The sequence below is a fragment of the Ranitomeya variabilis genome, chromosome 8, assembly GCF_051348905.1.
Source record: "Ranitomeya variabilis isolate aRanVar5 chromosome 8, aRanVar5.hap1, whole genome shotgun sequence".
Lineage (NCBI taxonomy): Eukaryota > Metazoa > Chordata > Amphibia > Anura > Dendrobatidae > Ranitomeya > Ranitomeya variabilis.
The window spans coordinates 22,761,530-22,816,968 of record NC_135239.1 but is presented as its reverse complement, the minus strand read 5'-3'; the positions used below and the strand labels follow the sequence as shown (position 1 = coordinate 22,816,968).

The 55,439-nt window shown below is 41.4% G+C and overlaps 2 protein-coding genes across 4 annotated transcripts in view; one reads left to right on the top strand and one right to left on the bottom strand.

Moving 5' to 3' along the window:
* The first annotated feature begins 18,646 nt into the window (after positions 1–18,646).
* Positions 18,647–45,453, top strand: PRKAA2 (protein kinase AMP-activated catalytic subunit alpha 2). Of its 3 annotated transcripts, XM_077278456.1 has the most exons (9): positions 18,647–18,858; positions 26,004–26,145; positions 28,382–28,475; positions 32,048–32,192; positions 33,375–33,462; positions 37,489–37,713; positions 40,681–41,179; positions 41,774–41,900; positions 44,499–45,453. In XM_077278456.1, the coding sequence occupies exons 1-9, from the start codon at positions 18,765–18,767 to the stop codon at positions 44,732–44,734; spliced, it is 1,650 nt and encodes a 549-aa protein (XP_077134571.1). In that variant the 5' UTR covers positions 18,647–18,764; the 3' UTR covers positions 44,735–45,453. The 3 variants fall into 3 exon arrangements, with proteins under 3 accessions (XP_077134571.1, XP_077134572.1, XP_077134573.1); XM_077278457.1 differs by lacking the exons at positions 18,647–18,858; positions 26,004–26,145; positions 28,382–28,475; positions 32,048–32,192 and adding an exon at positions 33,027–33,081; XM_077278458.1 differs by lacking the exons at positions 18,647–18,858; positions 26,004–26,145; positions 28,382–28,475; positions 32,048–32,192 and adding an exon at positions 33,112–33,301.
* Positions 45,454–52,033: 6,580 nt separating this feature from the next.
* FYB2 (FYN binding protein 2) overlaps positions 52,034–55,439 on the bottom strand; it is a 43,779-nt gene continuing 40,373 nt past the window's right edge. Inside the window, exons 21-23 of the mRNA XM_077277177.1 lie at positions 54,294–54,456; positions 53,870–53,903; positions 52,034–52,789 (exon numbers count right to left, since the gene is read on the bottom strand). Of these exons, the coding sequence (XP_077133292.1) occupies positions 52,771–52,789; positions 53,870–53,903; positions 54,294–54,456 (216 nt within the window). The 3' untranslated portion in view covers positions 52,034–52,770. The remainder of the gene's footprint in view (positions 52,790–53,869; positions 53,904–54,293; positions 54,457–55,439) is intronic.

Genomic DNA, 55,439 nt, shown 5'->3' with positions numbered 1-55,439 from the left:
TTCTAGAACAGTTTTGCACAGTTTTTCTTAGAAACCCATACAGTGGGCTGGTGACTTGTAACCACTTGTCAGAAACGTCTCTGGAATTCCACCAAAAGGTCCCGTCACGTTATCTCCTCCAACTATCAATAACACTAAAACAATTAGCTGATTCCTACAAGGGAAAAAAAGGAAATCTGTTAAAATATCAATGGGCGTGCAGGATTCCTGGGGCACTGACGCCCCACAGATAAAGGAACTCATCATATCCTACAAGCACCATTCACCATCATGTCATGTTAACCCATTAATGACTGCAGCCTCTAATCACAGGCTGGATCATGGATGTCAATGATCTGAAGGTGAAAAGACAATGACTATCTGCCTGGAGAGATAATGTGCTGTTATCTCTGGATGGGAGGTTCATCAATAATTCAACAAATCCATCCAACAGCCCGATCAATAATTGACTTCTATCTGGTGATAAAACAATGGAAATGAGTTCTGTTTTTTAGGTTACAGCCATAGAGATAAATGATAAAATCCCTGCTGCCAGCAGTCACCACTAGAGGGAGCTTGAGAGATTACTGCATACAGATATCTAACTGAGTGTAAAGGGAGAAAATAACAACAATATCTACATAGAAGAAGTACAAAGAAATATTATTACAGGAATTATTATGCATTTATTTAACTGTCTTTTACTTAGTATTGGAAGACAGATAAATGCTTAACTCAAATCAAGATCTTGGTATCGGAGCCAAAAGTTGTATTAAAATCTTAAAAGTCAGTAGTATATACTGTATATATAATAGCTGTGTGCAAAAATACTTTAACATTTATGGAGACCAGAGAACCCCTTTAATGATAGCTCTTCCCTTTAACATCCACTTTTGAGACAATGATGATAAGATCTATATTATTTAATGATAAAGTATTCGCATTATTGCTTCATTCATTGTCCATTGGGGCATCTCCTGCAGTACCATAGTCAGTGAATGGAGATGTACTGCACATTCAAGCAGTAGATCCCATCAGTTAGATCTACCATCGTTTAATGACTTTATTTCAGATGCTCTATCATATTACTGTGCTGCTACTTGTAACAGCTTCCTGAAACTGAATGAGATCTTTCCATCACAGCGACCCCTGAATATAGCAACCCTGAAGCTTTAATCAATGCAGCTCCGGCATCACAAAAAAAAAAAGATGAGAACCAGTGGCCAACGGTTCACTCAACACAAGCATTTACTTTGTACTTAAATGGATTTGATGGCTTGTTTTTCGGAGCAATTAAACCCTGTCACATTCAAGTGCAATTATCTGCATGGGCAGAACTGCAAGAGTTCAGATGATATATCCTTCCCAAAGCAGCCCATCAATCAGCCGTCAATCATCTGCAACACCCTGGATATTACGTCACATTTCAAGTTCAATCAGCCACACTTCTGACAAACTGAGAAGAACTATTTCAAGACATCTACACAATTTATACTGCTCCTTGGTATAATAATATAACTACTATAATATCACCACTATTCACAATTATATAACTGCTATAATACTGCCCCAATGTACAAGAATATAACTACTATAATACTGCCCCTATGTACAAGAATATAACTACTATAATACTGCTCCTATATATAAGAATATAACTACTATAATACTGTCCCCTATGTACAAGAATATAACTACTATAATACTGCCCCTATGTACAAGAATATAACTACTATAATACTGCCCCTATGTACAAGAATATAACTACTATAATACTGCCCCTATGTACAAGAATATAACTACTATAATACTGCCCCTATGTACAAGAATATAACTACTATAATACTGCCCCCTATGTACAAGAATATAACTACTATAATACTGCTCCTATGTACAAGAATATAACTACTATAATACTGCCCCCTATGTACAAGAATATAACTACTATAATACTGCTCCTATGTACAAGAATATAACTACTATAATACTGCTCCTATGTACAAGAATATAACTACTATAATACTCCCCCCTATGTACAAGAATATAACTACTATAACACTGCTCCTATGTACAAGAATATAGCTACTATAATACTGCTCCTATGTACAAGAATATAACTACTATAATACTGCTCCTATGTACAAGAATATAACTACTATAATACTGCCCCCTATGTACAAGAATATATCTACTATAATACTGCCCCCTATGTACAAGAATATAACTACTATAATACTGCCCCTATGTACAAGAATATAACTACTATAATACTGCCCCGTATGTACAAGAATATAACTACTATAATACTGCCCCCTATGTACAAGAATATAACTACTATAATACTGCTCCTATGTACAAGAATATAACTACTATAATACTGCTCCTATGTAGAAGAATATAACTACTATAATACTGCCCCTATGTACAAGAATATAACTACTATAATACTGCCCCCTATGTACAAGAATATAACTACTATAATACTGCCTCCTATGTACAAGAATATAACTACTATAATACTGCTCCTATGTACAAGAATATAATGACTATAATACTGCCCCTATGTAGAAGAATATAACTACTATAATACTACCCCATGTACAAGAATATAACTACTATAATACTGCCCCCTATGTACAAGAATATAACTACTATAATACTGCCCCTATGTACAAGAATATAACTACTATAATACTGCCCCTATGTACAAGAATATAACTACTATAATACTGCCCCCTATGTACAAGAATATAACTACTATAATACTGCCCCCCATGTACAAGAATATACCTACTATAATACTGCCTCCTATGTACAAGAATATAACTACTATAATACTACTCCTATGTACAAGAATATAACTACTATAATACTGCTCCTATGTACAAGAATATAACTACTATAATACTGCCCCTATGTACAAGAATATAACTACTATAATACTGTTCCTATGTACAAGAATATAACTACTATAATACTGCCCCTATGTACAAGAATATAACTACTATAATACTGTTCCTATGTACAAGAATATAACTACTATAATACTGTTCCTATGTACAAGAATATAACTACTATAATACTGCTCCTATGTAGAAGAATATAACTACTATAATACTGCCCCTATGTACAAGAATATAACTACTATAATACTGCCCCCTATGTACAAGAATATAACTACTATAATACTGCCCCCTATGTACAAGAATATAACTACTATAATACTGCTCCTATGTACAAGAATATAATGACTATAATACTGCCCCTATGTAGAAGAATATAACTACTATAATACTACCCCATGTACAAGAATATAACTACTATAATACTGCCCCCTATGTACAAGAATATAACTACTATAATACTGCCCCTATGTACAAGAATATAACTACTATAATACTGCCCCTATGTACAAGAATATAACTACTATAATACTGCCCCCTATGTACAAGAATATAACTACTATAATACTGCCCCCCATGTACAAGAATATACCTACTATAATACTGCCCCTATGTACAAGAATATAACTACTATAATACTACTCCTATGTACAAGAATATAACTACTATAATACTGCTCCTATGTACAAGAATATAACTACTATAATACTGCCCCTATGTACAAGAATATAACTACTATAATACTGTTCCTATGTACAAGAATATAACTACTATAATACTGCCCCTATGTACAAGAATATAACTACTATAATACTGTTCCTATGTACAAGAATATAACTACTATAATACTGTTCCTATGTACAAGAATATAACTACTATAATACTGCCCCCTATGTACAAGAATATAACTACTATAATACTGCCCCTATGTACAAGAATATAACTACTATAATACTGCCCCTATGTACAAGAATATAACTACTATAATACTGCCCCTATGTACAAGAATATAACTACTATAATACTGCCCCTATGGACTGTTGAATGAATATCCCAGGAAATGGATAGAGTTGTGTTTCAGGAAATATTGTTGCAAAAATGGGGTAATTCTGCCATCTAGTGGTGCTCAGGGAATAAATACTATATACTTGGAATATAAAGATGATGAAAGAGATAGATAGATAGATAGATAGATAGATAGATAGATAGATAGATGATAAATAGATAGACGATAGATAGATAGATAGATAGATAGATAGATAGATAGATAGATAGATAGATAGATAGATGGATGTAAAGACCGGAGTTTTTCGCTGTGTCACGCCTGGAGTGCTGTCATTTTTGCCATATAGGTACAGGTAACTAATGCCATTAATAAATGATAGTCATGGTAAATATATAAATATTTTACGCCCCCATGGTCTGACCGGCACTGAGACCCCCTGCAGGTCACTGCTCTCATACTGCGCCATTACTGCTGTAGGAGACATAAGTTCCTTGAGAATTATCATGACAATGGGCAGAGGGTCGGTGCCGCACAATGCCAGTTTCGGGGCAGCACGTTGACCTTTTGTCTCCGGCAGGTGGAGGACACTGGACGCTCCCTTGTTTTGGACTCCAGAGTTTCACTCTCCCCAGTACAAAGGTTTCCCAGTATGAGAGTTGTGTCCTGTGGATGAAGCGGGGGATTGTTGTGTTCTTCCCCTGCACCGCCCCACTGAGTATCGGGTCTACATACAGTAACAATCCGTTCCCATTGTGTGTATTCTAATGATCAGGATCCCGGGAGCAGAACGTTCTATTAGCACCTGAATACGGTGTGTATGCGGCTGCATGGTCAGCACCTAAGGTGGGCAGCTCAGGAGGCAGGACCCCAGTATACAGCAGATGTCTAGAGATATTTCATTGCTATAATGCTGACTGCCTGCAGTCACCACTAGGGGGAGCTCAGGAGGAGATCGTCTACAGATTCATTATTGAGTTCTTTACATGTAGCGGAGAAGCCCCCTGCAGGATTAAAGGGGTGGCCCCAGGTTTAAATAGTAAAGAATCCTTCACGTGAAGATTTATTGTAAACAAATCTGTATAAATGTGAATGTAATGTAGTGTGTATGTGTTAATATACTCAACTACCGCCATTTTCTCCGGGATCTAGCACCGTTTTGCGCCTCTTCTCAGCAGGGTTGTCAGTGTTCAGACTCTCCGGCTCAGGCATAGAGCATGGAGTGAGTCTCTTGTACAATAATAGCCTATGGAGGCGAGTTCAGACTAGACTTACATTGTAAAAGCCACTCCCGGATCATGCAGAGGATCGGTCATCAATGCTAAAGCAGTGGACAACCCCTTTAATTTACTTTATTATAGCATCCAAAGTATTTATTTGGCTTAATGATACAAAATGCTCCTGTGTCCGTATTTTACTGTTACAGGTGTACTGTAGCGCCCCCTGCTGTTCCTTTAATTCACACTCAGAACTGTAATCTTATGCGTCTGTCACTGGTGAGAAGATATTTCTCAGGATTTCTGCTGCTTTCCCTACATTATCAGCCCTTCTTATCTACTCTGTTGTGCTGCCATCTTTGTTTCCTCGGACCCTATCCCTTCCATTTTATTAATAATGAGTCTTCTCCCACATTGTGACACTCCTTCTGCCCCTGCAGCCCTATCCCCATGCCCATCCATAGCTACTGATACTGCCATCTAGTGGTGACAAGCGGTACTGCAGTTTTTCACATATTTAATAACATTTCTAATTAACATTATGTTTTATGTCAATCCAGCTCCATTCAACTCCTAGTGGCCGTAGAGGAGAATACGTCCCCATATCTGGTGCTCATTGGGGGTCCCAGGAACTGATCTGTAGGGGGCCCCCTATCATGTTTAGGCTGGAATACCACTTTAATTATGACTTGGGTCCAACCACTAAGATTGCAGTTTTTGAAAATGGAGCAAGGAGGCTAGAAACGCGTTGTGCGGGGGAAAAGTGGGCAACAGTGCAGTCTCTCTATTCTCAGGAACTTTTGGTTCAGCCCCAACGATCACTACTTGGCGGCATTTACCATCACTTTGAGAATGCCCTTTTAATGCTTTCTGGACATTTCCAGGTTACATACAAGGAAAAGGAACAGGACACTTTTTTTTTAATAAGACTCGGACCCCCAAAGGCGGACCCCCATGCTGTTTTCTTTTGCATTTATTCTTGTGGCTCAGATGATTTTTGATGACTTTGGACTTCAGGTGGAATCATATAAAGTAAAATGTGACATGAAACAAGGCAGAATAAACACATTAGTGGGACGCAGCGGCGCGCGCCCCTCCGGACCCCCAGGGTCTCAGTTACACCAGGGATCTGTACAGGAGCCACGCTGTCTGTGGCTGCATTAAGACCCGGGTAACCTGAGCGTGGAGCCGGCTCCTCATGACCTCACTGTCACAAGTAAATGCCCAGATGACATCCCGAGCTCGCGCCCTTGGATTCGGGAGACCTAGCTCAGCTTTATCCACATCTGAGAAGGACGTCCGCAGAGAATATACATAAAAGGTTTAGGATCTGGAGATTTAGGAACCAGACTGTGAGCTTTACCAGACCTTATCTCCAGAAAGTCAACCTCAGCGGTGAGAAGTGGATGGCGGTAGAAATCTGGGTCTATCCAGTCCATCAATCTCAGATCTAGTGACTCTGAGGAATCAACATTCTCGAAAGCTTTAGGTTAAATTGACGTTTTATGGAACCAGCCCCCTGTGTCGGCTCAGGGGACATAAATCTGTGTCGGCTTATGGAATATATAGGGGCAAGAAGAGGACAGATCAGGTCATAGCAATAGACTATTGTAATGTGAAACTGTGGCTGCTGCAGCCACCACTAGGGGGAGCTCAACGTATACACATTTATTACTGAGGAGTATTGGTGTAAAATTAGCATGCAGTGAGCTCCCCCTGGTGGTGGAGCACATCCCATCCTTTATTATTTATAGGCTATGTATATCTTTACACATAATGTTTTCTTATTGGTTATTTGGTTACTAAATGTGAAATAAATCAGCTTTTAAAACAATTTTCATTAAACATTTCCTTTATATTGCAGCAGCTCTGTGTTCACTTACATCCATCATCTTGCTGTGAAATCTGGAAAAAAAGATACAAATGTGGCCTAAACTCCTACTGCTGGTTCTTACAGCAATCTCTGCTCTTCCCCTTTCTTCTCTCAGGAATAGATATGGCAGCTGTGAGGGGTGGTACACAGAGGGAGGGGAAAGTATCTAAAGTTTTATGGAGGGCAGAGAAAACAGGCTATAGGTAATAGGAAAAGTACATGGAGAGCAAATAAGTGTGGATGTAGAGCTGTGTTGATACATGACAGCAAGTGAAGACAGCGGCAGCCTGGATACCTCCCTTCCAGCCTGTATTACTGAGAGAGACACTCCCACAGAAGAAAAATCGGAAGCTTCATCAGGCTGCAAAGTGCATATCAGGGAGTCTGAAAATTAATGAAAGAAGATTGCAGTCTAATACTTAGTACAGTCCATGCTGGGTTACGCTGATAACACATACCTCTAACATTATCATCCAAAGCCTTTTCAGGACAGCTCGGGCTGCTGTACCCTGCCCGAGTTTTCAGGAAGTAGGGCACCTTGTTATTATGTGATTTTCCGGGAGTTTGCCTTGTCTTCTCCTTGACTCTGCTCCAGCAAGGTGTGTAATTATCTTCATGGCCGCTACTGTGTGGAATCCAGTAACCTGCTGCTGACAAGCTCAGTCCTGTTACTCCTAATTGCACGCTCAGCTCTGCTGTGTCAAGTTACAAGTTAACAAACTCGTGTCGGCTATCTTGGTGCCAGATAATCAACTCTTTTCATCTATGCCTATCTGCAATCTAACTATTCCAATTCTACTATACAGCTCCCTCCAGATATCTCTGCTTGTGCTGCATTCTCAACTCTGCTGTGCCAAGTTGCATGCGTACAAACTCATCTCTGCTATCAAGGTACATGATAATAACTTTGGTTCTGTAATTCTGGTGCTATCGCATCTTTAGAGTTCTGCCATTCCTGTGTGTAACTACAGCCTGCTGGGAGATTCCAGATCATTCATATACAGTCATGGGCAAAAGTGTTGGCACCCTTGAAATTGTTCCAGAAAATGAAGTAGTTCTCGCAGAATATTATTGCAATTCCCCACGTTTTGTTATACACAGGTTTATTTCCTTCGTGTGCATTGGAACAACACAAAGAAAATAGAAAAAAAAGGCAAAAATTATCGGCACCCTCAGCTTAATATTTGGTTGCACGCCCTTTGGAATGAATAACTGCAATCAATCGCTTCCTATTACTATCAACAAGCTTCTTACGCCTCTCAACTGGGATTTTGGACCACTCTTCTTTTGCAAACTGCTCCCAGTCGCTCATATTTGAAGGCCTCAGCGATTTTAAGATCTCTCCACAGGTGATCAATGGGACTTAGATCCGGACTCATTGCTGCCACTTCAGAACTCTCCAGCGCTTTGTTTCCATCCATTTCCTGAAGTATGTTTGGGGGTATCGTCCTAGTGGAAGACCCATGATCTATTACACAAACCCAGCATTCTGACACTGGGCACCCTTTGGTAATCTTCAGATTTCATCATGCCTTGTACACAGTGCCGGAGGCAGCAAAACAACTCCAAAACATTTCTGAACCTCCACCCTATTTGACTGTAGGTACTGTGTTCTTTTCTTTGTAGACCTGATTCCATTTTCAATAACAGTAGAATGATGTGCTTTACCAAAAAACCTCTATCTGGGTCTTATCTGCCCACAAGACGCTATCCTAGACGGATTTTGGCTTACGCATATTTTGGCAAACTGCAGTCTAGCTTTTTATGTCTCTGTGGCAGCAGTGGGTCCTCCGGGGTCTCCTACCATTTCATTCAAATGTGGACAGATAGTTCATGCTGACAGTGATGCCCCCTGAGCCTGTAGGACAGCTTGAATTTCTCTGAAGTTGATTGGGGCTCATCCACCATCCGGACTATCCTGCGTTACAACCTTTCATCAATGTTTCTCTGCCATCCACGTCCATGGAGATTAGCTACAGTGCCATGATTTGTAAACATCTTGATTATGTCACACACCGTAGACAAAGGAACATCAAGATCTCTGCAGCCAGACTTGTAACCTTGAGATTATTGATATTTTTCAACAATTTTGGTTCTCAAGTCCTCAGACAGTTCTCTTCTCCTCTTACTGTTCTCCATGCTTAGTGAGGCACGCACAGACACACAAGGCAAAGATTGATGCAACTTCTCCCCTTTTTATCTGGTTTCAGGTGTGATTTTCATATTGTCCACACCTGTTACTTGCCACAGGTGGGTGTGAATGAGCATCACATGCTTGAAAAAAAAGTTGTTTACCCACAATTTTGTCAGGCCCATTTTTGGGGGTTTTGTGTGTAATTTTGTCCAATTTGCCTTTTTTTCTCAGTTTTTCTGTGTTGTTCCAATACACACAAAGGAAATAAATATGTGTATAACAAAACGTGTAACTGCAATCATTTTCTGGGAGAAATGCTTAATTTTTTGGAACAATTTCAAGGGTGCCAACACTTTTGGCCATGACTGTATGTCTGTTATTCCTATGTGTGGCTGCTCTCCTGTGGCATCTAGTGCTTCCAGCTTTGCTTATCTATCTGCCGTCCTGCATAGCCTGCTGTCCTGGTCCTCGTAAATCCATGTTCCATCTGCCATCTTATTAGGTGAGCCCATAACATGTTGCCTTTAAGTAGATTTACAAATGAATTTTAGGGTCCAAACCTTACAGAGACGTGCCATGAAATTATTACAAATCTGTATAAACATAAGTTTCCAAAGAATACTGAAAACGGGGAATATTAGGAAAAAAAGAGCCAGGGCGGTGCATTCTACAGAATGGGTGCAGCATGAGAGAAGTCCTGCAGAATTAAAGGGAATGATAAAAGAAGATGACAGGCTGAGTAAAGAGCACAGATGGGTTGGTAGATAAAAAAAAGTAAAAAAATAGAAAATAAAAAAAAGTTTCACAAAAACATGTTTAATGCATAACAAGAAACTGATCACATAATTAGTATCCAGTAACAGACACAGACAAAAGAGGGACTCTGTGCAAAAACAACATATTGGCCCTATAGATCCTCATAATGCACCATTCCACCAGCCTTGGGGGTGATAGTGGCCCCCTTAACTATTGGGTCCCTGTGCGGCTACATGTGATACACTAATGGTACGTCCGCCCCTGTTGGTATCAAAATAACCCCATGGAAAACAATGGCTGAAACGCCCACCTTCTATAAATGGACTAAAGTTCAACCAAAGTCTCCACTGTACCTCCACATGGTGCTGATAAAAGGCTCACCTCATAATGCCAGTATTTCAGTATACCCCAAAAATGGTGCAATCAATTATACAATTGGTCCTACAAAAAAAATCACATGCTGGAGATCAAAGGAAAGAAGTTGTAAATCTGTGCCATCATACGTCTAAATATTTTCTACAATGACGGGAATCCTCGCAGTTCATCAGAGAAGTTTTACAGATTTGACAAAACTTTTAAGTCACTAATCAGTGTCCAACCCTTGTGACTACTCGTTACTCGAGATTTCCCGAGCATGCTCGAGGTCCTTCGAGTATTTGTTAGTCCTCGGTGATTTAGTTTTCAGAGCCGCAGCTGAATGATTTACATCTGTTAGCCAGCATAAGAACATGTGGGGGTTGCCTGGTTGCTAGGGAATCCCCACATGTAATCAAGCTGGATAACAGATGTAAATCATTCAGCTGCGGCAAGAAAAACTAAATCTCCAAGCACTAAAAAATACTCGGAGGACACCCGAGCGTGCTCGAGAAATCTTGAGTAACGAGTATATTTGCTCATCACTACTTGTGAACCTTCCCGTGGAGCTGCTCATAATATACTGGTACTTATCCCAGGAACACATTCGTTCAGCAGAGTGGCAGTATTATCTACGGTATATATAAATGGTATGAGGCATTAGTTATGTGTACAGTATGGCAGCAGCATCTGTATTCACCATATAACAGTAATAGTGATGAGCACAGAGTGGCAGCATTATTTATGTACACTGTATGGAAGTATTGGTTCCGACTACAGTGTGGTAACATTATTAGTATAAACAGTAAGGTAGCATTAATTATGGGTACAGTATGGCAGCAGTATCTGTATTCACCATACAACAGTATTAGTGATGAGTACAGCGTGGCAGTATTATCTACAGTATATAAATGGTATGAGGCATTAGTTATGTGTACAGTATGGCAGCAATATCTGTATTCACCATATAACAGTATTAGGGATGAGTACAGAGTGGCAGTATTATCTACGGTATATATAAATGGTATGAGGCATTAGTTATGTGTACAGTATGGCAGCAGCATCTGTATTCACCATATAACAGTAATAGTGATGAGCACAGAGTGGCAGCATTATTTATGTACACTGTATGGAAGTATTGGTTCCGACTACAGTGTGGTAACATTATTAGTATAAACAGTAAGGCAGCATTAATTATGGGTACAGTATGGCAGCAGTATCTGTATTCACCATACAACAGTATTAGTGATGAGTACAGCGTGGCCGTATTATCTACAGTATATAAATGGTATGAGGCATTAGTTATGTGTACAGTATGGCAGCAATATCTGTATTCACCATATAACAGTATTAGGGATGAGTACAGAGTGGCAGAATTATCTACGGTATATAAATGGTATGAGGCATTAGTTATGTGTACAGTATGGCAGCAATATCTGTATTCACCATACAACAGTATTAGTGATGAGTACAGCGTGGCAGTATTATCTACAGTATATAAATGGTATGAGGCATTAGTTATGTGTACAGTATGGCAGCAATATCTGTATTCACCATATAACAGTATTAGGGATGAGTACAGAGTGGCAGAATTATCTACGGTATATAAATGGTATGAGGCATTAGTTATGTGTACAGTATGGCAGCAATATCTGTATTCACCATATAACAGTATTAGGGATGAGTACAGAGTGGCAGAATTATCTACGGTATATAAATGGTATGAGGCATTAGTTATGTGTACAGTATGGCAGCAATATCTGTATTCACCATATAACAGTATTAGGGATGAGTACAGAGTGGCAGAATTATCTACGGTATATAAATGGTATGAGGCATTAGTTATGTGTACAGTATGGCAGCAATATCTGTATTCACCATATAACAGTATTAGTGATGAGTACAGCGTGGCAGTATTATCTACGGTATATAAATGATATGAGGCATTAGTTATGTGTACAGTATGGCAGCAGCATCTGTATTCACCATATAACAGTATTAGGGATGAGTACAGAGTGGCAGTATTATCTACAGTATATAAATGGTATGAGGCATTAGTTATGTGTACAGTATGGCAGCAATATCTGTATTCACCATATAACAGTATTAGTGATGAGTACAGCGTGGCAGTATTATCTACGGTATATAAATGATATGAGGCATTAGTTATGTGTACAGTATGGCAGCAGCATCTGTATTCACCATATAACAGTTTTAGTGATGAGCACAGAATGGCAGCATTATTTATGTACACTGTATGGAAGTATTGGTTCCGAGTACAGTGTGGTAACATTATTAGTATAAACAGTAAGGCAGCATTAATTATGGGTACAGTATGGCAGCATTGCCAGCTTACACTGTATGGCAGCATTAGTTCTGTAATTCTGGGACAGCCATACACTCCACCTCCATGAGATCGCTGTTCGGGAATCTTTAATATTGCTGGTGTCTCAGCTACTCAGACATTTTCCTGGGCCTAGTAAATATTTGTGTGCGGTCTCGGCTTCTGATGTGCGACGGATCCAGATAAAACACTTTTGGTGGCATGTGAAGACTTTATGAGGTGACACTGGCATTTACTAGAAATGTTTCTATTCCCTCAATCCAAAAAACCTGAAGGATTTATTACTCCTTCATCATCGACAGGGCTGCAAATGGCAGAAGGCAATAATGGCTCCTCACACTGCGGAGATGCTCAACTTAAATCATTCACCACCAGGAATGAGAGAAGGGGCTTGTACCTGGGAGAACGAGTCATGGAAACAGTGATCACCCCAAGCCGCCACCACCACTCCAGGCTCCACTGATATGTGTTTTTACACCTGCGTCTTTTCCTCCGTCCACGCCTCGCCTTCGCCTAACATGACATTTCTTCTTTTAATCTGCGTCGAAAGCGTTTAGTAAGTTAAGTTGTGGAAGGATTTATTGGAATATTTACACAAGTTTTCTGTTCCAGGCTCATTTCTGCCACCTCTCATAGTTCTACCGCCATTTCTAGGAAAGCAGGGTGATAACCAACATAGTCTGCCCCCGGCGGGGTTGTGATGGCGGCCATGTCTCTACTTTATATTTTATTTATAAAAACAAAATAAAAAACATTTATACATCTTATGTTTTCTTTAACGCCGTTTCCTCCCCATTTTGAGATTCTTTCCCTCAGTCCTTTATTGTTTCATTCTCGGTTATTCTGCTCTTGCTACAATAGAGATCAATCTTCCCTGCACTGATTTTCTTTTCAGTTTGAGATAAACCCTAATTTTTATTTCTGCATTTTGTTTTTTTCCATCCCCTTCATCCAAGACCCTTAATTTTTACCATTTTTGCATTGGCATCACCATTTGATGGAGGAATTATTTTTGCAATAAAATGGATACAAAAATAATTCTGACACCATTTTTTTGGGGGGGTTGTTTTACGTTTTATAATTGTTCATTGCGTTATTAAAAAAAAAAGCCAAAACTTGTATCACTGTCCAAATATTTCTGGACCGTTAGGTCCAGCAATATTATACAACACATAATACTCAAAAGTGATGACTTTCTATGTCAAAATGTGTAATTGATCTGTAATGTAACTTCAATATGATATTGTCATTTATACCTAATATTGTAGATAAATTATACACCTCCAAGTGTCTTCTGGAAAAACTCACTGCTTAGTGTATGAACTGAAGCCTCCACACACAGCTATACGTCCTTAGGTATCTCATGTATGAAGCCGCAGGGTTTTCCAGGCTGCCGTTTCATTTTCGCCTTTCCCAAATTGAGTGGCATTAAACTAATTCTCTTCAAAAGACACATTCAAAGTGATGGAAATATTTACGGCATGATGGAGGCCGGCTTTATTTTCATTTTTGCCTCGGATTTAAACAAGCGGGACACGTGAAAGGTCTTATTCATGAGTGTTTGGGCTCCAATCCATAAAAATATTGAGTTTAGTGAACAGAAAAGGCAAATTTGCTCTTTCCACATAGGAATTTGTTTGAACTTCTCTGTTTTTCTATGAGTAAGAAGATTAACCTCAGAAATGTGTCAGAATGATTGTAAAATATTAGAAGAATATGTAAATACCTAGATTCTGTAACCAAAAAGCTTTCCACCTGAATTTTTTCTTTTTTTATGCCTAACATAGCACTTAGATACATTACCTTCCATAATAAATTTGTATATGACCATTACAGCGCATTCCCAACAGACAGAAAACCCGCTGCATTTTATGGTACGAGTGTTGTGCATCTTAAGTTTAGGAGTCTCATTGACACACTGCGGGCAATATCTGCAGTGTAAATCGTCTGCTGATGATGATTTGATGTTATCACAGATTACACTCTTCGTATTCCATAAAATGCGTTTTTTAACTGCGTCATTTGCATAATGATATCCACAGCGGATTTCACTGGAGCATTTCCGCAACGGTAAGTGTTTTAGAGTGCATAGATGCTACTTTATCAATATGCAGCCTGTTTGTGATTCATGTTGTTGTCGACACATAATGTGGGACGTTCTGAGACATTGTGCCTGTTCCAAATTAAATTGTAAAATCCAAAAACGTGCACGGAAGAGCCACGCTGATACGCTGAGCATCAAGGCAGATCTCTCTTTATTACACCATCAGTCACTCATATTTATAGACATTTTTTGGACATTCTTTTTAGTAATATAATTGGCTCAGATTATCTCTAAATATGTGCTAGCATTAGCATACATATATCTCATTGGCTAAAGGTAATACTTTTGGCAGTGTGGACAGGGGCCAAGTCCTGCTGGATAATGAAATTTCCATCTCCAGAAAGCTTGTCGGCAGATGGAAGCATGAAGTGCTCTAAAATGTCCTGGTAGATGGCTGCGCTGACTTTGGTCACACAGTGGACCTACACCAGCAGATGACATGGCTCCCCAAACCATCACTGATTGTGGAGACTTCACACTAGACCTCCAACAGCTTGGATTGTGGCCTCTCCACTCTTCCTCCAGACTCTGGGACCTTGATTTCCAAATGAAATGCAAAATTTACTTTCATCTGAAAACAACACCTTGGGCCACTGACAACAGTCCAGTTTTTTTTCTCCTTGGCCCAGGTAAGACTCTTCTGGCGTTGTTTATTGGTCATGAGTGGCTGACACAAGGAATGTTACACTTGTAGCCCATGTCCTGGATACGTCTGTGTGTGGTGAAGCAATGACTCCAGCAGCAGTCCGCTCCTTGTGAATCTCCCCCAAATTTTTGAATGGCCTTTTCTTAACAAGCCTTTTAAGGCTGAGGTTATCCTGGTTGCTTGTGCACCTTTTTCTACCACACTTTTTCCTTCCACTCCACTTCCCATTAATTTGCTTGGATACAGCACTCTGTGAACAGCCAGATTCTTTAGCAATGACATTTTGTGGCTTCCCCTCCTTGTGGAGTGTGTCAATGACTGACTTCTGGACATCTGTCACGTCAGCAGTCTTCCCCATGATTGTGGAGCTACTGAAACAGACTGAGGCCAGTCTCACACGTCCAGATAATTCCAGTACCGGAAAAATCGGTACCGGAGTTATCCGTGTCCGTGTGCTCACATGGCACAGCAGTGTGGCACACGTGCGGCAGCCGTGTGCCGCCCGTGTGCCGACTGGGTACCACACGGACCGTGCAGGAGACAGCGCTTCAGTAAGCGCTGTCCCCTGCTATGGGTGCTGAAGCCGCCATTCATTTCTTCTCTCCAGCAGCGTTCGCTGGAGAGAAGGAATGAAAAATCATTGTTTTTTTATTTTTTTTGCGGTTGAAATAAAGTGGGAGGTGGAGCCGCATATTCATCACTGTAATAAGCGGCACCACGTGACCGCTCATACAGGACAAGCTGCGACGCTGAGAGGAAGCATCGAGGGAGCTGGGTGAGTATTTTATTTCCAGCGGACGGGCGCACAGGGGGTGGGAGGGGGTTTGAGGTGGTGGGAGGGGGTTGGTTACCGGGAACTTTATTTCATGTTATGACCTGGTGGTAACGGAGCAGCACTGATGTGACCTGGTGGGAACGGAGCAGCACTGATATGACCTGGTGGGTAAAATAGATCATGGACTAGCTCTGAGGAGGTGGTAGCTTTACTGACCGCAAACCCTAATCCTAACACAAACACTAGAAATAGCCGTGGGACGTTCCTGTCACTCCATAGACGCCTCTTCACAGCCTAAGAACTAACTACCCCTAAAGATGGAAAATAGAAAACTATCTCGCCTCAGAGAAATTCCCAAAAGGAAAGATAGCCCCCCACATATATTGACTGTGAGTGGAGAGGGAAATGACAAACGCAGGGATGAAAACAGATTTTAGCAAAGGAGGCCAACACTGACTAGATAGACAGAAATAGGAAAGGGCACTGTGCGGTCAGTATATAAAACCCTAAAATTCACGCAGAGATTACAAAAATAACCTCCACACCGACTCACGGTGTGGAGGGGCAATTCTGCTTCCCCAGAGCTTCCAGCTAGCCTGAATATTTCATAATGACAAGCTGGACAAAAAGAGACATAACTTTAAACTGAACAGTAAGTACAAGAACTAGCAAGAACTTATCTTATGCTGACATGGACGGCCATCAGGGAAATCCAAGGAGAGGACTGAGTCAAACCTAGAAAAACATTGACAGCTGGCATGAATTACAGACCAGAGCCCTGTTAAATAGAAAGGCCAAGGGAGCCGATTAGTGAAGTCAGCTGCCAGGCCAAACTCCAGGAGCAGCAGTTCCACTCAAAACCACCAGAGGGAGCCCAAGGGCAGAACTCCCAAAAGTACCATTCATAACCACAGGAGGAGCCCAAGAACGGAATTCACAACAATTTCAACCGCAATAAAAATAAAAAATGATTTTTCATTCCTTCTCTCCGGCGAATGCTGCTGGAGAGAAGAAATGAATGGCGGCTTCAGCACCACAAGCTGGGGGGACAGCGCTTACTGTAGCGCTGTCTCCTGCACGGCACACGGACTGCACACGGACAGCATCCGCGTGCGGTATGTGTTTTACACGGACCCATTGACTTTCATGGGTCCATGTGATCCATGCGCTCCCACGAACACTGACATGTCTCTGTGTTTTTCAAACGGACACACGGTCCGTAAAAACACGCTGACATATGCAGAGACACATTTATTTTAATGTGTCTACATGAGTCAGTGTCTCCAGTACGTGAGGAAACTGTCACCACACGTACCGGAGCCACTGACGTGTGAAACAGGCCTAAGGGACTTTTATAAACACTTAAGAGCCTGTGCAGGTGTTTTCTGTTAATTATTCTAATTTACTGAGATAATGACTTTTGGGTTTTCATTGGCTGTAAACCATAATCATCTTGAACAGAAATAAACACTTGAAATAGATCACGCTGTGTGTAATGACTATATACAGTAATATATGAGTTTCACTTTTTGTACTAAAGAACTGAAATAAATTATATTTTTGATGATATTCTAATTTAGTGAGAAGCACTTGTATTTGATGCCAGCACATATGTAAAAGTCTGATCTATCAAAATTACTTAACCCATACAGGAAATAGACAGCAAAACAACAGGAAATCCCCAAAAATATATCAAAGGCCCAGAATCGCCATTTCACAGATGCTACGCCTCCCCGCACAAAAATGAAATGAAAAGCCATAAAAACATTACATGTACCTCAAACTGATACAAATAAAAATGTCAGCTTACTACATAAAAACAAATCCATTGATGGAAAAATGAAACAATTGTGGGAGTCCAAAGAAGACTGATTAATTTTTTTTACCCCAAAGTCTGATTTTTTTTCAGCACTAAAGTGAATAAACACTATAGAAGTTTAGTATGGCTGTAATCACACTGACTTATCAGATCATTTATACTGCACAATCAACACCATAATAACAAACCTAAAAAAAACTATGACTAAAACAATGATTATTGCAGCTATAGAGACAGAATAATACAAAGTTATGACTTTCAGAAAAAGGGTAGAAAAAAAAACTAAAGCTGAAAAATGAACATTGGTCGTGAAGGGAAGGGATTCATTTAAACAAAGGGGCAAATGACATAATGAATAATGCAAACATTGGAAAAAAATTATGTTTTTTTTCTACCAGAAAAAGAGTGCAAAAGCCATGATAAATGTGTCCCATAATATTCAGGAGTCTGGGTGATTATATTGGGAGCTGTCAAAGTATATGTCAGAGATTTCCTTAAAGACACTAACATAGAAGAGGACAAGTCAAGGATTTGGGCACAGTGGGGGCCCAGTGTTATCCTGGCAGCCAGTCTGCCCCTTCCTACCCTCCATACAGGAGAGCTGGCACTGGCTCTGCCTCACAAGCAGCCTGGCACCCTCCCCTGCTCCGCTTTGTGTTTCTGTTTAGCAATAGTCAACATCAACTCTGCCCCTTTAACCCTTTCCTCCTGCTGCCCAGTCCACCCTCTCCGCAGCTGCTCAGCCTGTCAGGGCAGACCCTGTGGCGTGTGACAAATGCCAGCCGGGAGCTGTCAGGCAGGAGCCAGCCGGGCATTCCCTCTCCCAGCTGCATTGTGGGTACAAGCAGGATGCAAAGATGGCTGAGAAGCAGAAGCACGATGGACGGGTTAAGATAGGACACTATGTCCTGGGGGACACCCTGGGCGTCGGGACCTTCGGAAAAGTGAAGAGCTGAGTGCCTTTTCCTTATTTTCTCGTCTATGGTGATGTCCTTGCTGTGCTGGGTGAGCTGCCGGCAGGCTGGGCGGAGAGCAGGGAGACTTACGCTGATTGCGTAACGCTGGGCTCAGACCTGGCCGGCTCGGCGGCTGCGTAGTGAGCTCTGTGAATAGCAATTGATACATTGTAACTAGAACGCTCCGGATGCGCCGCCCGCGCCGCTGCTCTTATTACCTGCGCCGGTCACTTGTCTCCTAAAACAGGAGCAGTAATAGGGGGTGGAGGTCTTTCAGGGGGGCTATTCCTACATGCTCAGCAGGTTGTATTATAATATAAAGTGTAATGTGGGCGCAGGGTTGTGGATTTATATCCTGCTGATAGATAGGGGGGGTATGGGGGTTACTTATTAATGAGCAGAGGGAAGAACAGTCACAGCCTTTCTTATAGGATTTATTTCAAATGATTGCCTGACATTTCATCTGTGTAGTGCCCCCTGGTGGCAGCAGTAATGGAAGGTTACGCTAGGTGTTTTCTCAACATCATAAATGGGTAAAATTGCAAAGTAACTTTTGCAATTTAGTTGTTATTAAAAATCCTTTATGTTTTCTGAAACAGAGAAATGTTTAATTTTGTTTACAACTCGTGGCTTAGGTTACCAGCCACCGCTGCAGTCTTATCAGGTTGGTTTCTTAGGCAAGGAGCGCAGCACTTACAAGCTCTTTCTAATGTTGCAGCATCATAGAGCGCACACTTTGGGGTGGTCTTGCACCCATGGCTCTGGTCCAAACTGTCAATCAAACAGGAATACATCTTCCGCAAGTGGTAGAGGAGTGATCTGCTCCTCAACAATAATCTTTAGACAAGTCCTTTAATTGGCAACTTTGTAACCAGCATATAATTAAGCATTTGTGACCCAGAGTCAAGGCGGGCATTCTATACCTGTTTTTTTTTTTATTCTAAAGGGAATCTGTCACTGGGTTTTTGCTACCTCATCTGAGAGCAGCATAATGTAGGAAAAGAGACCCTGATTCCAGTGACATACCACTTAGTTCACTAGGTGCAGCTGTGACACAATCAAAGTTGTTAGGGTATGTGCACATGATCCGGAACCAGCAGCGCTTGCAGCGCATGTTCACTGTGTCCATAGCGCTGCTGTTTATTGAATGTAGGCGAATCTGCAGGTGTTCACTGAACTGTGCAGATTCACCGCGTCAAATACATTCTATCGGTGACATTTCTCTTGCGGAAACTCGCGTCTCTGCAAGAGAAATAGAAATGCTGCGGTCTGGAGAGACACGCCGCATGTCTGACTCCGCAGGTGATCTGCGGGTGTCCGTGGACTCATAGTGGGCATGGTATTTCTTGAAATCCCATCCACTATGGTGTCACATCTTGCTGCTGCGGATTGAGCACTGCACAAGTACCCAGCGTCCAAACCGCAGCGTTTACTGATTGTCTGCACATACCTTAGATGTAGAATGCAGCAGAGCTGAGAAAGCTGACCCCGCCCACACCATGCTCTCTGTGTACATAGTCTATGAACAGTGAGCTGCTTATCACAGGTCAGAGGGGCAAGATGACAGCTAGGTATGTTAATGTCTTAGTGATAAAACTTTTATTGTAAGTAACAGCACACAGCTTGATAAGTGACACAAGGTTGAATTCAGTGTTTTAACCCCTACCTTATGCTGTCCTCAGATTACATAGTAAAACACAGCTGACAGATTCCCTTTAATTATGGATTTCACACGTAATATAATGACTATATGGCTCTATGGCACGTAATAGCTTCCCCAGTACTTGTTGGCAGCAGACCCTGCATCCACCTTAGGTCATACACTAAAGCCACCTGTTTCAATAAGTTCTTGCTTTAATAAGGCGTTGGCAGTTTTTTAAGGGGTTAATTTGAACTAAGTGGGCTTTACCATGTAAGCTGGGAAGGGAGGGTGTTTGTGTGCATGTGGTTGGGGCACACTTGGAGTGGCTGCATAAATATCCTGGGGCTCTTCCTTTAGGAGCAGATGATTGACAGGCGATACCTACATCTGTGCTGTGACCCCAGGGACAGTAGAGGGTTTTGCTCAATCACATGTTGTTGCAACACACTAATCTTTCGAGTCTTTTTAGGGGGTTAAATAAATAGCCAGACCTACACTGCCTCTTCCTACAGGAATAGCTGCCTGGAACTGACGGACATTACCCACATCTGTGCAGGGCCCTCCAGGAATAGCACTGAAGGAGGCTGGAACATTGTTTCTTTGCAGAATTGAGGACCTGTCACTTGTTAATAATATTTTTTGTTACCTGGTGTAAATGTTGCAGTTCTTCTAAACCTGGCCTTATTCCTGCACCACTACTTTCTTGAGATGTAGCCCCTATTGTCTGTATATAAATCTGGTATTGTTACCCTAGTGGCTTTTGTCTTCACAAAGAAGAGCTGAGGGTCATGGCCACTTGGCTAAATAGCCTAGATTTACCTACAGGCAATAGGTCATGGACAGAGAGGAGCAAGAACAATAGATAAAATCAACGTCAGATTCAGACCAACGGCATTTACACCAGGCATTAAAATTGTACATATTTATTAAATTAAGTGACAGGTCCAACATATTAAAAAAAAAACTGCTGCAATTGCACTTCTACGACGTGGAAATTCAGTGTTGATGCTTTGGTGGCTACCTCGGTTTCTTTTTTTACAAGCAGCTGGCACGTAACCAATGCAGCCAATCAAAGCCCTTAGAGGTCCAATGCCACCACTGAGCTCCGATGCCAGGAATACCGCACGTGACCAGTGACTGACTGCAGAGGTCACCTGACAGGCGCTTGTAACCAAAGTCTGGGAATAACATCAAAGAATCTACTAAGAAGAGTCAGTGCAGGATAATTAATGTAATATATTTACACAGTGACTGCACCAGCAGAATAGTGAGTGCAGCTCTGGGGTATAATACAGGATGTAACTCAGGATCAGTAATGTAATGTATGTACACAGTGACTGCACCAGCAGAATAGTGAGTGCAGCTCTGGAGTATAATACAGGATGTAACTCAGGATCAGTAATGTAATGTATGTACACAGTGACTGCACCAGCAGAATAGTGAGTGCAGCTCTGGGGTATAATACAGGATGTAACTCAGGATCAGTAATGTAATGTATGTACACAGTGACTGCACCAGCAGAATAGTGAGTGCAGCTCTGGGGTATAATACAGGATGTAACTCAGGATCAGTAATGTAATGCATGTACACAGTGACTGCACCAGCAGAATAGTGAGTGCAGCTCTGGAGTATAATACAGGATGTAACTCAGGATCAGTAATGTAATGTATGTACACAGTGACTGCACCAGCAGAATAGTGAGTGCAGCTCTGGGGTATAATACAGGATGTAACTCAGGATCAGTAATGTAATGTATGTACACAGTGACTGCACCAGCAGAATAGTGAGTGCAGCTCTGGGGTATAATACAGGATGTAACTCAGGATCAGTAATGTAATGCATGTACACAGTGACTGCACCAGCAGAACAGTGAGCGCAGCTCTGGAGTATAATACAGGATGTAACTCAGGATCAGTAATGTAATGTATGTACACAGTGACTGCACCAGCAGAATAGTGAGTGCAGATCTGGAGTATAATACAGGATGTAACTCAGGATCAGTAGTGTAATGTATGTACACAGTGACTGCACCAGCAGAATAGTGAGCACAGCTCTGGAGTATAATACAGGATGTAACTCAGGATCAGTAATGTAATGTATGTACACAGTGACTGCACCAGCAGAATAGTGAGTGCAGCTCTGGGGTATAATACAGGATGTAATTCAGGATCAGTAATGTAATGTATGTACACAGTGACTGCACCAGCAGAATAATGAGTGCAGCTCTGGGGTATAATACTGGATGTAACTCAGGATCAGTAATGTAATGTATGTATACAGTGACTGCACCAGCAGAATAGTGAGTGCAGCTCTCGAGTATAATACAGGATGTAACTCAGGATGAGTATGGCATAAGCAATCCCAAATACCTACATTTCAGTATTATTATTTTAGCCAATTACTTTCTATATAACCAATCAGAAATGATCAGATATATGGTCATGCCAGCTGTTCTTTTTTTATGGTAGGTGACCGGAGTGGCGCTGCTATATGACTTTTGTTGATTTTGGCTTTTTTTTCAGGAAATTCTCACTGGTCTTTTACTTTGCTCCTTCTCTTCAGTAAAACATTTTCCACCATTAGTGACATTTACTAATGTCCACCTGCATTTTACAGTCTCCTCAATTATAACACAGGTCAACAAAAAAAAAAAAATTTTCTGGTGTCCAAAATATTTTAATGAATTTGGGGTATTTTTGGGGTGCTGATTCTGAATATGCTATCAGTTTTGCCAGATTGGCTCAAGTTTTTTACATTTTTGGTATCTTATTTATAGCACTTGTTGGTAAATGCGACGCATCATCTCATTAATTTCTTTGGATTAGTACTTGAACTGAGCAGTTCTCAATATAGTTTTGTGTTAATTAGTGTTCTAAAAGTTTGTTCATAGCTTGATTTTTGCACTAACTTTATGTTGTTGTCTGTTTTCCAGTGAAAAGCATGAACTCATCAAGAAGAAGTTGTCTTAACGATCCAGACTCATTCTGTTACATTTGTGGTGAATACACACTGCCAAAACATAGAAGAAACATAACAGACTTCGTAAAAAAAGTGTATTTTGCCTATTTTGGGGTTATGCTTGGGGACCAAGACAAGTTTTGGGCACCACACATAGTGTGCAAAGCATGTATCGAATTATTACGAAAATGGAGCAAAGGACAAAGAAAAAGCTTCAAATTTGGTGTTCCAATGGTGTGGAGAGAGCCAAAAAATCATCATGATGACTGTTATTTATGGTAAACACAGGTACAGGCACATCTTCACAATGAGGGACAGGCCTTCTTGCAGATTCCATGTTACTCCCATTTTCGTTTCTTATGCTTATTGAATCCTTGCACTTGCACTGCACAGAAATAACAGTCATCATGATGATTTTTTGGCTCTCTCCACACCATTGGAACACCAAATTTGAAGCTTTTTCTTTGTCCTTTGCTCCATTTTCGTAATAATTCGATACATGCTTTGCACACTATGTGTGGTGCCCAAAACTTGTCTTGGTCCCCAAGCATAACCCCAAAATAGGCAAAATACACTTTTTTTTACGAAGTCTGTTATGTTTCTTCTATGTTTTGGCAGTGTGTATTCACCACAAATGTAACAGAATGAGTCTGGATCGTTAAGACAACTTCTTCTTGATGAGTTCATGCTTTTCACTGGAAAACAGACAACAACATAAAGTTAGTGCAAAAATCAAGCTATGAACAAACTTTTAGAACACTAATTAACACAAAACTATATTGAGAACTGCTCAGTTCAAGTACTAATCCAAAGAAATTAATGAGATGATGCGTCGCATTTACCAACAAGTGCTATAAATAAGATACCAAAAATCTCAAAAACTTGAGCCAATCTGGCAAAACTGATGACATATTCAGAATCAGCACCCCAAAAATACCCTAAATTCGATGAAATATCTTTGGCACCAAAAATGCTGTTGACCAGTGTAATTCATTGCCTCAAGGCTTCACTAATGATGTTTAAAAGTTTTCAGAAATTGGCTCCCGGTGGCTCAGTGACACCTTCGTGGTTTTGTTATTTAATGTTTACTAAACACGAACGGCAAAATATTTATCAAATAAAACTCAAAACATCGAGACGTTCATGTTCAATGTTTGGAGGCAGAGGAGGAGAATACGGGCAATTTGGTTTGGAACTACTATAAAGATTATATCAGGAAATTCATAAATAGCCATTTCATGATATATTCCTATAATCAGAATTAATTTTTCAAGTCTCCTGCTTGCAAATATGTCGGTGTTATATATGCTTTGTTCATGACAGCCACCTAACAAATATAAACCCTATAGGCATGCATGGGGGCATCATGAATAGAGAGTAATCCTGCTAAAATAGTTTTCCCTTTCAGGCTAAATACTACTGCTATATAATGGTGCTATAAAATTCCAAAATATCACTGCCATACGGTGCATATATATTATTATCATGCAGTTTAACCATGAAAGTGCCTTGTAATGTCTCCATATAGTATAACCCAGATAACACTATAAATTGTGAAATAAAGCAACATATAGAGTGCTCATATAATACCACCAAATCACTGGTGTTTCCTAGTTGGAGGGTCTATATATTTTATATAATCTGAATACCCTACAAATAATGTTTTCAAACAAAATGTTGAATGCTTGTATAATACTGCCACATAGTGCATATGACATAGCACTGCTCACTGGAACCCCTGATAAGATAGTGGTAAGTAGAAGTCCTAGTGCATTATCCCAATTTACTACCATCTGGATACACTATAAATCTTGGTGTAAAGCAGTATATAGATTGCCCATATAATACTGCCATATAGTGTATAGCACCACATAGTGGAGACATAACAATTTGGGCGGAGGCTCTAGTGCAAAGTATTAATTTGCTGTATTCAGGATATACTATAAATCGTGATATATTTTATTGTCAGTGGAACCAAGACAGCGGGGTGATAACATTGGTGCAGGGTGTTGGTAGCCCCAGTGTAATGTCCCAATTTTCTACAATATGGATACACTATAGATCCTGATATAAAACAATAAATACAGTGGTTGTGTAATATTGCTATACAGTACATACGTGATAGCATCATACAGTGGAAACATGACAGTGCTTTGAGAACGTGGGCATAAAGTGAAATCTCCAACTTTCCTATATACAATGCTCATATAATGCTGCCGTTTAGTGCCTAGTTACTAGCACCAGTGGATTTATGACAGAGCTCTGATAACATGGATGCCAGGTGGTGGAGGCCTTATTGTAATTTTCCGAGTTATTTTAATTTTGGATATATTATAAATCATGATATCCAACAACATATACAATGCCCATATATTACGGGCATATAGTGGAACCATGACGGTGCTATAATAACGTGGGGGTAGGAGGCTCCAGTGTCATTTGTCCATTTGCTATAATCTGTGCACATGATAAATCTTGATATAAACCGATCTATACGGAGCAGAAGATGCTAACAGTAGTGGCCTCTTGTGTTGTTATAGTGGGGGAACACCAGCTGACAGGACATAAAGTCGCCGTGAAGATCTTAAACAGACAGAAGATTCGGAGCCTGGATGTAGTTGGTAAAATCAAGCGGGAAATCCAGAATCTGAAGCTTTTTCGCCACCCGCATATTATTAAGCTGTAAGTATCCCGTTCATTGGAGAGTAAATGTATCCTTTCATTCACTTATTTATCCAGCACGGATTCCGAGTTGTCTTATACTCCGGTCACATCCGAGGCTGTACCTAGAATTGTAGCTCGTGTTAACTCTTCGGGTGCTTTCACATGGCGTTCAGGCACCCAATCGTATTCGCCCCTGGGGCCATAGACTGTAATGGTGCCTACAGAGCGAACGTGTGCTCTGTCGTGCATCGTTTTTGGGCATGTGCGCCTACTGGAGACAGACCTAGTAGACTGCACCTGAATGTCTGACTTTAGTACACTCCCGAAAATGATGAACGGCAGAGCTCACGTTCCCTCTGTCAGCACCATTGCAGTCTGTGGCACCGTTGGCGCATACGCTCGAATCCAATTTTGTGGTGGGTTTGGACGTAAGCCCCTACTGGTCCGATGAATGGGTGCCAGAATCAATGTGAAAGCACCCTTACCTTGCAGAACCTCATACGGTCAGCAGTGCATTGTGGGAACGGCTTAAGACCCCCATACAATTGGACTAATGTCAGATGACGATCTATTGTGTATGGGGTTCCCGCCGACTGATGGTTAGGAGAAATGTCGAGCGCACATGTCTAGTCCCGGAGGTCGGCCATCATGCCAGGCAGCAGTTTTTGCATAGAGAACACAGGAAGGTTTTGAGGACAAATGATCGCTCCTATGTATGGGAAAATTGGGGGGGATGGCTGACAGCCAAATGATCGGCCAAAGCATCTAATGTGTACGGCTGGCCTAAACATAGTTCTGCTAAAGTACAGACGGACGTCAGCCGCTCACTGACTGCACAGCAGTGTGGAACCCCTTTAATAAACAGTGCATTCTAATAATGATATGATAATATTACAATAATCATCCAGTACGGATAGTAAACATCAGTGCTATTATTATGAACACTCCCGCTATTATTCTCATGTTTCCATATCACCCGCTGCACTCGGTATATAAACATTGGCCTCCTTGTTTGTGACCTTCATGCGTCGCTATCGCTGATATTCTGGCTTCGTGTTTATACACAAATATGTTCCCTGTGGATTTTGCCGGAGACGTCCTGCTGGGCCTGCGGGGTCCGATTCATCTAAAAATAAGAAATGGCCAAATATAATAGAAGCCTGAAGTATTTCCTTGTGTTATGTGGAGAGGAAACAGACAACATATTAGGATTTCCGATTCTGCACTTATTATGGTCCTTGCCTTGTGCAGCCCATGGACTCTCCTCTGTGCTCACAGCAGTGCCAATACATGCACCGCCATGCCCACCCTGTACAGTATAGCGGTGTGACATGCATTGTGCCCACGTGGAGGGAACTATGCACCACAATGGCCAGATTCTATATTAGAACAGCATATATTACCTTGGTTACATTACCATCAGGTGGTAAAAGGTCTTGTGCCATTCTTAATTCCATGGATATACTATAAATCGTGATATTAAGCAACATACACAGCACCCATATAATCGTGCCATATAGTGCATAGATTGGAGCCATGACTTTGCCTTGATAATATGGGTGGTGGAGGCTCTCGTGAAAATCTGGCATCTGCCGTAATCTGGATACACTATAAATCTTGATATAAAACAATATATTCAGAGAACTGTCCATAGAGTTACTATTGGGTTCATACACAAGAGCTGCGCACTTCAGAGCAGTGTTTTGTGCAATCAGTGGGGGTCTCGGAATCCGGACCCCACATGTTGATGGCAGGGGACTGCCAGATGACACATAGTACATAGTGTGTAAGTTAGTAGGTGAGTGTAGGGTTTTTTATTTATTATACCACCTTGATCTCATTAAGGTTATCTTATAAAGTAGTGGGCAACTCCTTATAGGTTTTCCATAACCATAATCCAGCACTAGGGTGATATAAAACACTTACTAGAGAGCAGCACCATGTCTTCTTCACTCTGATCATCCTTTCTTCTCCACCTTCTTCAATGGGCAGCTGTAACCTGATCTCTCAGTGAGCTGGCAGACTGTCTTTTTTTTTTTAATAAAACAGATTTTAGCACTAGATGATGAGTTCAGGAGGCAGGGGAGAAAAGTCCAGAAAGAAACAGTTTGCTCTGATAAGATGAAATGCATAGTTTTTATATTCGTTTGTACTATTGATTTATGCAAAGTTTGTTTAATCGACAAGGACATGTAACTATTATATGATCTGAATGGCGTATAAATGACAAATAATTCATCATGTTTTCTTGAAGGTACCAGGTGATCAGCACCCCTACAGATTTCTTCATGGTGATGGAATACGTACCTGGTGGAGAGCTATTTGACTATATATGCAAACATGGGCGGGTGAGTCCAGCCGTATACTCGCGAATTGTGTGAGCCCCAAAGAAGCGCAGCCCAGGCTATGGGTGTCATTTCAATTCTGCCAAACCTCCTGGGGCTTTTTCTCTGCTCTGAAGGACCCAAGTAATTCATTGAAAACCTGTAGTTGCAAGAAACCATCTGTCTCTAATAATCATCTCAGACCTGAATTATTATAAGGAGCCGGGCGGCATTCACTCCCTGCTGGCTCCAGCTCAGCCTGCACTAGTAATCAGATTTGCCTGCACTAGTAATCGGCAACGTATTTTTTTTTTTTGCATTGTTACAATGTTACAAGTGATTGTTTGAGATTGCGAAGAAAATAGCAAAATCGAAATTCCACTAAATATACTTATTATTCATATTTTTACTAATTATTGCTACCATTTAGGCTACATTTCCACATAGCATGCCCTCAATGGACCTCCTGGTTTACATTGCTCCAGATGTAATTCGGAATAAGGAGCCAGAGTCCCGCACATTTCATCCTTTGTATTGGAAATTGGCGCCTACATCTGCAGCATTAATTGACATGCTCCTGATTTCAAACCCATGGCTCCTGTCAATTTACACGGCAGATATGTGTCGCAGCGTGTTCATGAGGTTTCTTAAAACGCACTGTGCTGGCAATGTAAAACGCCGCGAATATTCAGGGGAAAATCCGCTATGGTTTTTGCATCCCTGGAACTTTGCGTAGACGGTGCAGGTTCCCGGCAGGTGACATCTGCAAAGTGAGTGATGCAGGGTCCACTGCAGCACAGAGTATTCCATGAGTGTACTGCTCTTGTGGGAACTAGTGACCTGTCCACTCATGTGATACGGACAGGATTACAGGTGACGTGGGCAGAGTCATGATGTGATGGTGGAAAATGAGCCCAGTTCTCAGGATCAACGGGAGCCTCAGTGGTTGGACCTCCACCTATATTATAGATAGGTGATAACTGTAATGTTGGAACCGCAGATGAGAGAATCGATTCGCAATTCATTGAATTTGTTATGATTTTCCCAATAATTTTAGATTCTGAAGAATCCCACATTTTTGTGATTCAATTCCCACAAATCCAGGAAAATTAGTGTCGGGAAAATGGAAGTTATTCTGCGCTTACTGGAGTAATGATACTAATGGAAGTGAGATGCAGGTTTATTGTCAACGTGTTTCAGAGTCACACCGACTCCTTCTTCAGGACGACCATACATAAGAACCATTAGGTTGTTATGTAAGGTTCATATATATCTTAGTCCTGAAGGAGTCGGTGTGACTCTGAAACACGTTGACAATAAACCTTCATCTCACTTCCATTAGAACCTTGTGGTTCTTATATATGGTTGTCCTGAAGAAGGAGTCGATGTGACTCTGAAACACGTTGACAATAAGCCTGCATCTCACCTTGTGGTTCTTATATATGTTCGTCCTGAAGAAGGAGTCGGTGTGACTGTGAAATGCGTTGACAATAAGCCTTCATCTCACCTTGTGGTTCTTATATATGTTCGTCCTGAAGAAGGAGTCGGTGTGACTGTGAAATGCGTTGACAATAAGCCTTCATCTCACCTTGTGGTTCTTATATATGTTCGTCCTGAAGAAGGAGTCGGTGTGACTGTGAAATGCGTTGACAATAAACCTGCATCTCACTTCCATTAGAACCTTGTGGTTCTTATGTATGTTCGTCCTGAAGATGGAGTCGGTGTGACTCTGAAACGCGTTGACAATAAACCTTCATCTCACTTCCATTAGAACCTTGTGGTTCTTATATATGGTTGTCCTGAAGAAGGAGTCGATGTGACTCTGAAACACGTTGACAATAAGCCTGCATCTCACCTTGTGGTTCTTATATATGTTCGTCCTGAAGAAGGAGTCGGTGTGACTGTGAAATGCGTTGACAATAAACCTGCATCTCACTTCCATTAGAACCTTGTGGTTCTTATGTATGTTCGTCCTGAAGATGGAGTCGGTGTGACTCTGAAATGCATTGACAATAAACCTGCATCTCTCTTCCATTAGAATCTTGTGGTTCTTATGTATAGTCGTCCTGAAGATGGAGTCGGTGTGACTGTGAAACACTTTGACAATAAGCCTGCATCTCACTTCCATTAGAACCTTGTGGTTCTTATATATGGTAGTCCTGAAGGAGTCGGTGTGACTCTGAAACGCGTTGACAATAAATCTTCTTCTCACTTCCATTAGAACCTTGTGGTTCTTATATATGGTCGTCCTGAAGAAGGAGTCGGTGTGACTCTGAAACACGTTGACAATAAACCTGCATCTCACTTCCATTAGAACCTTGTGGTTCTTATATATAGTCGTCCTGAAGAAGGAGTCGGTGTAACTGTGAAATGCGTTGACAATAAGCCTGCATCTCACTTCCATTAGAACCTTGTGGTTCTTATATATGGTCGTCCTGAAGAAGGAGTCGGTGTGACTGTGAAATGCGTTGACAATAAACCTGCATCTCACTTCCATTAGAACCTTGTGGTTCTTATATATGGTCGTCCTGAAGAAGGAGTCAGTGTGACTCTGAAATGCGTTGACAATAAACCTGTATCTCACTTCCATTAGAACCTTGTGGTTCTTATGTATAGTCGTCCTGAAGATGGAGTCGGTGTGACTGTGAAACACTTTGACAATAAGCCTGCATCTCTCTTCCATTAGAACCTTGTGGTTCTTATATATGGTCGTCCTGAAGAAGGAGTCGGTGTGACTCTGAAATGCGTTGACAATAAACCTGCATCTCACTTCCATTAGAACCTTGTGGTTCTTATATATGGTCGTCCTGAAGAAGGAGTCGGTGTGACTCTGAAATGCGTTGACAATAAACCTGCATCTCTCTTCCATTAGAACCTTGTGGTTCTTATATATGGTCGTCCTGAAGAAGGAGTCGGTGTGACTGTGAAATGCGTTGACAATAAACCTGCATCTCACTTCCATTAGTGGATTGTCATTACTCCAGTAAGCGCAGAATAACTTCCATTTTCCCAACCCTAATTCCTGGCATTTGTTGGAAGCATCATCTGGATTACGGGCTTCCTAGGTGTTGTGTCTCACACAACCCTATAAGGTGAGCATTATTGCCTTTCTTCTATACTTCATCTACTTGGACAAGACCCTGTTGCACTTTTTGCATTTCCTATATAAATCCAGCAAAATGACAGCCCTCTTTTGCGGTACTGCAAGGGTTAATACTAAAATAATAATAATAATAACATATTATATTCACTCCACCTGGCTCCTTACGTCACTGCAGCTTTCCTGATCCATGAGTCTGTGGTCATATGGGGGGACATAGACGTGCGTCCCCCCATGTGACCGCGTGGGCCTCAGTGCAGATAAGAAGAACTCAGAGGACCAGGGAGATGGAGGCGATGTAAAGAGTCAGGTGAATCTGCCCAAAAATGAATTTCGGGAGATTCCTTCATCTCTAGCTGGGAATACCCCAGACGTCATGTGTTTTGTATATTTCTTATGCTTTTCCCGCTGGCTCAGCGGCCCCCAGGATATCTTGTCTTGTGGTTATTGAGGCATGAACCTCTCCACGGCTGAGATCCATGTTCCCATCTTTTAGGTGGAGGAGGCCGAGGCCCGGCGCCTGTTCCAGCAGATCCTGTCGGCTGTGGATTACTGCCACAGACATATGGTTGTTCACCGGGATCTGAAACCAGAGAACGTGTTACTGGACGCGCACATGAACGCCAAGATCGCTGACTTTGGTATGTGACTCCACAAGCCTTCCAGGAATGTAGCCAGCGAGCAGGTCACTTGCTGAAGGTTGTCAGTACAAAGTGTCTCACTGCGGCCTGTGCAAACTAATCCGGCTCCTCGGATTATCTGCCTTTAAAGGGGTTTTGCACTTTCATGAAAACAGACCCAAAAGGCTCTAAAATACCTAAAGTAACAAAACAGGGCAGGTACAATGGCACAGCTGCTGAGCTCAGTGATTGGCTGCAGCGGTGATGCAAGTTGTCAACATGATGTCACGATCGCCAAAGCAAAACACTGAGATCCGGTGCTAGACCCCCGGAGACTGTGAGACCCTGCTGTGTTTGTTATGAGTGTTTAGGATCCACTTTCCTTAAAGTGGAAAATACCTTTAACTTCAAGGGGAGGGGGAGAAGCTGGTCCTGCTACCATGTAATAAAATGGAGTCATAGTATAAAATACAATAATAGACTTTAGACTTCCTCTTGTTGCCCATAGCAACCAATCAGCTCTCAGCTTTCATGTCTTAAACCGCTCTTGTAAAATAAAAGCTGTGATGTGATTGGTTGCTATGGGGAACAACTGTTAAGACAGTCCTTATAAATCTAGCCATCATTGCGGGGGCAGGACTAGGCCATGACTGGTTTTCAGCCTATGATTGTAACAGGAATCTTTCCATTTACTGACAGTAAGGAAAGACCTTGAAAATGATACACAAAGTAGGCCTCATTTATCCCTAAAGTCATGGTTTCTCATAGCAACCAATCAGAGTTCTGCTTTCATTTCTTAAACAGCTTTGGTAAAATGAAAGCTTCGCTGTGATTGGTTGCTATGGGTAACAAAGATGGCTTTCGTAAATCTGAAACCCTTCTCCATTTTTCAGATCTCTGCTTACTCTCAGTGAGTAGGAATATTCTTGTGTGCGAGCTGCTGAGGCGAGAGTGCTGATGCTTCTGCTGGAAGTGCTCTGCAGCACGGTGGATCCTTATATCCATTCAGGCCTATCGCAGTAGCAGCCCCTATATACCAATAACTATATACATAGAAGAGCTGCACGTGATACCAGTGCAGACACTGTGCGCCCACAGTGCGCCCACAATCACTGCACTGGCAGTTGTATGTAAGAGCACAAAGGTGACATTGTGACTCAGCTCTGCTACATCTTCCTACATTAAATCCCTAATTCCGCACAGGTCTGTCTAACATGATGTCGGATGGAGAGTTCCTACGTACGAGCTGCGGCTCCCCAAACTATGCAGCCCCTGAAGTCATATCAGGAAGGTAAGAAAGATATTGGACCCTGATGTCCGACCCTTCCATAAGAGAGATGGTGAGAAATCACTTAGCTAATTTACGTGAATTTAAATGTCCTGGTCCAGATGAATTACATCCTAGGGTAGTGAAAGAGTGAGCAGAGGAAATTGCAGAACCACTAGCCAGAATCTTTGAACAAATCTTGGAAAACAGAAGAAGACCCAGAACACTGGAGAAGGGCAAATGTTGTTCCTATATTCAAAAAAAGAAAGAAGTTGGAGCCAGGAAATTACAGGCCAGTGAGCCTTACTTCTATACCAGGGAAGATCTGGGAACAAATTATTAAACAGCATGTATATAAGTACTTGGATAAGAATACAGTAATTAGCCAGAGCCAGCATAGGTTTGTAGCAAACAAGTCATGCCAGACTAATCTAATTTCCTTGTATGATAGAATCACTGACTGGGTGGATCAGGGAAGCGCAGTAGATATAGTATATCTCGACTTCAGCAAAGCATTTCATTAAGTATTTCATATAATCCTTATTGAAAAAATGACTAAGTATGGGATTGAGAAGGCTACGGTTAGGTGGATTCATAACTGGCTCAGTGATCGTACTCAAAGAGTGGTAACAAATGACTGCACATCCAATTGGAACAGTGCCTCATGTGGTGTAACACAAACCTCTTTCCTGATCCCAGTGTTGCTCAGCATTTTTTATAAATGATCTAGATAAGGGAACTGAAGGTAAATTAAACAAGTTTTCAGACTATGCAAAGCTAGGAGGGATAGCTAACACTAGAGAAGACAGAGAAAGGATTCAGAAGGATCTAGATAAGCTTGAACAATGGGCAGCGACTAATAGAATGGTATTTAACAGGGAGAAATGCAAGATTCTACATCTGGGCAAGAAATACAAAAATGACATCTACAGAATGGGAGGAATAGAACTAAGCACCAGCACGTGTACTAATAGATCACAGACTGCACATGAGTCAACAGTCTGATGCAGCAGCAAAAAAGGCAAACACAGTTCTAGGATGTATTAAGAGAAGCACAGAGTCTAGATCGCATGAAGTAATTATCCCTCTCTTTGGTCCGGCCTCATCTGGAATACTGTGTCCAGTTCTGAGCTCCACATTTTAAAAAAAGTCATCGAAAAACAGGAGCAAATTCAGAGAAGCGCTAACAGGATGCAAAGTATGTCTTATAAGGAACGGTTAAAGGATCTGGGAATGATTAGCTTGCGAAAAAGAAGGCTAAGAGGAGACTAAGGCTACTTTCAGACATAGCGCATTTTTGAGCGCTATTTTGCGGGCGCTTTTCAAAAATGCGCAATGTCATTTTCGTCTGCCGGCAAAGTGAATGAGAAATTCACTTTGCCGTTCAGACACACCGCAAAAAAACGCGGCGCTTTTGTCTGCAAACACGCCGGCGTAAAAAGAATTGACATGTCAATTCTTTACGCAGCGGCGTGTCTGCGTATCCCCCTAGGGCCCCATATTAACGTGCACACACAGCGCCTTTGTCCTGGGTGTCGGCGTCTTTGTACGGAGGGGTTGACACCCAGGACCGGACGTGACGTCGGACAGGAAGAGGGAAGCCCCCGCCCCCCAGTGAAGCAGCATGGAGTGTGTGTGTGTGTGTGTGTGTGTGTGTGTGTGTGTGTGTGTGTGTAGCGACGCTGCAGCGATAGCGACAACGATGCCGATCGCTGCAGCGTCGCTGTTTGATCGCTGGAGAGCTGTCACACAGACCGCTCTCCAGCGACCAAGGATGCCGAGGCCCCCAGGTAACCAGGGTAAACATCGGGTTACTAAGCGCAGGGCCGCGCTTAGTAACCCGATGTTTACCCTGGTTACCAGCGTAAAAGTAAAAAAAACAAACAGTACATGCTCACCTGCGCGTCCCCCAGCCTCTGCTTCCTGACACTGACTGAGCTCCGGCCTTAACAGCACAGCGGTGACGTCACCGCTCTGCTTTCACTTTCACTTTAGGGCCGGCGCTCAGTCACTTTGATACGTGGCACTTTGATACGTGGCACGTGGCACTGAAATATGTGGCACTGAAATATGTGGCACTGAAATATGTGGCACGTGGCACTTTGATACGTGGCACGTGTCACTTAAATACGTGGCACGTGGCACTTTGATACGTGGCACTTTGATACGTGGCACGTGTCACTTAAATACGTGGCACGTGGCACTTTGATACGTGGCACTTTGATACGTGGCACGTGTCACTTAAATACGTGGCACGTGGCACTTTGATACGTGGCACTTTGATACGTGGCACGTGTCACTTAAATACGTGGCACGTGGCACTTTGATACGTGGCACTTTGATACGTGGCACGTGTCACTTAAATACGTGGCACGTGGCACTTTGATACGTGGCACTTTGATACGTGGCACGTGGCACTTTGATACGTGGCACTGAAATATGTGGCACGTGGCACTTTGATACGTGGCACGTGGCACTTTGATACGTGGCACTGAAATACGTGGCACTGAAATACGTGATACGTGGCACTTAAATACGTGGCACGTGGCACTTAAATACGTGGCACGTGGCACTGAAATACGTGGCACTGAAATACGTGGCACGTGGCACTGAAATACGTGGCACGTGGCACTGAAATACGTGGCACTGAAATACGTGGCACTTAAATACGTGGCACTTAGGCTATGTTCACATTTGCGTTGTGCGCCGCATGCGTCCTTTTTTTGATTGATTTTGGACGCAGCAAAAATGCAACTTGCTGCGTCCTCTGCGGCCGGATGCGTGCGCTGCAGTGACGCATGCGGCCGGCGCAAAACGCAAGTGCGACGCATGTCCATGCGCCCCCATGTTAAATATAGGGGCGCATGACGCATGCGGCGCCCGACGCTGCGGCGCAGACCGCAAATGTGAACGTAGACTTAAATAGCTGGATAGAGCTGGATCCGCGGGCTGTGATCTGGCCTACGCTCAGCACTCTGCGGAGCGCTGTCATTCAAAACACGTCCACTCATTTTGGTGTTTAGTCCCAAAATGGAGGATGGAAGAAGAAAAGGGTTGGACAAGGAAATGACATCATTTCTTTTTTTTTTCCCCCACTGCAGTTAAAGCTTTATTTGTGTCAAACACAGACAATCTGCAGAGAAAACTGCATAAAAAACCGCACTAAAAACCGCATCAAAAACGCACCAAAAACGCACCTGCGTTTTCTGCCAAGAGCTGCGTTTTTTGTCCTGAAAAAAAAGGATTGAAATCAGGATCGTGTGAACATACCCTTACCGTACAGGGTTACGAGGGGGGGCGTCTGACTGACGCCTGCCCTAGTAACCTGGGGTTAGTGACAGTGGGGTTAGTAAACCCCAGCTGATGTCTGTTCCGCTTGCTGAGGCGTCTTTGGCTCAAGGCCATTGCAGCTGGCAGAATCGACATGATGTTAACTCCAGTGTGTATTGTATTCTGAGTCATAAAGACAGGAAATGACCTCAATGACTCTTTTTTTTTTTCCCCTTTTTTTTTTTTTTCAAACAAACTTTATTTTCAGTACACAATGCTGAAAAAAACGCAGCTGCAAAAAACGCAGCAAAAAACGCTGTGTGTGAAAGCAGCTGCGTTTTTTGCCTGCGTAAAAAAACGCAGGTAAAGCAGCAGCAAAATACGCGCGCGTAAAAATACGCAGCAAATATGCTGTGTGTGAAAGTAGCCTTAATAGCTGTCTACAAATATCTGAAGGGCTGTCACAGTGTAGCGGGATCATCATTCTCATTTGCACATGGAAAGACGCGAAGCAATGGAATGAAACTGAAAGGGAGAAGATACAGATTAGATATTAGAAAACACTTTTTGACAGTGAGGGTGATCAATGAGTGGAACAGGCGGCCATGAGAGGTGGTGAGCTCTCCTTCAATGGAAGTCTTCAAACAGAGGCTGGACAGACATCTGTCTGAGATGGTTTAGTGAATCCTGCATTGAGCAGGGGGTCATACACGATGATCCTGGGGGTCCCTTCCAACTACAACATTCTATGATTCTAATCTCACTTTTCTCATTCTGTAGACTCTATGCCGGCCCTGAAGTGGACATATGGAGCTGTGGGGTGATCTTATACGCCCTTCTATGTGGGACTTTGCCGTTTGATGATGAGCATGTTCCGACCCTCTTCAAGAAGATCCGAGGCGGAGTATTTTACATCCCAGAGTACCTAAACCGCTCTGTGGCTACACTGTTAATGCACATGCTGCAGGTCGACCCCCTTAAACGTGCCACAATCAAAGACATAAGGTAAAGTCCCTTCTGATGAATGGTAGCAAACCATACACCTCTATAGGATACGGCAGATTATTTTCTTTTTAGCAACAATGTTGTTATTCACTAAAGCAAGCAGATAACAACTGAAACAATAAGTATATTAGAAAGTTTCAGAACGTTTCATTATGCAGTAATTAAGCAGAGCTATCGTTACTTTTCACAATACAAACTATATTGTTAAATAGATGCCTTAGACCCAATGAGGCATGAGTACTTACTTTGAAAATCCATGTCAGAATGGTTGTTTAAGCCTCAAATTCTAATGAGCATTTTATGAGGCAGGAAAATTCACACAAAGGGATTATACAGCCGTTCTGACATGCATGTATTTCCAAAGTAAATACACTGGCCCCATCAGGTCTAAGGCATCTATTTAAGATTTATGGTAATAAACCCACTTTAAAGGTGGGGTTCAAAGTTTAGACTGCAGGGAAACAAAACATTTAGAGGCCAATTCATTATTTGCATTTTGTAAGTGATATTTTCTCTTTTGTCTCGTGGTATTCATTGATTTATTTTTTTGTCTGTTTTCTTTTTTTGTGTACATTTTCAGAGATACAGTTCACCCTAAAAGATAATCTTCAGATGTGCAAAAATACAATTAGACAGATTTTATAACTCATTCTGGTAATGGAGTACAATAGCACAAAAATATTACAGCAGTTAGTAAAGTTATCAATGACGAATTAGGCTAAAACATCTGAGTTACCAAAATCAGCCCACATTACCGAATTAAAAAACGGATTAAATCAAGTAAATAAATAAGGAATAAGTCACTAATAAAACTTTTAGTCCAGAAGAAAGATAATGGTGAATCAGGGTGTTAGTGATCCTGCAGAAAGACAATAGGGATTCATCGTTGTCTTTTAGTCTTTTCCTCTGGAGTAACACTTGTTCTAATACTGACTTTTATGTTTGTGCTTTATTAATTTTTTAATGTGCACCTTTTTTTAAGTTAACTTTACTTGGTTTCGTCTGGTATTTTTTTTTTTTTTTCTAAGCAACGTGAGCTCTTGGTTTCTTTTTTCAGAGGATTTAGCTTAATTCTTGCAAGTTTTCAAAATATTGCAAAATGTTTGAGCAATTGTGCTCCAGTCCCCTAGTTGAGTACAAAATCAGTTTAATTTTATTTTATTATATGTTAAAGGATTCTGTGACTTTTATGCTTTAAAAAGGCACTGGAAAGGTTAAAGACTAGTGATGAGCGAACATGCTGGTCACATAAGGTGTTATCTGAGCATGCTCGGGTGCTAACCGAGTGTCTTCGGCATGCTCGAAAAATATGTTCAAGTCCCCGCGGCTACATGTCTCACAGCCGTTCAACAGCAGCAAGACAATCATGGATTACCAAACAGCCGCAAGACATGCAGGAGCAAGGACTCAAACATATTATTCGAGCACACCGAAGACACTCGGTTAGGACATGAGCATGCTCAGATAACACCTTATCCCAGCACGGTCACTCATCACTATTAAAGACAAAAAAAGAACATCTTTAAACTTGCACAAAATTTATCAGCCTTCGTGCACTATTTTAAAGAATTTGGCACAAAAAATAGCAACAAATAACAAAAAACAACAACACGACAAAACAGAAAATGGACTAAAAAAACACAACTAATAAATCAGAATCTTTGTAGTGATTGTCCAGTCGTGGAATCTGTGCAATGTATCGCCACCACCTGACAAAACTAAGGAATTACATTGCTCAGGTTGTACCCATCGGAGTTGACACATAAGTCACATCTGTAAAAACAGTGTAAAGAAATGCAGTAAAATAATTACGGTAAACTAATTAGCAAAATTAGTAACATAATTAGGTGGGATTTACAGTTCCACAGATGTGTTGGAGCAGGGTGCAATGTGGGTCTATACGATAAGAATCTTCACAGATTTAACATTTCACTTAAAGAAAAACCATCAAGCAGCTCCAGAAAGTGAATGATGCTTCAAAGCTAATAGTTAACGCCAGGCTGCGTGACCCATGCCCGACCCTGAACGCCCGGCGGCTGCAGCGACTCTTTTGACTGATAGATGTGGCGGGGCTTAATGCTAAGTTGTGTTATGACAAGTTCATTGTAACCATAGCAAAATGTATTATAGCGTGGAAGAAAGGATTTGGGGTAATCTCCCACATCCTGAATGAAATGCCAGAAACGCGTCTAGGGGTTTTCTTTGCTGCCATGCACGCATTTCATTGACCTTCACGGGGCCCCCCCAGGAAGGGATTTTAAGCCGCCGCTATTCTGAAGACAGGTTGTTTTTCTTTTCCTTTTCTCCATCATGTCCTCGTGCCTTTATGTTGTTTAGTTTACATGAATGTGTAATTGTGTGATGGATTACCGAGAGAAGTTCACAAATTCAATTAAGTTCCTTTCGAAGAACATTGTTGACCTGTCAAATGTCTGCGTTAATGACTTCTCTCAATAGGATGGATGATGCCAATCCATTGTGGATACCCTGTAGAGCGCTGCAGTCAAACCAAGCCCCATAGTCCCGTTACACCCACCTCCAGCAGCCCTGTATACTCTAGACACGGTCTATGGTGGAAGCCATTGACCAAGAAAGAAATGTTTCAAAGGGAAGTCAACCCAATAGGCAAGATATTTTGGTCCAGCAGGCAAAGATGCCAAACCATAAGCAAAACATTCATCCTTACCTAACTGGTTTTACATTAGACCAGTACCTAATGCTTAAGTTATACCAGTTGGTGAACGTTCTTCTACAGGTGGTTGGGTCGTTTGAGTAGATTTCTTAGTTTCTAGTAGTGGGAAAATGTCATCGTGCCCTACGGGAGGTGCAAGTTACATTTTCTATTGACTGGTAGTCTGACCCTAATTCCCACCCATGTAACATTCTGCTATCATACTATGATATGTCAAGACCCCTTTTGGGTGGATCCACTGGATTTTAGTAGACCATATTTTGTTTGTTCCTCAGAGAGCATGAATGGTTTAAGCAGGATCTACCCAGCTACCTGTTCCCGGAAGACCCATCCTACGATGCCAACGTGATTGACGACGAAGCCGTGAAAGAAGTTTGTGAAAAGTTTGAGTGCACAGAGTCGGAGTTCATGAACAGCCTGTACAGTGGAGACCCACAAGATCAGCTCTCGGTGGCTTACCATCTTATCATAGACAACCGCAGGATCATGAACCAGGCCAGTGAATTCTACCTCGCCTCCAGTCCTCCCACTGGATCATTTATGGACGAAATGCACATCCCTCCGGGAGTTAAACCTCACCCAGAACGAATGCCACCATTAATTGCCGACAGCCCTAAAGCCAGGAATCCACTGGACGCCCTGAACACCACCAAACCTAAGCCCTCAGCAGTAAAGAAAGCCAAATGGCACCTGGGGATCCGCAGTCAAAGCAAACCTCATGATATCATGGCCGAGGTGTACAGAGCCATGAAGCAGCTGGATTTTGAATGGAAGGTGAGAATATTTATTAAGTGAAGCTGAGCAATTTGCTATAAAAGTAGCATTTCCTTGTGTTAATTTGGCAGGACGGGCGACAACAGCAACTCTGGCCATGAAATGTGCTGAGTGAGATTGTCAGACCGTACCCCCCTTCGACACACTTAGTGGACAAGGGACTTTCGTTCTTCATACAGGCCCCTCAATCATACTAAATAATAATGAATTTAATGCCCCACCCTAATACACCGTGGATTCATGTCTGGACTGCTGACAGGTTTCCTCGTTACTGGACCATTCTTTTAGATTTTGTTTCCTGGAAGAATCTCATGTTACAATCACATAAACATACATGCACACAATCTTACATAAAAATGAAGTTTTCTGGAAAAGTTGGAGCCTGGTCCTCCTACACATAGAGCATCTATCATACAACATGTCCCGGCTTATACTCGGCTTTTTCCTCTTTTCTTGAATCCAATTGTCGTAAGACCCCTAGCCATATTGCTGTTTGCACGCAGCTCTCAGCCCGTCCACTCGAGATGTCAGAATATGAGCTTCAAAGCCATGTGTGACGTCAGAAGCCTGTCCTCACAATATGTCTCTCCCCAGGTGGTAAACCCCTATCATCTCAGAGTACGACGGAAGAATCCGGTAACCGGTAATTACGTGAAGATGAGTCTCCAGCTCTACCAAGTGGATAATCGCAGTTATCTGCTGGACTTTAAGAGCATTGATGGTATATGTCTTGATTGTAAAGTATTGCCCTATATCTTGGCCTTGAATAACCATAGGATATCATTACTATATGTTTTTTATTCTTTGTGTTTACACTGATTGGACTTAAACTGGAAAAGCAGAGCAGGAAAAGGACTTCATCAAACTGGTTAGCAGTAAGCTGTAGCACTTAATGCCAAGCAGGAGCTGCAAAAGCATAGGACTGGAGAACCCTTCTGGAGAGATACGGGGAGGTCAGTGGGTGCTCTCTTCCAGTGGCCGAGACTGCATGGACGAGGGCTTATCCCACCGAACGCCCGCTCTCCTTTTCCCGTGGGCATAATACTACTCAGACAACACTGGGTGAGGGTAAAACAGTGTGGCGATACTTTACTGAACAGCAAAACAGACAGTAACATATAGAACAGTCCCAGCAAAATACCCAAGATGGTGCAAAATTACAGAGTATCACACTTCCGCTGACTCGCCGGGATTATATAATCTGCGACTTCCAGGGCCGACTACCCCCACCTGCGGCACCCACAGAGCGGAGGTAAAGACAAGCTTAGGAAACTGACAGTCCATTGAGTCACGTGGCCAGGTGAGCAGATGGTCACAAACTGGCTTCTCCGAACATCTCCATGGAGCAGGTGACCGGTGGGTCCCAATCCTGGCTTCTCCAAACATAATCATTTGGCTCTGTTGACCGGTGGGTCCAAATCCTGGCTAACAAAAGAGCATCCATGGGTTCATTGATGGTCAATGGAGCAGATCTGTATTCTTTGAGCCAGGGCCCTGGTCATCTAAGCTGACATCCTGTAGAATATCAAATCTGTGTCCCTCGTGATGGAACCATAATGTCCTGGCTGCTGTCCTGTACAGTGTTCCAGGCTGTGGTTTTGTAAAGAGTCTCTGATTTTCTTTGTAGAACAATAGAAATACTTTTTATACCCACATCTGAGTTTCAGGTTATCATCCACAGGTCAGGGGGGAAGTCGGATGAGTTTAGCTCTCATTGTTTGAGTATTTAATCAATTTTTTGCATAGTTTTTCCTCTTCTGTCTTGCAAGTCAGCAAGCTACAGGGTACAACACAATGGTCAATCGACATATTATCAGACATCGATTGTTCAATGACCCTGCCTCCCTGTTTTGCAAAGATAGCAAACAATAAGCTGTAGGAGCTGATATAAGAGGCAAACAGCAACCATTCAAAAATATCAAGAATCAAGACACACATGATAACAGTCTAAGTTTCTTGACCAACTGAAAATAGACGTCTGAATAATTAAGATTAAATGCTGTGTCGTCACACCTTCTGTCTCCATAATGTACAGTTACGTCATGGCTGGGTTGGCTTCAAGAGAAAATACAGTCCATTTATGGCATGGTGACACTCCGCTCCAGCACCCGGGATCAGAGATAACTCCGATCCCAGTGGTTTAATCCCTAATAAATTAGTAGCAATTGTGGCATCTTTATAAAATAATAGAGGGACTGTCATTACCATCCACACCCTTGCAATGTGATTGCTGGGTGACGATCAGCTGGTATGGCAACCGGGAACCTAAGGACCCCCAAGATATACCATCATTTTACACCTATTATATGATTGTAGAGGCTGAGCATGATAGGATATATGTCAGTGTTAGGGCAGGTGCAGATGACCACATTTTCGGTTCGAGTGCGATCCGACAAAACATTGGATCACACTCAGACCAATGTTATTCTATGGGGACGTGCACATGTCCCAATTTTCTCCCCAGACAGAGTTTTTCCAGAGGAAAAGATCACAAGTCAATGAGTCCATGGTTACCTTTGGACTTCACTCGGATGACATCTGATTGCAGTCCGATTTCTACAGACTGACAGAATGGAGAAGATGGGGAATTTTTTTCCATCCAGTTTTCATTCAAGAGAATAGGATCACACTGTGATCATATTGATCAGAGTTTGATCAGAGTGTCATTTGCATAATTGGTCCAATTTTCTCGAATGAGAGTATCTACAGTCATCTGCTCCTGTCCTTATGCTGACGGGCATAATATACTGCAATACAGACTGTATACTACGAGCAATCAAGTGCATAGAATTTCAAGTCCCCTTATGGGACTAAAACAGATAAAAAAGAATGGAAAAAAAAGCAAAAAAAAAACAAGAAAAAAACCCCACAAAAAATTATATTCATTAAATATTATTTCTATAATAGAATGTAAAGATAAAAGTACACATAATGGGAACTATATGATAATGGTTATCAATCACGGTCAGCTCTCTGGGTACAGTGTTTTACGCACCCAGTGGGAATATTTATTACAATAAGCGCTTAACACAAGGCAATAAAGTATGGAACGTAGCAGAAGACTTGAATCACCAATATTTCGTTCCGTCCTGGAACTTTTTCTTTATAGTGTTATATTATTTTTATCTCCTGTCCTATCGAACTGCCAGGACACTGACAGGTATGGCTTCTACATTCGTATGTTATTAAGCCTGCCTAGTAAACTCCATGAAAGAAAGACAATGCCGCAAGTGGTGCCAATGCCAAACTACTTAAAAAAAGTAGGAAACCCAAAAAATGTATCTGTAATAACTTATTACTTTTGGCTTTTGCTTTGCAGATGAAGTCATGGAGCACAAGTCCGGCACCTCTACGCCTCAACGTTCGTGTTCTGCAGCCGGCCTGCACCGACCGCGGCTCAGCATCGATTCTGCGAGCGCCGAATGCCCTTCCCAATGTGGCTCCATGTACGGGTCCCTCTCTGGCTCCTTCTCTCTGGCCAGCCCGCGGTTAGGTAGCCACACGATGGATTTCTTTGAAATGTGTGCCAGCCTAATTACCACATTAGCTCGCTAACGAGCACCGTCACGACATACACGGCTCTCTTTCGTTCTATGGTAGCCATTACTGTCATTTACAAGTTGCATCCCAGATGTAGGATTTTTTTTTTTTTACTTAAAGGGATTCTCCATCTAGATTTTAATTTCAGAATCTATTGCTGGCTAAAATAGAAAATGATATGGTTAAAGTGCTGCGTTTTTTCCTTTCGGTAGTATAGTGCCAACTTAGCTATGAACTGAGGCATTTCAGTCAGGCTCTTTGCAATGGATGACGGCATCGGGCAGGATAAAGCCAGGTACACGCTGCCGACATTTAGAGTCTGAGTCCTGACTGCCATAGCTGGACTTGACGCTTTCTTCTGGCCTAATTTCAGCCATATATCAGGCTGCTGAGGTTGGATCAGGAGACCCACGTCCGGTTCTTGTATCACTGTCCATAGTAAGACCGTGGATACCGGAAGTGTGAAACTGGCCCGAGAGACATAAAAAGGCACGAAGGGCGCACCTGTACTAGACCTTCACCAGGTAAAGCCCAACAACACATTGGGGGCTCAGTTTGTACTTTGGGTCTCTTTGATACCTATTGATAGATGCAACCATAGGGTTGTCAGACAGCAACCAGTCTGTCCTCCATTTTAAATGGACTCTGTCTCCTGAATTTGGCGGGCTATGTAAGTGCCCTGTGTCCAGTCCGATGGGTGGTGTTTCCTCTTCTTTCATTCACCCCTTCCTTTCCCGCTGGCCGCAATATTTTCTTGAATTTCAGTAGGTTTCCTCCGTAGTTCACGCGTGCGCAATGCAATCTTGCCTTGCGCACGCGCAGTATGCTTTGCCCAACTGTGGGAAAAGCCGAAAAGCATTAGTGCCCATGCACCGGCGCACTATGTCACGGAAGTATTTCGCTGTGTTCTGGGACATAGTGTGGCAGCGCATGCACACTAATGCTTTTCGGCTTTGCCCACAGTGGGGCAACGCATACTGCGCGTGTGCAAGGCAAGATTGCATTGCGCACGCGTGAACTACGGAAGAAACCTACTGAAATTCAAGAAAATATTGCGGCCAGCGGGAAAGGAAGGGGTGAATGAAAGAAGAGGAAACACCACCCATCGGACCGGACACAGGGCATTTACATATCCCGCCAAATTCAGGTGACAAAGTCCCTTTAAGGACTTACTGAGCTGAGGACAGTTAAGAGACACTTAGCAGTACTCGCACCATAGTTGCCTCTCACTCTCAGGACCACATGATAGGGGTTGTCTGAGAAGTTAACATTAATGGCCTATCCTTAGGATAGGTCATCAATGTCCGATCGGTGGGGGTGCGAAACCGGCATCTCCACCGATCAGCTGTTCTCGGTGCCGGAGGCGGTTGGAACTGCCCAGTTGTGGAGCTGCACAGCACAGCGCCGTCAACTGTATTGTGGCCACGGCCCGTTACTGCAGTTCACCCCTATTCAAATCAATAGGGGGTGGAGATTCAGTACTCGTCCGCGGCCACGATTCCGGCGACGGAGCTGTGCTGTGCAGCTTCTCAACTGAGCAGTTTCAACCGCCGACGACACCGGCAGAAACTAATCATTGGCATGTATCGCACCCCCACCGATCAGACATTGATTATCTATCCCAAGGATAGGCCATCAGTGTTAAAGTCCCGGACAACCCCTTTTAGGTGTATTTTGCCAAGTTAAAGGATTTGTACATAATTAGAAAACAATGGCTGCATTCTTCCCAAAATATGGCCTCATCCTTGCACAGGTATTGTGGGATAGATCATCCCCATTGTAGCTGAGCTGCAGTACAAGCAACGGACAGATAGGGGCGCTGTATCATCGAGACAGCAGCCATTTTTTCCTAACCCTGTACAACCCAATTAAATCTAGATAAAAAATCCTTTCAATAAAAAAATACATATCAGGTCGCATTTCTGATTTATCTTAGAGCCAATTGTACATTTGCTTTAAAAATATACAAATGCTTTTTTTAAAAAAAAAAATAAATACAATTTTTAGAAGTTGTATAATTTAACTCAGGCAATGTGTAGAGTGCGAGAAATCAGCACCAAAACACCACAAACCCCAAACAGCTGCTGCTTATGATGATATACCTACAATTAGTTCACTTTTTTTTTTCTTTTTTTCTTTTTTTTTAGGATCTGAGACTATTAGATAGAAGGTGCACTGAATCTATTTATTACTAGAGTTGGAAAATTATATTTATTTTTATTATATTAGAGTCAGATTATGAAAAGCCACCTCTTATTTTTCTATGTGCGCCAACACAATAGGCAGAAGTGAAACTTTGAAGAATTGTTTGTGAACAAAAGTTAGAATTTTTTTTTTTTTTGTAATTAGAATTTTACATGATCACGTAATTGATCCAGAGTACTGACGAACAAAATAAAAAAAAAAAAAAGGTTTTTTTTCTTCTATAGAAATTGATATTGATTGAGCTGCTCTGCTGTGTGTACCGGTCTGTTGTCCGCTGTCTTCTGTACCTGCTGCCTTAAATGTCTTTACCTTTTCTGAGCTTCTATTTCTTAGATAGGCTCCTTCAAAACAGCCACCAGATGTCATCTATTCCTCACCCAGCCAATGGGGATCACTGAGGAGCATGCAACACTTTTTACCAGCCAAAACCCTCCCTTCCTGTGGCTCCTCGGGGGAGGTCATTACGTAGATGCAACTTCCCATGAATTTCCTACTGATCACCGCCCTATAAAATGAATACCTATAAGCTGACGATGAAGAGCTCGATTTTCATATCACATGATTAGAAGCATTTGATATTACACACATCATTTTTCAACTATTTTGAAAATTATCCTAAAAATAAGAGCTTTCTTAAAATAAAATTATGCTAAATAAAAATCATCCCCTAGGGAAAATTAAAGTATCTTCTTCTTCTTTACACATGATAGGAGATAAATGGTTAATCCCTGTGGATGCAACCTCTGGGAACCTCAACAATCCGGAGAACAAGGGTCCTGAAGTCCCTTTGTGTGAAGGAACTGTACTGAGCATGTGCAAACACTCCAATCACCGTCCATAGACGTGGTGGTCGCACATGCTCAGTACAGCCCCAGTCACACAGGAGAATTTGAGCCCTCTGTTCTTGGGATGGATGGGACCCTTATTTATATATGTATATCCTGTTGATAATGTTTAGGCAACACCCTATTAACTACCCCCACCATGGACTTTTATATATACATCCAAATCCCACTCCTTTTCATTGGCATTGGAGACCGAAACAAAAGGGAAAGTGAAGTTGAGACAAAAATTTGGGGAGGAACCGTTGAGTTATTCTTTTTTTCTTCTGGATTCATCGCGTTTAACAGATGTCCATGAACCAAGGTGACGTTTTCCGTGGTTTTTCCAGAATTCATGTTATTCCCAGTCATTTCCTATGTTTACAACCCTGCAGTTCATACAGATTTATATATTAAACCCAGGTAAAACTACAGGATCTCATCGACCAATCTGTAGTTAGCATTGACAAGATCGATTTGTCCAAGATTTAACATTCGGAGAACGATATGTTAGAACTGTCGAAAAAAAAACACAAAAATCATAAGATGATCTAATGCCGCCAGGCAAAAACGTAGAAAACTGAACATCAGGTTAATAGTGTAACATTCTGATCAGAACCTCAGGTTCCGTTTTGTAAATTGTTGCCTAGCAGCAATAGATCAGCGTATGATTTTTGGATGTGCGCTCCATGTCTTTTTCTACAGAAAAATAGGTGATCTCCAATTCTGTATGATCATAGAGATTAAACTAAATCTGTGTTTATCGACCTTGAACCTTTTTTTTTCGGGATGGAATACTTTAGTAATTAGGTACATAAGCTCTTAGCTTTGTGATTTAAAGGTGCATGTAAGTACACATGATTGGGGAATATGTAGGGGTGCAAAGTGTTGTAAAGAGGTTGGATGGAAGTAGCATGATACAAAGAGGCGTCCTTGGGGTAGAAAGGGTTGGGGGCAGCCAAGATTTGCATGTGAGGTTTGAAGATTTTGTAAATAATTAATAGTACATCTACTGCTTCGTTTTATGTATACAGCTCCTATGCAAACTTCTATGTCTCCAGAGCTCCCGCCTACAAACCCGCTCTGTGAAGTCTGACCCTGTCATCATGTTTTATTCCCACTACCTCCACTTCTGGATAACAACATATTGCAAAAGAGTGCGCAGAAGAAAGACAGGGACACATGACTGCTGGTGTACACTGCTCAGAGTTCACCATGTGTACCCTGTAAGACATAGAGGTTTTCATAGGAACTTACATAAAAAACATCACATTTGTTATTATTTGCAATCTTGCTACTTTTTTTTAAATTAAATATTGATGCAATAAAGTGAAGTTTGAAAAAAATGCACCCACTCGTTTAGGGGGTTTCGTTCACCAACATTAAAGGTTTTTTTCCAGAATGTAATAAAGCATCCTCCATCACATAATTGTAGCGGCAGCCCGTACTAGTCGTGTTAGGACGGGGTATAGTCTGAAGAAACACACCTCCTGAGAACTGGGTCTCAACTGTCAGAAGGCCAATATCGTAAGTTAACCTACCACCTCCGGGAGATGTGGACAAGGCCTGTGACATCAGAAGAAATAAATCTTCTCAGCTGATGGAGCACTAACTATTTTTTCTCCAATCTCAGTCCTCTGTGCTCAGCAAGCTGAGGAGAGGATTTATTTCTTCTCCTGTCAGACATTTCTCTGGCAGCTCCAGTTTGTGTGCTGATCACACAGCTCATCTGCCAGTTGAGACACTGGTCTCAGGAGCAATGATTCTTCAGACCACAGTCCATCCTCACAGATGACTTGGACAGGCTGCCATTTGAATTATGTGACTGGGACCATTTGAATACATACCTGGAGAACCACTTTAACTACCCCTTCCTCAAAATATCACTGAGAAGAGCATAACCTAGTGGCACTAGAATTTATTCTCTGCCGCATGTTCTGACCTCGAGGGCCCTGCAAGAAGGATGTTTTGTGGGTTGCGATACTTCTACTAGTTGGTCTGGTCTAGTGCCCAATAATCCTGTGAGTAACATGTCCTTGGATAGGATTCAGCAGGAGCTGGAATGTGTCCAGAGATTGCGCCCCCCCCCCCCGGCTGAGGTTTGCAATGTTATTTAAAGGGATGCGATTGCCGATTAAGTGCAGTCCGTCCCGGTGGCCATGTTGTGTCGTCTTGTTTTCACTGTCCTTGTCAGACTTTTACCAAAGTTTGTTACCATTCGTGTTAAACTCTGTGTATGACAATCTTGTAACCCTCGTGTCGCGTCACATTGAATATTGAGCACTAGGATTGCGAGTCACAATGTCACGTGCAGCACAACGTAGGCACCGAAGATTGGTTATTGATTTTTAGATTTTTTTGTATACAATGAATATTCATGATGAACATATATCGTATTTATCAAAACAATCTGCACCGTTTCAATAAATCAGTGTGATGAAATGCTGTCGCTTCATCTGTTTGTTCTATGTGGACACACACACACGCACACACACGCACACACGCACACACACGCACACACGCACACACACGCACACACACACGCACACGCACATGCACACACGCACGTCAGCCTTTTTCCTTGGGTTTTGTAGAAAGTTATCACCTTTCCATAGGAGAGGTGATAACTGTGCTGTTCATTGGGGTCTGAATGCAGGACCTGCAACAAGTTGGAAATCGAAACTCTGCAGAACCCTGTCGGAATGGAAGAAGGTTGAGTATGCACACCGCTGCCCTATTCATTGTCTATGGGAGTGCCGAAACTAGCCCCAAGTGCAGTAAAAACACAATAGAAGAGGTGATGATGCAATCACCAGTGACTCTGAGAACAGGGTTCTAGATCCTGAGAACCATCTTGCATGAAGCTTAACGTGCGCCTGCTCAACCTCCGCTCAACTCATTGTCTATCCTGAAAATAGCCGAGCGCTGTAGTTAACTTTCTCCTGCAGTCCAATAGACAATGAATGGAGCGCAGGTTGAGCGTGTATGCCCCCACTTATCCAGGAACAGCAGAGGCCATATACCAGATTCAAGAGCCTGATCTTGAGATCGCTGTAGGGATCCTACAGTCAGATCCACAGCGATCAGTAAGTAATCCCCTATCCTATAGGTAGGTAAAAACCGTCAATTCTCTGGACTCCCCTTTAAAGGGGTTGTCCACTACTCAGACAAGGCCTTCTCGATATTCAAGTCCCCCCCCCCAATAAAATAATAAGACATAAAGGCACCTTCGGCATTGGCACTGGCTCTCCTGGGGGCATTGTTACATCGCCGGAACCCAAGATGAGGATAAGTGTAATTATTCTACTGGGGGAAACATAGGGATTCAGAAATGGTTTTCCTAGTAGTGGATAACCCCTTTAAATAAAATTGAGATTTTTTCCCCCCCTTTTTGTTTGATGGTTGATACATCTTAAATACGACCATCTATAGTTATTTTTAAATATATAAAACATGTTGTAACTCAGAGCCAGCAATATAAAAAGGGAAAAAATAACAACTGGTAAATAATAATTGGAAGTGTTCTATCTCCAGGAGCTGCTGCCTGCACTTATCAAATCAAAAAATAAACTTAAGGAATTATTAAAATCTTATCCATTACTCCACCAAAAGCTCCTATTACACAAGGGGGAAGAAAAATGTATTTACTTGATGATTTGTCTAAGAATGTAGCCACAATGAACTATACTAGGAAACATTATACTGTACCTGCCTTAACATTTAAGCAAAATGATTTCGCTTTAAATATTTAATACATTTAAAGTTTTTAATTGATCTTTTTCCACTTTTTTATATTTATTTACAGCATATTTAGACAATTGTAACAAATGCCTGCAGTTTTCTAAAGCTAAAAAGAATGTATTTTTTTGTTTTTCAATAATGGCATAGCAGAATTAAAATGCCAGTTTTGAAAAAAAATATTTAGAACCAAATGTACAAGGTGATGTTCACATGTGGTGTTTTTTTATAGCATTTCAAGTGCAGAATTTTTATTTTTCAGATATTTATTTCTGGATGGCAAGAAAATATTTCCTGTCATCATTACAAAAAAAATTCTAAAATGTAGACATGACAAAAAAAAAATATATATATATATTTTTGCCTAAATGCAATAGTCATACTGAAATTTATTGTGTGAAGATAGTTTAATTTTCTCCTATTGTAACCAAAAATCATCCAGAAAATGTGCCCAAATCAAGGTGTGTGAAATATTATTATTATTTATTATTGAATATAATGTGTCCGGAAAAAAAAAAAAAAGTTATCCAAAGAAAAAGAAAATAAAAAATTCACAGCAGGAATTTTTATTTTTATTTAATACAAAATATATAGCAAGGATATATTCTGATACTTATAAATAGCACTTTTTTTTATTTATTTATTAAAGCATTAAAGTCTACAGCCTTCCACCAAAGATTTCCGAAATTCTGCAAACAATTCTACGATTATCCACTCTTATTTCTAGGCTTAAGTTTTTCTTGTGCAAGATTTCATAAAACTGTTCGGTGTAAACTTGTCTAGACAAATGAGAATTTAGTCAAACTACCAACTTTTTGGACATTCTTACGATGTCTTATTCTGGAAGCCACTTCCTCCGCAGCCCAACATAAAGTGCGCCATCTTGAGGCTGGATTTACAAAATGCAGTTTTTCATTACGGTTTTCAGATATCAAAAATGCATTGTTTTTGCTGCGATAATTAATAAAATTATTAAAACAGCAACATTTTTGCAAAAAAATAAAAATAATTTTGCTGCAATGTCTGAAAACAGTAGTGAAAAAAAAAATAACACTTAGGTTGCATTCAAGAAATGTGCCAACAGCTCGAGGAGTCTCGGAGGTCTCCACTTTTACGTTTTGGGAGAGATGGCAACTTATGTTTTTTAGTTCCCCAAAAAGATAAAGAAATCTAAAGGAATAAAATAAAACCCAAACATTTTAACGCATAGTAAAATAATGGAAAACATCCAGGAGAAACCGCTGAAGTTAAGCAGCGATAGATGACACGAGAGAAGTTCTTTTACGTTTACTCATGATCTTCAATTCTGTGAAAAAAAAAATATTCATAATCATTCAATAAATTATAAGGGGTTCATTTTCTTCTTTTTTTTCCCCCAGAAACAGCAGCACAACTATCCATGGGTTGTCCCAGATATTGCAGCTTGTGCAGCTTTACTAAAGTTAATGTGGCTGGGGTTTAATACTGCACACAACTTGTGAACGGCCATGTTCACACAGCGTCTGTGTGTAGATGCCGTCATTTTCGCTTGCAATGGAGCTTTTTCCCTGAACATGTGCAAAGGAATGTTTTTCCATAGACATGCATATGTTCACCTTTTATTTTTTATTTTTTTATAGTTTTCCCGCAGAGTAAAAGATGCCATGTGCACATACCCATTAGATGCGCCACTGTTTTTGGAAGAAAGCAACAGAGTTTTCCTGTAGAATTCCCATTACTGAATTGTATCCACCATCTACAGGATTTAGAGATGCAAATTGTCTAGAGGACTAGAACTCTATAGCGCCACCTGTTGGCAGTAGCAAACCTAAGAGTCAATATTGACCCTTTAACTAGCCTTGTCACGTGACTTTGGCTTTTATTCCAAGTCATGTGACAAGGTTCATTAAAGGGTCGATATTGACTACTTCCAATAGGTGGCACTAGAGTTTAGTCCTCTTCCTCTCTGAAGAGACACTTTGCAGATTTAAGCCGTTGCAAGGCTTAAAAGTCTCCTCACTTTGCCATGACAGACTTGACATGTCACTCTCCGCAAGGAGACACATTACCCCTTGGATATAGAGTTATATTCTGATCACTGAGGGTCTCACTGATTAGCCCCTGAGAATGGGTTTCTTCACACACTGAACCGTGGCTCCATTCATTGTCTATGGTACTGCCAGGAAAAGTTTGGATTAAGACGCTCGACTACTTCCAGCACGAGACCCCGCAGCAGTCAGTAACATACTGTAGCTTTAAGGGAACTTTTGATTGTGATACTATCCCATTAAATCGTCATAGATTGGTTTTAGCCAACAGATTTTTAACTCGTACCTTATTTTTTTATTTTTTGGTCCATTTACACATATGGGAAAACTCACTATTTAGGTCTTAAAATTGTACTTACTTGAAGTTTAAACAATCGATCCGGAGGTAACCATCTGTAAGGTGAGAAAAGACTTTACCGTGGGTACAGATTATGCTTTTTATACATTGGACAATTATCTATACACGTGTTATTAATAATTACCAGATTATATGGCATTCATATTAAAAGGTAGATGAAAGAGAGCGCCATCGTAAACCCATTCACCCCATTTCTTGCACTCCAAGTAACGGCAAAAAGCCAAAGAAAGCGGCATGGGATGAAAAGCTGAGTCACCTCCATCACCACTGAGAATGATACATTATTTATAAACAGCCATTCAGTTCCACACTTGGTAGATACAGAGGCTCCATCTCATGTTCAGATAAAGTATAACATTACAATGGTTTCATCTTTTGGGACAATATCAACTTTACAGTAATTTTCCTAGAACAAAAATACTCACATTTTCCTGCAAAATTTCGGCAAATTATTTGGTCTTCATTTGTGACATCTATGACTTCAACTATTTCTCCAGGCTTCACTGTGAGATCCAATTTATCTTTTGGTGAGAGTGGAGCCAGGTCATTAATAGTCGCAGTGTTAACAACATTAATTTCACCCGTGTACTGGAAAAGATATAGAGAACATAAGAAGTTTCACCAACACAAAACACATCAGTTGTGGCAATAAGGAAAACAGCCTTCTGAATAAGAACCAGACAGTAAAAAGTGGTTAATTTAACCGAGCTAACAAGGGAACTGGGTAAAGCCCACAGAAGACTATTAGAATGTTTACTACATCAGCGATACATCCCGTAGTAGCAAACCCTGCAAATACTGCACATGTACAAGAATATAACTACTATAATACTGCTCCTATGTACAAGAATATAACTACTATAATACTGCCCCTATATACAAGAATAGCAGTATTATAGTAGTTATATTCTTGTACATAGGAGCAGTATTATAGTAGTTATATTCTTGTATACAGGGGCAGTATTATAGTAGTTATATTCCTGTACATAGGGGCAGTATTATAGTAGTTATATTCTTGTACATAGGGGCAGTATTATAGTAGTTATATTCTTGTACATAGGGGCAGTATTATAGTAGTTATATTCTTGTACATAGGAGCAGTATTATAGTAGTTATATTCTTGTACATAGGAGGCAGTATTATAGTAGTTATATTCTTGTACATAGGGGCAGTATTATAGTAGTTATATTCTTGTACATAGGGGGCAGTATTATAGTAGTTATATTCTTGTACATAGGGGGCAGTATTATAGTAGTTATATTCTTGTACATAGGAGGCAGTATTATAGTAGTTATATTCTTGTACATAGGAGCAGTATTATAGTAGTTATATTCTTGTACATAGGAGCAGTATTATAGTAGTTATATTCTTGTACATAGGAGGCAGTATTATAGTAGTTATATTCTTGTACATAGGGGCAGTATTATAGTAGTTATATTCTTGTACATAGGGGGCAGTATTATAGTAGTTATATTCTTGTACATAGGGGGCAGTATTATAGTAGTTATATTCTTGTACATAGGAGGCAGTATTATAGTAGTTATATTCTTGTACATAGGAGCAGTATTATA

Excerpts from the sequence above, each read along its gene's own strand:
- PRKAA2 (XM_077278456.1), top strand. The coding sequence starts at position 18,765 with ATGGCTGAGAAGCAGAAGCACGATGGACGGGTTAAGATAGGACACTAT. Across the intron at positions 32,193-33,374 it reads CGCCAAGATCGCTGACTTTG|GTCTGTCTAACATGATGTCG; the intron begins GTATGTGACTCC and ends AATTCCGCACAG. Across the intron at positions 41,180-41,773 it reads AGCTGGATTTTGAATGGAAG|GTGGTAAACCCCTATCATCT; the intron begins GTGAGAATATTT and ends GTCTCTCCCCAG.